This window comes from Myotis daubentonii, chromosome 2 (genome assembly GCF_963259705.1).
Source record: "Myotis daubentonii chromosome 2, mMyoDau2.1, whole genome shotgun sequence".
Lineage (NCBI taxonomy): Eukaryota > Metazoa > Chordata > Mammalia > Chiroptera > Vespertilionidae > Myotis > Myotis daubentonii.
The window spans coordinates 23,704,473-23,764,725 of NC_081841.1; the positions used below are offsets into that span (position 1 = coordinate 23,704,473).

At 37.4% G+C, this 60,253-nt stretch overlaps 3 protein-coding genes and 1 pseudogene across 5 annotated transcripts; 1 reads left to right on the top strand and 3 right to left on the bottom strand.

The window, feature by feature from the left end:
• Positions 1 to 1,890: 1,890 nt before the first annotated feature.
• Positions 1,891 to 10,583, bottom strand: CLEC2B (C-type lectin domain family 2 member B; the record flags this gene model as incomplete). The annotated part of the gene is made up of 4 exons (XM_059680883.1): positions 1,891 to 3,205; positions 4,218 to 4,358; positions 5,519 to 5,622; positions 10,356 to 10,583. Coding segments are annotated over 3 exons (444 nt in total), but the record flags the coding sequence as incomplete, so codon positions are not given.
• Positions 10,584 to 25,388: 14,805 nt separating this feature from the next.
• On the bottom strand, positions 25,389 to 26,252 carry LOC132225969 (ATP synthase subunit O, mitochondrial-like; annotated as a pseudogene).
• Positions 26,253 to 30,765: 4,513 nt separating this feature from the next.
• KLRF2 (killer cell lectin like receptor F2) lies at positions 30,766 to 39,334 on the top strand. The gene is made up of 6 exons (XM_059682175.1): positions 30,766 to 30,899; positions 33,201 to 33,299; positions 35,254 to 35,301; positions 37,102 to 37,250; positions 37,520 to 37,635; positions 39,077 to 39,334. The coding sequence occupies exons 1-6, from the start codon at positions 30,812 to 30,814 to the stop codon at positions 39,192 to 39,194; spliced, it is 618 nt and encodes a 205-aa protein (XP_059538158.1). The 5' UTR covers positions 30,766 to 30,811; the 3' UTR covers positions 39,195 to 39,334.
• A 2,870-nt stretch (positions 39,335 to 42,204) lies between these two features.
• Positions 42,205 to 54,103, bottom strand: CLEC2A (C-type lectin domain family 2 member A). 3 transcript variants are annotated; one of them, XM_059682172.1, is made up of 7 exons: positions 53,981 to 54,099; positions 53,812 to 53,860; positions 53,186 to 53,386; positions 51,603 to 51,674; positions 46,569 to 46,747; positions 44,785 to 44,888; positions 42,205 to 43,134 (listed from the first exon to the last, which is right to left on the bottom strand). In XM_059682172.1, the coding sequence occupies exons 2-7, from the start codon at positions 53,849 to 53,851 to the stop codon at positions 43,026 to 43,028; spliced, it is 705 nt and encodes a 234-aa protein (XP_059538155.1). In that variant the 5' UTR covers positions 53,852 to 53,860; positions 53,981 to 54,099; the 3' UTR covers positions 42,205 to 43,025. The 3 variants fall into 3 exon arrangements, with proteins under 3 accessions (XP_059538155.1, XP_059538157.1, XP_059538156.1); XM_059682174.1 differs by lacking the exon at positions 51,603 to 51,674 and having other exon boundaries at positions 53,981 to 54,103; XM_059682173.1 differs by having other exon boundaries at positions 53,812 to 54,095.
• Between the last annotated feature and the right edge of the window lie 6,150 nt (positions 54,104 to 60,253).

Below are 60,253 nucleotides of genomic sequence, written 5' to 3' on the forward strand. Positions count from 1 at the left end.
ATATGAGCAACTGGGCCACACATCTATCCAGGCAACTACAGAGCAAACTGTAGTCCACATCAGCGAGTTCAACATGCGGCCTCCTGGCCCCCCAACTGGGTGCCTCCACCATCCCTTACAGTGGTTCTCAACCTTCCTAATGCCGTGGCCCTTTAATACAGTTCCTCATGTTGTGGTGACCCCCAATTCATTGTTACAAATTAAACATAATTAAAGCATAGTGATTAATCACAAAAAAACAATATGTAATTATATATATATGTTTTTCAATGGTCTTAGGCAACCCCCATGAAAGGGTCGTTAGATCCCCAAAGGGGTCGCGACCCACAGGTTGAGAACCGCTGGTCTAGGAGATCAGACTCCTCGCTCTGGTGCTCTGGTCCAGGGGTAGTGCCTTCCCTCTGCACCCTCAGGGATCACTGCTCCACCAGCACCTGCATCCGGAGGGCCAGCAGCGGTCACTGGATCGCTGATCTGTTTTCTCCCTTTTAACCCCTGCTGTGAGCAGGCATTGTCTTACTCACAGTCACAGGCCTGCCATGCCCCTCTCTCACCGCTTGAACTCCAGGTGGCCATGGAGTCACATACTGCTGGGGCTGCAGAGAGAATCAAATCTTCATGCGCATTGCAAAACAGCAGCAGCTCGGGCGCCAGACCCTCCTGTGGCCTTTCACCTGCTCTGGCCCCACAGTGGTGCTCTTGATGGCCTCTGCTGTAGCCTCTGCAGAACTGGGCTCCGCCTTCCTCTCTGCCTGGCTCCTGGAGGCTTCCTTAGTCTCTCTCAAGCTGTGCAGCTCCCAGCCACTCCTCGAGGATCTGGTCCATAGGGACTGAGGAGTCTTCTCTGCTGCTACCGGGGTCCCCGCTACCAGATACTACAGCCTGGTTGGAGGAAACATGACCTCCAGCAGGGCAGATGGACACTTATCCCCAAATCCTGTTCCTGATGCCAAGTGTTGGAGTCCTTACTCCTTGACTCTGTTTGCTGGGCCAACTGTGGGAGCACAGGTCCTTTTCTGCCAGGGGCTGTTCCCCTGTAGACAACTGGTATTAGATGGAGAAGATATGAGAAGTTGTGGGCATATAGTATTGTAGAAGACCAAAGAAACCCAAGCTAGCTTAGAGAAATGGAGTTACACAGCTTTATTACGCCAGTGGTCTCAGTGGAGTTGCCTCCAGAGTCTGAGCAAACCAAACTTTTATCCCCTTTTGGTTTCTTTGTCCCCTAAATATGGATGGGGACTTCCGGACCTTTCATCGGCTTAGCAAAAAGCCCTGTAGGTTGGGATGGGGGTCTTGAGGTCATGTCTAAGGGCCTGGCCTGGCGCCAGGGCTGATAACCCCCTCCAGGGGGTATGTATTGTTCATGGTTTATGGCCTCTGTAAAACATGAGCATTTAGGTAACAGGTCTTGCAAGACCAGATTGTGGAGGGAAGGGGCAGTGACTTAATTATAGGTTATCTAGAATGCACATTAGGTCACTGCAGATTCAGATTGCTAGCCCCCCAAACATCAGGGTTACCTTGGAATTAGCCTTTTAGACTTCTCAATAGGAGAGTATTGTAGCTCCAGTGGCCATTGCTAACAAGAAGCCATTAAGACAAAAAGAGTTCTTCAAAGTAGCCTCACCATGTAGCTGCACAAACCAGCCTTTGCTAAACACAGGAGGCCTTGTAAACATACAGCCATTGCTAACGAAGCAGCTTGACCCAGTAGCCACCCCTACATAAAAGCACCCTCATACCGGCTGGTCAAAAGAGACTTCTTACCAAATAGTGACATCAGTATTTGAGTTATAGTGACATCAGTATTTGGGTTATAGGAAAGTACCCTTGCGTAGTGTATACAATACAATTACTGTGTCCTTACTCAGATTGGCCTTGAACATCTGGTGTACGCTGGATGCTTTTGTTTTCATCTTTCAAAATATTATATTTTATTTTTCTCCTCTAGAATGTAAGCTCTATGTGAGCAAGGTTTTTTGCCTTGTTTGGATATCTGTTGTATCCTTATTTTCAAAGCAATGCTTGACACATAATAGATGCTCAATAAATATTAATTGAATCAATTTTGATAGGTACTATAAATTAAAAATTGCATGATACTTATGAAAATATAAAGTAGGGTATCGGATATATATCCAACAGAAATATCTCTCAATAATGAAAGGGGAGAATGCTTTTTCAGACTAACAAAAGCTGAGATAATTTATTACCAGCAGGTCTGTGTTTTTAACAATATTAAATGGAGTTCATATGTGGACTCTAATGAACAAAATAAACTGATGAACCAAAAATAGATCCAGAGACATATTAGCAAGGAACAGATGGCTAACAACAGAGGGAAGGCAGGAGAGGGTGGGTGGGTGGGTGGGCAGAGATCCACCAAAGAACATGTATGCATGCATAACTCATGGATACATTATGTAGTGAAGGTCTGGGGTGAGGGGCGAGAGTGGGCTAGAAGAGGTCAGTGGGGGACAAAAGGGGACATATATAATATTTTCAACAATAAATATTAAAAAAATATAAATAATAAAGGAGTCTTGCCCATGGGTGTGGCTCAGTGGTTGAGCGTCGACCTACGAATAGGAGGTCACAGTTTAATTCTCAGTCAGGGCACATGCCCAGGCCATGGGCTTGATCCTCAGTATGGGGCATGCAGAAGGCAGCCAATCAGTGATTCTCTCTCTTTATTGATGTTTCTATCTCTCCCTGCCCCTTCCTCTCTGAAATCAATAAAAAATACTATATTTTTTTAAAAAAACACCTCCAAAACAAAAAACAATAAATATTTTAAAAATAATAATAATAAAGGGAGTTCTTGCCCGGCCAGTGTGGTTCTGTGGTTGAGCATCGACCCATGAACCAGGGGGTCAGTGTTCAATTCCCGGCCAGGGCACACGCCCAGGTTGTGGGCTTGACCCCTAATAGGGGGCGTGCAGGAAGCAGCTGATCAGTGATTCTCTCTCATTATTGATGTTTCTATCTTTCCCTTTTCCTTCCTCTCTCTGCAATCAGTAAAAACATAATAAATAAAAATAATGCTTCAATAAATATAGGGATGCATGCATTCTTTCAAACTGTTATCTCTGGTTTCTTCAGATATATTCCCAGAAGTGGGATCATTAGGTCAAAGGAAACTCCATGTTGTTTTCCAAAGTGGTGGGAATGCAGACCTTCGAAGCTTCTCTTTCCTCCACATCTTGTTTGTTGATTCATTGATGGTAGTAATAGCGTCAATGATAAAAAGAAAGACAAAAGGAAAAGAAAAAAAAACCTCACTTTAAAATTATATTTTTAAAAACTAGATAAAACACCACTAATGTTGAAATATTTGAAACATTTCCCTTAAAATGTCAAACAAGTCAACGCTATTTACCATCAGTAACTCTCTGGCAGTCTTTCCCTTTTTCATTAGACAAGAAATAAGTAATAGCTATAACACAGAAAAAAATAAAGCTTATTATTAAATGCTATATTTTGTAGCATTTAAAATAACTCACAGATTATTTGAAATTGTGAGAGCTTTCAGCACGGATGTTGAACAGAAAAATAACCAAAAGCAGTTGTATTTTATTACAGAAACAACTATTTTAAAAGACAATAAATTATGTAACTCCAATAGGAGAAACATTTTACATATAAAATAAGGATGCATGTAATAAATAATTTTCAGTAACTGTTTAGAAAAATTGTAAGTTATATAAGAAGACAAAAATCAATAGAAGATACATACTGGCCCGTGTGTTCAGTAGTTAGACTGTTAGCCCGTGCACCAAAAAGTCGAGGGTTCAATTCCCAGTTAAGGGCTCATGCCTGGGTTTCAGGTTCATTCCCTGGCCCCAACAGAGGCACATGTGGGAGGCAACCAATTGGTGTTTCTCTCACATTGATGTCTCTCTCTCTCTCTCTGTCTGTCTCTCTCTGACGTCCTTCCTCCCTCCCTTTCACTCTCTAAAAATCAATGGAAAAATGCCCTTGGGTGAGGATTAACAAAAAAAGATACATATTATAAATTAATAAGAAGATAATTTTATAAATATAATACTGCCAACACTGACCTATAGATTCTGTAAAATTACAAGATTCTTCTAAAATTGATATAGAAAAGTAAAGATCCAGGACATATGAAAAGTTAAAACGTAAGTTGAAGAAATTTAACAAAAGTGAAGTTATACAGAGGGAAAGAAAAAAAGATATTAAAACTTTATTACCTATGGTTATAAATCATAATCAGAAATGTTTATGTAGTACTTTTTTTCCTGCAAATCCATTTTCTTTCTGCGTAGCATCTGGCTGTTGCTACACCATCATCACTGAGGTAAGCACATTTTTCATTTCCTCTCACATCAAACCTATAATAGAGAGAGTACATTAAACACTATGTACTAGGGAGTCCTATAGTTTTTCCCTTGTCTAATAACACTTTTAAAAAAAATATATCTGCCCTGAATCTTAAAAATGTGTACTGTGATAAACCAGTAGTACTCTCTTGCTAGGGTTAAGATATCTGCACCAAACTGGACCATAAGAGTCTGCCTTCCAAGCATTTATATTTATTAAACTACATTAAGTGAGTTATATGTAATCAGGGGAACTACCATTTCATATAAATCAATGGTTCTAAATGGGGCAATTTTGCCTTCCCCTCACCCTCCACAAGGGACACTTGGCAATAACTGGAGACATTTTTGGTTGTCACAAATGAGTGGGGAGAAATCAGAGATGCTGCTAACGTCCTACAATGAACAGGAAAGTGCCACCCTACCCACAACAAAGAATTATTCAGTCCAATGTGTCCGTTGCGTTGCTACTGAGAACCTTGACTAAAAACTAAAGTGGCAAAGTGGTTGGCTGTCATCATTTGGGTTGATTACACCGAGATCATGTGTGCAGTGAGTTCAGGTCTTTCAATCCAATTTTTCTTATTGTAAAATGAAAGATACAAAGCTCAGGATAAATTATGTTATCAATGCAAATAAAATCAGCTTAAAATAAACAACAAATTGATCATGAACTGTAAAATATGTCCGCAAACAGGTAGCACAAAGCTTAAAAAATAGATGTCGAATTGGAAAAGATAATTTAGAATCAGGCACAAGTTTAAATTCTTTTGGACTGTGTTTGTGAATTTTAGGTCTTTATTTTCAAAATAACCAAGTACACGATCTTCCCCTTATATATATATTTTAAAGCAAATTAACAACAGTGAATATTTATTCATTGCTATGATCCAGGTTCTCTTTTTTAAATTTATCTTTGTTGTTTAAAGTGTGTCCCCTTTCCTCCCCTTGCCCCATGTCTTCCCCACTCCCATGTCCTCCCCCTGCCACAGGCTGAGGATTCCCCTTATGTCTCGATTCCCAGCCTCTCTGGTTGACTCCTGGAGTTAATCTCAATACATGATACAATCTTTCCATTTCATCTTTTTAACATGTGCTCAAATCTTGGGCGCTAGAGAAATGTAGCTAACCCATGTCTGAATTTAAATAATCTGAGAAAGAAAGAAACTCACCATTTGTTAAATATTCCTCCATTTACCCAAGTTCCTGTTTGATTTTCTGTCATCTCCAACCCAATCCAGAGATCAAACATACATCTGTGTTGTTTTAAAAAATCCTTTAGAGACAAAATCAATTTCATAATTTTACTTCTCAGTTTTTAATACAGCCTATTGTGAGGAGCAAGGTGACAAATGTTAAACACCAAGCTATACCAGAAAATAAAAAATATTTTACTCTCTGACCCTCAGTTTTCTTATTTATGAAACAAAGATGTGAGAAACATTTTCTTTCAGATACTTTCTGATTCCAAATTAATAATTTTTCAATATTATTTTCAATCTATTCCTCCAGTATTTTTAAACAAAAAAATCTATGGAAATCCAGTTTGTTATGAAGCTCATTTTAATCATCACATATTTACTATAATGGTTTTCCTGTTCCTAGCAATTACTAGTATATTGAGTTCCATGTTGTATTTTACTTCAACTTCTTTCCCAAAATTATTCTCTCTCTCTCTCTCTCGCTCTCATGCCCCTCAGATAACTAGTTCTTTTATAATCTAGTTATCAGATGGTATTTTTTGCAGATATTCTAATTTTTAAAGGTATCATTCAGGGAAATTATAATTTTTCCTGATATTTCTTCTTTTCTCCTTCTTATTCCTTCAATGTTACAATTGAGCTCATTTTCAAGTCATGGAGTCTTCTCTGCTACTGAGTACATGCCTGGGAAACCTTCAGCCTTGCGTTATATAACTCCATGTTTCCAGTTGTTGATAAATATAAAGGAATCGTGAAAACTCACAATACTCATGGTCCATTTCTATCTAATACTAGTAGCAGTGACACAGTGGCTTTTGTCATTTTAATATGCCATCCTCTGCAGCATTTTATAAATTTGTTTTTAAAAAGTTCATTTCATTGAGCTAAACTTTGGGATTATAAAGAAACAGATTAATAAAATATTCCCCCTGGATTGAAAGGTTTAATTTAGTGAGAAAAATTATGTAAATATAGAGTTAGAAAATATCCTACTAGTTAAGGGGAAGATAATGAATATAATAAACACAAATTAAAATTAAAGTTTACAAAAAAGAAGTATCTGGTTTTTATGGGAGGCTTTCACATAGAATGTGCGTTAAGAGGTAAAGCTGGAAGAGAAGATTCCATGATACACATAGAGGGTGAGGGAGAAAAAGACATTCATAGTCTAGACTTAGCAAAGAGCTTGTCTGAAGGCAGAAAAAATATGTAAGGATAAACATATTGGAAACCAGCAGGGGAGATCTATGCCTATGCCTATGCCTATGCCTATGCCTATATATTCGTATGAAAAATAATACAATGATTAATGAACAGTAATGCAAACATAAACTGTTTTGTGTACTTGCAACCGTAAATCTATTTTTGCCCATCCTGTATGTGTATATATAAATTATTGAATAATGGGAAAATTGGGTGATGTTCAAGCAGCTGTGGTCTTGGTGACAGGCAACTGGGAGGTGCATTTTCTAGAACCCGTCCAATGAAAAAATATTAATCGTTAATTGTTTAACACAAGGGTGTCCATATAGCTTATTGTTAAAAATGCAAGATAATTTTAAGTAGATGAAAATAAACAAAAAAATATTTCATGAAACAAGTTTTATCTCATTTTAACTTATACATATTTTGTATATATATGTATATATACAATATTTTAAATTATTTTACATAAAATCTTAAAATTCTTGAATACATTGCCCTGGCCGATGCGGCTCAGTTGGTTGAGGGTCATCCCATACACCCAAGGTTACAGGCTAGATTTTCAGTCAGGGTGCAGGCTCTATCCCTAGCAGGGGGCCTGCAAGAGACAGCTGATCAATGTGATGTTTTATCTGCCGGAAGCAAATTCCATCAGGTCATAATTATGCAAGAAGTTTATCAGAAAGCTGATGGACCTTGGGACTTCAGCAGGGCTGAAAAAATATATATATTATTACCTATTGCTGAACAGCTACAGGCATTTCCCCTAAACTGATAATCTTTTCCTGTTTACCTGTTGCTGGAGGAATGGCTGAAGGAATTTCCCTTAACCTGATAATCCATTATTGCTTACTAGACCTTACCTTTGATATGTATATCTGCTTTGCTAAAGGGCAAAATCTATATTAATAAAAGGGTAATATGCTAATTAGACTGGGAGACCTTCCAGACGTCATTTCAAACAAAGCCATGGTGGTGGGGCTGAGGCAGAGGTGGTTAGGGGTGATCAGGCCAGGAGGGGAGGGCAGTTGGGGTGATCAGGCTGGCAGGGGGGGCAGGAGGGGGTAAGCAGGTCAGCAGGGGAGGCAGTTGAGGGCAAGCAGGCTGGCAAGGGGTGCAATTGGGGGCAAGCAGGCTGGCAGAGGGGCAGTTGGGGGCAATGAAGCCAGCTGGGGCAGTTGGGGGTGAGCAGGCTGGCAGGCAGAGTGGTTAGGGGTGATCAGGCTGGCAGGCAGGTGAGCAGTTAGGAGCCAGTGATCCCGGATTGCGAGAACAATGTTTGACTGACGGTTTAGGCCTGATCCCTGTGGATATCTGGCAGTCAGACATCCTCCAAGGGGTCCCAGATTGGAGAGGGTACAGGCCGGGCTGAGGGACACCTCCCCACCCTTGTGCACGAATTTCGTGCACCAGGCCAGTAGCGTGTTAATAAAAAGTCATCGGTCTGGAGCTAAGACTCCCCTGGCTCCCCCAGAATGCCTTCCAAATTTAAATGTCTTGTCTATTTATCCATTTATTCGCAGCCCCTTCTCCAGATTCCTGAACCCTTGCTGTGAAAAGACTGCGGCATTTATCAATGTTTCTCTCTCTTCCCCTCCCTTCTTCTCTCTCTAAAATCAATAAAAATATCAAAATTATTGTATATGTTACTTTTTTCACTCCTTCACAGACAGGTTTATCTCATTCTGTTGGTCACTTATATTTTGCTCAGAAAATGTAGTGTGTAACAGGCATCAACAATCTTCAAAATATATCAGGATATTTTATGATCAGTTTTCTTTTTGTTTTTTTTTTAATATATTTTATTGATTTTTTTACAGAGAGGAAAGGAGAGGGATAGAGAGTTAGAAACATCGATGAGAGAGAAACATCGATCAGCCGCCTCCTGCACATCCCCCACCGGGGATGTGCCCACAACCCAGGTACATGCCCTTGACCGGAATCGAACCTGGGACCTTTCAGTCCGCAAGCCGATGCTCTATCCACTGAGCCAAACTGGTTTCGGCAGATCAGTTTTTTTAAAAATCCAAATAGTACAATCATTCTTATTTGCTATGTTTAATGATTTCCCTTAAGCTCAAAACTATTGTTGTGTACTTCTGTTCTTGGTGTTCCATCATATTCACTATTTTTCAGTCTTTGCCAACATGATTCCAGTAAGTGAAGAGTTTAAACAGTATGTCTTGTTCTTTCTTTATCCCTCAAGAATTTTATTAACATTCATTATTTTTCCATTTTTCTGGTAATTTAGTCTCTTTTTCCTTAAGAGGAACTGTAAAAGGCAGTACAAATAGTTCTCAGAATGTTCATTATAAAAGTCTTGCAAAATTCATGAGTGAGGTTATTTATAGAAGCTCTTTCATTTAAGCATATTTTATTTTCTGTGTCTGCTCTTAACATATCTAGTTTTTCACATTTTATTCAGATTTCCATATCTTTTCTTGCTTCCAAAATAGTTTCGTTTCCTTGCACTGATCTGTAAATTGTTCCAGTCTGGTTCACATTCATTTAAATTTGTACCAATCATCAGGCAGATTATATAAATAGACTGTTCACCACATAAATAACATACAATTCTAACAATGTTGACTGCTGTGCTGTACTCTTTACATTTTAAATGCTTCTTAATTGTACATTATTCACAAAAATATTTAAACCAAATTACATTATCTCTTATATTGACCCTTTTAAAGAGATTAGACAAAAGCAAAACCATATGTTTACTGTAAACTTGATTTAGGAAAATAACAGATTTCACAAGTGCAGAGTTATAGAGTTTCTCAATCTCTTATTCTTGGAGATTCTCTTTACTAAAAAAAAAAAAAAAAAAGATTGTCAGAGGGAAGGCAGGGAGAGGGATGGGAGGGGAGTGATTAACTGGGGAATTTATATGCATAAATTCATAACCCATGGACACAGAATATAGAGTGGTGAAGGCCTGGGAGGGGCAGGTTCATGGTGGAGGGGGTCAATGTGGAGGAGAAACAGAAACAAAGAGGATATTTGTAATACTTTCAACAATAAAGATAAATTTTTTAAAAATTTGTCATGGAAAATAATATTTATTCAACAAGTATTCATTAAACTTTTATTTGTATCTGTCTTTATGCTACAGCAAAAGATATAATTTCAAATAAAGCATACTATTTATTTGCTGGAAGCTCATCCTCTGGTCTAGGGGGAAACTTTCAATTACACACCTATTGCATTACCAGTAGTGAGTGCTATGATGGAGGCTGCCATGGGACCTCAGAGGCAGACAGCAAAGCAATAGTGAGTAGTCAGAGGAAGGTGGAATGAAGAAGCCCATCCACCATGAAGCAGTTCTCTGTTTGTGGACTAAAAGTTTTCCAAATATTATCAAACTCTTCTATTTATACTCCTTAAAATATAAAGATAACTATCAAGTCTACTAACTTGATGTGTTACCCTATCCAAACAAAATATCATCAGGTATCTTCCATGGCCTGCTATGAACATCTTTAATATTCCATATACAAAAATAGGCATGTGTAAAAAGTTTTAAAAATCATAATGGAATTTGAATATTTCCAATGCCCTTACACACAAAAAATTCATAAGTTATATGTATTAGGTTACTTACCATTTCTTCTCTAGAGTCAATCACAGTTAGGTCAGCATGTTGAGTAGAACAGTTGTGTCTACTTGAATTCCAATCCCCTTCTTGTTTAGAGAAATAATAGCAATTCTTTTGAAAACCAATCCAACCATCTGGGCAAAAATACTGAGTAGAAGGACTGGATTTATCTAGAAATGAGACAAATGCATAGTCTAAGAACCAGATGAAATAATATACCTCTGTATTTGAGATTATTGGGGAAAGACAGGGTTGTGATGTAAAAGTTTATAATCATGATTAGAATTGCATATCTACCACACAACATGTTTTTTAAAAATTCCTGTTACATTAAATGACAGCAGCTCAGGATTTGACAGGACACTCATACTCCTTTTGAAGCATATTAGTAATCCCTCCTTTGGAAAAACTGCTGTTTGAAACTGATGTTTTGGAATTCTCAATTGTTTTGAAATTGAAATTCTCTGCTATATTTTTGCTAGTCCCTCTGTTATTTTTAGACTGTAAAATAACATTGTTTTTTAGCTTGAATAATAGAAAAGATAAACTTAATTGTCTGACCTTGCAAGCTTGCCATCTAACATAAGGAACTGATATGCTGATACTGATGCCAGGTGTCTATATAGATATGTACTCAAGGTTACAGGTGTCTGTATAGATATGATATGTACTCAAGGTTTCAAGTTGTCTGTATATATGTGACAGGTGTTTGCTAGATATGATATATACAGATATGATATATACTCAAGGTTACAAGCTGATGCAAAAATAACTTATACAAAGACCTAGAAGGATATAAAAAGGGAATACTCTTTCCTATGTCAGTTCAGAATTTGACAGAGGTATTCTGCTCTGAACCAGCACACAATAAAGATGACTTCTAACTAATTGGCTCATTAAGGCATCTTATCTAGCTCACTGATTTGCGATACACTTTTACCTCTAACCTCAAAGATACATAGGCATTTCAGAGTAACCATTGTTATTTGTGTCAATTTCACTTGTGTTAAGTCACCTTTGTCATTTATGGGTAAATGAAATATAATAAAATCCTAGCATTATCAGCACGTAATAAAAATACTAATTTAAACTAGACTGTAAAAATGCAGGAAGCATGTTAAATGCTAACGAAGTAATGGAAAGAATAAAACAGAATATGTAGCTAACAAGGTATGTGTTAGATTGCCTATTGTCAAGAAGGTAAACCCATTAGTTCTGGGTTAACCAATGAAAAGAACCCACACGGGAAGTGAAGCAGAAGTCATTATTCTTAAAGACATGGGCATTGGCAGTTCATAGGTCTCTTCATGAGTAGCTTTGGCAGCTAGACGTGTTAGCTTCTTAGACTTTCTTCTAATCTCTGGATTCTCCTAAAACATTAGTGGTTTAAGCCAAAGTTATGAGTGACTATTTCTCCTCCAGCGATAGAGCTTTCCAGACCTTAACTCCACAGCTCCTCTCATAATAATGTTATTCTTAATTCTTGTGTTAAAGTCCTAGTCTTGAAACATTTGTAGTGTCTATTTTTCTGAACACAGGGAGACTTGAGTCTATTTTTGGTTCCAAAAATGGTTCTAAAGCAACAGAACCTTAAGGATGAGATATCATCATATTGATTTTTCAATGTCATTTGCTTTAAATGCATTAATCTAATCACCAGTTATAAGTGGGATGCTAATGATTAAGGGTGTACAGAGAGAAAACAATTGGTTGAATTATTATCTACACTCATTTCCACAATGAGTCAATGAAATTTTGCTTCATGTTATGAGATGGAAGAATAACACAGCATAATGTGGAACAACAGAAATAAGATGCAAAGGATACATGCAAATTGCATGATTTTATTTATGTAGAAATGTTTTAAATGGGGAAAACTAACCTATGCAACAGAAATCAAAATAGTGATTATCATTATCAGGGTGAAAAATTTTGTCTTAATTTTTGCATCTCCCAATACCTTACATAGATCGCATATTTCATAATAACTCATTCATTGATACCATTAAATATATCGTGACTAAAGGGAAGGGAATGAAAATAATAAGAAAAGATCCTGATGAAACAAAAAGAAAAAGAGTCATTTAATAATGAAGTGGAATTTTTGGAGTGGAACCCAGATTCTTTCTCCGCCAGAATCAAAGAATGAATCCACGGACAGAAAGTGGTATAGCAAAGGTGGAAATTTATTGAAGGGCAAGTACAGACTACCAGGTGGGGAGAGGAAAAGAGTCCCACAGAATGGACTCCCATGTGGGGAGGGGGAAAAGGGTCCCGCTGAGTTTTTTTCCCCTATGGCTTATAAAGGCTGCAGATCCTGGTGCCTTGATATCCCCTTTGATTGGCCACTATTCCCTTAGTCTGGTTACTAGGGTAACTCCTAGGCTCAAAGGTGGCACCTCATATGGGACATGTGATGCCCGCTCCTTCATTGTTCTTTTCTTTCTGGGTTTTCTTCCTTTCTCTTTATTTTGTAAATATAGACCTTTTTGGCTACTTCCAGCTCCCTTGTCTTATGTAAATGCAGCTGTTGCTGCTCCCTGCACCTGGTTTCCTGGTGTTATGGAGATATACCTGTTGCTGCTTCCTTGTCTTATGGAAATGTGACTGCACCTGGCTTCCTTGTGCTATGGAGATGTACCTTCTCCCAAGCTGTAGCCCTGTGTTTTCCCATGGACCCCAATTCTAAAAACTCCCTAAGCCTGCATCTATTCCCCTAAAATTCCTGTTTCAATAGGAAGACCTGAACAGGGGGAAAGAAAAAAAAAGATGAAGAAATAAAGTATGAAATTTACTCACCATATATAATTAAGGCAACAAGAATGGAAACAAGTACAACTAATCCAATAGTTGACACCTTATATTTGTTAACACCTGAAAAACAGCAAAAAAATATTTTTAGATTAAGAAACAGCTACAAGAAAAACTAAAGTTTGTACTCATAACTATTTCTAAAAACCTCTTTAGGCAATTTTATTCTGCTACTTCACAAGGAAATGACACAAAACAATTTTTTTCCTGTTTGTCATATGAGAAAAAAAATTCTGATTTTTATTTTTTTGCTTGAAATTTCTCAGGACATCCTTATATCCAATTCAAGTTTTGCCATGGATTTTACTGTAATAGTCCAAGGAATCAAAGATGTACGTGTCTTTAGGCCAGAATTTCCTCAGGCCTGGAGCCACTCCCAGATCTTCACTACGTTTCCTCTATGGCAGTGATTTTTCAACCTTTTTCATCTCATGGCACATTTAAACTAACTACTAAAGTTCTGCAGCACACTAGAAAATATATTTTTTGCTGATCTGACAAAAATAGGTATAGTTTTGATTCATTTACAGCAGATGGATATTGTTGATTGTTGCCATTTTTTTTTATTTGACAATTTAAGGAAAAAGAGGTCAGTGACCCTGGCTAAATAGTCAGGTATTGCATGTTTTAGAGATACTTGTAGCACACCAGTGTGCCATGGCACACTATTTGAAAATCACTGCTTTATGGTAAAGTATCAGGACATCCTAACATTCTTTTAATGTTTCTAAGAAAATCTACTTTCCAAATAATGAAAAGTTTATTTTAAACTGTAGACTGAATAGCATGTTTGAAAAGCCATAGAATAATCAATCAAAAGATTTGGGATTATAATTTTTACCACAAGCAAGCAATGGGAACTTGGATAAGTCATTATTTTTTTCTGGCTGTATATATTTCCTCATTGGCAAAATCAGTAGAACACATCTCATCTCTGACCAGAAATTGTTTTCCTTTTTTTATTAGTGCCCATTTTGGGAGAAAAATGGTACATAACTTTTAAAAAATGAAATATTTTTATTTTACATGATTATAAACTATTTATCCTTATTACAAATTTTAAAAATTTATAAATGTTACCTTAAGATAGACTATAAACACTGAGAGTGTGTATCATTCCTCTTTCACTTAGTAAAGAACTATTCTTTTGTTGAATACTTTTTTCCATAGTATATGTGTTAAAAATAGTATTTACTAGTAAAATGCATCCATATGTACACTACTTAGACAAAATTAGCATTCTCATTTGAGTTAACATCCTTCCATCTATGTATCTCTCTAATTCTATTTTCACACATATAACCTCTCTCCAAAATACACATAATCTTAAATGAGTACAATTATCATGTGCCCATTGTCGTGTAATTTAATATTTTCAGTTAATGTGTTCTTACTACTGTGGCACACTGTTTAAAACGGCGCCCAATGAATCATTCCTCCTGTGTCTACCATCCCTTGCACACATGATCTTGCTACTTCTCCCATCAAGAAGTACACTGTATTTCCTGACACTTGAGTATGAATTGGCTTTGTGCCTTGCTTTGTCCAATAAGATATGGTAGAAATGACAGTCTAGCACAGTGGTTCTCAACCTGTGTGTCGCGACCCCTTTGGCAGTCGAACAACCCTTTCACAGGGGTCGCCTATGACCATCCTGCATATCAGATATTTACATTACGATTCATAACAGTGGCAACATTACAGTTATGAAGTAGCAATGAAAATAATTTTATGGTTGGGTCACAACATGAGTAACTGTATTTAAAGGGCCAGAAGGTTGAGAACCACTGGTCTAGCACATTAGAGCCCATGCCTGAAAAGATACTGCAATTTCTATTTTCAGTAGTCTAGAGCCCAGCACTGTCTTAAAAAATGAGACAGAGAGAAAGAGAGAGAGAGAGAAAGAGGATACAGTGGATAAACAGCTGAATCCAATCACTAAGGCTTAAATTTGTGAGTGATGACTTAAGTCTGTGAATGAAGACATTTGGATCCTCAGTGCCTTCCCACATATAGCAGTTGGTATTACACGGAGACGAGCCATTTCACAGAATCTTGCCCACATTCCTAACCCATAGAGCCACCAGCACTAATGAGAAGGCTAAAAGGCTCATTCCAATGTAGCCCTGAGATCTGGGGGGCTGGCCATCTGCATCTGTGCCAGCAGTCTAATGTGCATTCTTGATAACCTGTAATTAAGTCACTGCCCCTTTCTCCACAAACTGGTCTTGCAAGACCTGTTACCTAAATGCTCACATTTCACAGAGACCATAAACCATGAACAGCACACAGCCCCCAGAGGGGGGTTATCAGCACTGGTGACAGGCCAGGCTCTTAGGTATGGTCTCAAGACCCCCAACACCTGGGGCTTTTTGCAAAGCCTGTGAAAGGCCTGGAAGTATAATCCATATTTGGAGGACAGAGACACCAAAAGGAGATAAAAGCGGGGCTTCCACCATATTGGTTGGCTCAGAATTTTAGAGGCAACCTCCTCTGAGTCCGCCAGCATAATAAAGCTGTATAACTCTATTTCTCTAAGGGTTGCTTGTTTTTCTCTGGTCTTCTACAACACTATCATGATCATTGTTTTAAGCCACTAAAACTTTGGGGTGGTTGTTCATTCAGAAAAACAGATAAATTTATCCACCATGCAAAAGTGTAATTTTACATCACAATTTTAATGTCTGATAAAACTCTTTTATATGGCTATGCCATTAGAATAAACATTAACCCTCTTCTTATGGATCTTTAAGTTGGGTCATTCCTTTTTTTTTTTTCAACCAGAACTAAATAAATATAGGTTAAATGTATTTTTGCATACTTATCTAATTATCTTTTTAAGATAAAACTTTTAAAATAAATAAGGTGATATATATTGGTTAAATATTCTTCCAAAAGTATGGTACTAATCTAAATTATCATGAGCAATACATGAAAATACTAGTACTGATAAAAATTCAAAATAAAATAATTTTTAAAGAGTACCATAAGGAGGGAAAAGAAATGTAGCAAAAGAATATCAGCATTGTTTCTGAGCCACTCAACTTTTATTTAACTATTTGAGAAATATAATTATGGAGTAGGGGCTAATCTTATAGATTTCTTCCAAATTTCTGAAATGCCTGTCGTTAGCTGTGCATTTCTTCTTCCTATCCAGAATTTCAAAGTTACACAATAAGCATGAACTATAGTATCTGCAATGCTTCACCTTTGAACCAGCATTGTTTATTTATTCTTTCATCCTTTAACAAATGTTAAGTCACTTACTATGTGTTAGTTTCCATTAATGCAATAGTAATCAAGAAAGACCTAATGCATGCTCTCCTGGAAGATACATTTGGAAAAGACTGACAAACTGATAAAAACGAATTTAAAAATTACAATTTGCAACAAAAGTGAGAAAGGCAATAAACAGGGTCCTCTGAATTGATAACGGGGGAGAGCCTAAAAAGCATAGGTAGGAGGTCACTCTGGGGAAATGATGTTAAAACCAAGACCTAAAATATGAGCAGTGGCCAGGTACACCAAATCTTGCAAGGCATTTGGCCCTGTCTAAACCTCCACAATGCCCTGGCCGGTGTGCCTCAGTGTTTAGAGCATGGGCCCATGCACCCAAGGGTTGCAGGTTTGATTCCTGGTCAAGAACATGGACCATACCTGGTTTTCAGGTTCTATCCTCAGCCCCAGCCGGGTCCTGGGTGAGGCAACCAACCGATGTCCCTCACATCATCGATATTTCTCTCTCTCTCTCTCTCTCTCTCTCTCTCTCTCTCTCTCTCTCCCTCTCTCTCTCTCTCTCTCTCCCTCTTTCTAAAATTCAATGGGAAAAATATCATTCTGTGAGGATTAACATAAATAAATAAATACATCCATCCATCCATGCTGGAAGCCACCCTTGCTGCTTGACACAGTCGCCGCAGGGAAGAAACATCTGCACAGCTTATGTTTCAAGGGACCTGGCATATATGACATATGTTTTCTCCCCCTCTTAAGCGCTATGTGTTTTAACCAGGACCACCTCCCCGAGAAAGGTTGTTTCCCCAGGTTAGGGGTTAACAGGACTAAGGAAGAGAATAAATCAGTAAATCCTCCTAGTGTTACAGAAATACCATGTACTACTTATGAAGAACTTGGACTAAGACTGTTGGCAATAAATCTGGGACTTGTTGGGCCCGCATCCCCAGGGGTCTGCCCACTAGGGAAAGCACCAAAGCCTATACCCCTGGAGACCCACTGACACAGGGCAGTCTCAGGGAAGGCAAGCAGCAAGGCTGGGAGGACATAACCTTTACTGGGTAGGATAAACTCCTTCAGTCACTTCCATGTAGCTTATCAGTAGAGCAATAGAACAGTGACCTTGGAATAGCCCTTGTAATGGAAACACAGAGATTAACCTAGACAAGATTAAAACCAACAGAACTAGATAGATACAGGTTGAAATGAAAATGAAACTAGGAACTGTAGAAGATTTCCCGAAGCATACCATGCTGTAATTATAGAGGTATGCTTATGGGATCAAATAGTATAAATATAGATGTAACAGGACAATAAAGAGAGAACCCAACCTGCTGATCAACTGAACGCTGCCTCTGTGTCATTCCTTCTTCACCGACTCCGTCCACACCTTTGGGAACCCCTGGACCCACTGGGGCTGGATCCCAACACATCCATCTATCCATGCATACATAAATACATAAAAATAAAACATCCACAAAGACATTTCAGTCTATACCCAAATGTCCTTGATACTTGACCCTGTCCAAAATGTCCAGAGCATATTTGGCCTTCACCAAATCCACAAGCGGTCCTTGATACTTGTCTAAAATGCCCATGCTTAAGAAAACATCCCTGGGTTCAAATAGCCCATAATATTTATTTCTACTTTGGGTTTATAGAATTAATACTTGCCGGGAGCTGGTCCATGCTTGCTGTTTCAAGGGACCTGGCATATATGGCATACTGCTCTTAATATGTTTGCTCACCTTCTTGGCACTGTGTTTTAACCAAGGTCACCTCTCTGAGAAAGGTTGTTTCCCCAGGTAGGGATTTTCCCCTGAAGTTAGGGAGGGAATAAAACCCCTTAACTAAGTGCTAGGCGGGTAATTAATCACTTTAACTACAAACAATCATGCTTAAGCTACATAATCTTTACTCCCTGGAATGGAGATTAGAAACGCCCTAACCTTTGGAATGGAGATTGATAGGATTGGAATCAACTGGTATAAATACAGATGTAACAAGACAACAGCTCTACAGAACCTAGACAGAACCTAGACAGAACTTAGAACACAGAACCTAGACACAGAACCTACACAGAGCCTAGAGACAGAAGAACGTCACTGGAGAGAACATGGCAAAAGATCCTGGACAGAAACTGGCCACAGAACCTAGAGGCAGAACCTAGCGAGAGAACCTGGTTGAAGAACCTAGAGACAGAACCTGGCTACAGAACCTGGAGAGAACATGGCAAGAGAACCTGACTAGAACCTGGTGACTGAACCTGGCTGGAGAACCTGGACAGAACCTGGCTGGAGAACCTAGTGAGAGAACCGAACCAGAACTTCGCTGGAGATCCTGAACAGAACTTGGCTGGAGATCCTGGCTAGAGATCCTGGCTAGGCTGCTGATCAACTGAAGGCTATCTCCGTGTCATTCCTTCTTCGCCGACTCCGTACACACCTTTGGGGACCCCTGGACCTGCTGGGGCTTGACCCCAACAAATACTTTAAAATATGATCATGTTTTGTTGATCCAACAATTGTGTTGTGGCTGCGCTGCCAATAATAAGCCTCCATGTCCTGGTAGCTTTAGATAGATGGGTCCGGGTTCAAATCTTTCAGATGAGCAGTATTTATATTAACTATGGACCACATGTTTTCCATGAACGTTTTGGACATTAATCAAATGAAAGAAACAAGAGAAAACATTTCAAGCAACAAGAACAGCAAGTGCAGGTGCCTTGAATCAGGAAAAGGATTAAAATTGTGCAGCAAAGAACAATATAACAAGCATGAGTAGGTAAGAGTAAAGGAGCTAAATGATGTTAAGCTTTGAAGGCCCTGGAAAATAACTTGATTTTCTTGTAAGTATAATGGGAAGCCATTGAATTTTTAAATATGTGTTTGGCATTACTAAATTCGTGTTTTTAAAAGTTCTCTACTACCATTGGGGGGCGCGCACGTACAGTGCAATTGAAACTTCGTGGCCCACGTGCAGAGGTCGGTATTTTGTGGAAGAGCCACACTCAAGGGGCCAAAGAGACGCATGTGGCTCGCGAGCTGCAGTTTCCCGACCACTGATCTAGAATAAAGGGATAAATTGAAGATGCCTGCAGGAGGGGGATGAAATCATTAAATTAAAAAGAATTCTTGCCTAGGCTAGAAGGGTTGTGGTCTAAAGTACAAAAGAAAGGGTTGTTCCTTGTAAGACCCTGTCTCCAATGTAGCAAAGGTCAAAAAGAGGAAAACAGGACATACATCCGTCTTTTCAGCCTTTTTTGGTGCTGTATATGGATGGCGCAGTTCAGAACTTGAGTCCAGGCTTTTAATCACCTTTCAAATATCATCTCATTAATTTATTTAATTTCTTATTAGTTTTCTTCAAATATTAGGCATCCTGGAAACAAATACTTGTTTCCCCTTTTTCTATGCCATCAGTCAAGTCAATTTGATGGCAGTCTGTTTATCTGTCCATGGACTGGTATGGTGGACAAAAGGATAACATCAATATCACAGGTTCAAAAATCTTGATCAAATAGTTACAATGTATAACTTTATTTTCTTACCTCATTTTAGCACATATCTCTTCAACCATTAAATAACACTATCTCTTTTTTAAATGGAATAATATAAATATGTTGTTTTCAGAAGGTCTGCCTTTTAAAAGGAATTAAGTACAATCAGTTTTTCTTATTATTTTTTCTTGTGTTAGCTGTCCCATCATTCCATATTTTAATTATGTATGGGAGGAGGTAAACATTATTTACTGCATATTAAATGAAAATTTTAAGTACATTTTCCTATTCATGATTTTAAGTAGGTAGTCAGGCTCTTTTGGAATTCTTTCCCTCTGAGCCCTAAAATCTAGTTTTCTACAATCAGTTTAAATAGCTTTCATTATACAAGGCCCTCCTTTCTATTCTTATCCAAAAAACCAAACAACAGAAAACATTGGTCTCCCACTATAAATTTCGTATTAACAGATGGTTACTAGACTTAGTGTGATGAGCACATGGGTAAGATATGTAAATGTCAGATCACTATGTTGTATGCTTGAAACTAATGTAATACTCTATGTCAACTAAATTTTAAGTTAAAAATAGATGAATTTCAAAGTTTCTCAGTCCTTATGTGTTCAACAAAGGAATGTAAATAAAAAACATAACATCCTAGGACAGCTCAATAGAAAAAACCTATTTAAGTAACAATTATAATGGAGAAAATAAAACGGAATAAGCATTGCTAAGAGAGTTACTGAAACTAGAGTCTGGAGCCCATTAAGGAATGGGAGGCGGGGCGGGTATGCACATTTTTGCCTTAGTTCTCAAAGGGGCTAAATTGCTTAACCTATTGCTACACTCAGCCCCAGGCTGACTCATCCCGAAACACCAATTGCTGCATGAACACATATTGGCTTAACCTCTTCCTTCTAGTCTTTGCCTCCCTTGTTAGCGTATTGCATAAACAATTCCTGGTAACCTAGCCAGCAATCACTGATTTGCATGAAACAAGTGCATTTTGTGATTTTTGTTTCTTTAACTCCTGTGCTTTTTTGTTGTTGCTCTCTCTGGAACACAGTTTACGTTGCCACCTGCACCTGTGTCTCCAGGATTGCAACTCCTTTTGTTCAGATATATATTTTTTGTTCTGAATCACAGGATAAACCTCTCTTTGGTTAACACAATATAACTAAAATAGTTCCAATTAACCTCTATGATAAACTAAATTGTGAAGGATTCCAATTATTTTTCCTCAAAGAGAAGCTCCATTGATTTGACTAATTTTTCTCAATTTCTGAATCTAATCTTCTCCAAAGAGGGTTGAAAGGAAAGAGTCAATGAATTTAAAGTCAAACAAAATACCCTACTTTCTAGCTCATATCTATTTATTAAAAAATATATTTTATTGATTTTTTACAGAGAGGAAGGGAGAGGGGTAGAAAGTTAGAAACATCGATGAGAGAGAAACATCGATCAGCTGCCTCCTGCACACTCCCTACTGGGGATGTGCCCACAACCAAGGTACATGCCCCTGACCAGAATCGAACCTGGGACCCTTGAGTCCGCAGGCTGACACTCTATCCATTGAGCCAAACCGGTTAGGGCTAGCTCATATCTATTGAAAAAAAAATCATAAACAATCAATAAGTAGAAATAAGAAAATATAAAAAAAAATCCAAAATAAACATATGAATAAGTTATATCACACAGTTATTTTTTTAAAATATATTTTATTGATTTTTCACAGAGAGGAAGGGAGAGAGATAGAAAGCTAGAAACATCGATGAGAGAGAAACATCGATCAGCTGCCTCCTGCACATCTCCCACTGGGGATGTGCCTGCAACCCAGGTACATGCCCTTGACCGGAATCGAACCTGGGACCCTTCAGTCCGCAGACCGACGCTCTATCCACTGAGCCAAACCGGTTTCGGCTATCACACAGTTATTACTTTTACAAGGGTGTTTATAATTTCAAATGATATATCTATATACTTCATATATAATATTATACACAAACTAGGAGCCTAGTGTGCAATTCAAAATTGCGTGGCGCCGTCCACCCTTGAGTCACCGGTCCAGCCCTGCCTCCCTCTCTGGCCCTTGAAGCAGCCGGGGCTGCTGCTGATCAGGCCCTCCCTCAGCGCAGGTACACGGAGACCCCTACTGCCCCACACCCACCGCTGCGCGCGCAACCTCCTCCTGTCAGGTCGACCCATTACGGCATCCCGGTTAATTAGCATATTTCTCTATTACACATATAGATATGACTTAATGTAATTTCAAATTCACTTTGTGATTTAAGTGAAGTTGCCTTAATTCATTTGTTTATGACAAAGACAAAAAAAATAAGTTCTTTTTAGAAGCAAAGTTGATATGAGAATGAAGTTGTTTCAGCATGTTATCATCTCGTCTATTGTCATGATAAGTACCTCAGCTGTCCCTGAGATATTGAGGCTATAAATACTGAGAGTTTGTGAGAACTATTTGAGAGTTTTGGTTTGGGTGAGCACACTCTTTCCTAAACTTTTAATTTATATATTTTTCGTTTTTGTTATTTTTATGTAAATATAGTTAGTAACCAATATTTTATTAGTTTCAGGTGTGCAATATAGTGACTCAATACTTAAACACCTTACAATGTGATCACCTCACTAACACTAGTAATCAGTCATCATGCAAATTTATCACAATATTATCGACTACACTTCCTTTCATCAAAACTCTCCCAAAACCCTTGGGGCATTAGCTCCTACTATAAGGAGTACTATCTCGTTGGCAACACAGAAAGTGAGGCAGCTGCCTGATCCATGTGGCTCAGTGGTTGAGTGTCGATCTATGAACCAGGAGGTCATGGTTCGATTCTAGGTTAGGGCATATGCCCAGGCTGCGAACTTGATCCTTGGTGAGGGCGGTACAGGAGGCAGCCCATCAATGATTCTCTCTCATCACTGATGTTTCTATCTTCCTCTCCCTCCCCCTTCTTCTTTGAAATCAGTAAAAATATATTAAAAAAGAAAAAAAAAAGGAGGCAGCCAACACCTGCTTTTTTGTTTCCTAGCAACAGGGTACTTTAACTTTTGTGTGGCAGTTGGAAATCAGCTCCCCTTTGATAGCTGTCCTTCCTAAATAACTCTAAGTGTAAAAAGCTACACCTCGCATTAAATTTAGACTTTATTCTTTTATCGCCCTTGCCTGGAATAGATTAATAATCTATCATTGGTTGGGTGTATGTTATTTCTTTATTCGCTTATTAAGAGATATTATCCTGTATGTCACTGGCTTATGAAATTATTAACATTACCACAGGGAATCTGAATTATGTAAATTCCTGTGACAAAGACAAAAGCAGTTTCTGGAGCATAACTTTTGCTGCTTCCCCCAAAACAAAGCAATACAATCTTAAGTAACTTGTAGAATATATTTGTGTGGTACATAGAACTTATTTACACATACAACATATAAATCCAAACTGTTGATTGATACATAAAGTTGAACTTAACACTGATTTTATGCATGGCTAGAAAGTATTCTTAAAACTTTTTGTTCAGATATTTTCATGTTACCATACAATATTTGATTCCATTTTTTCCCCAACCCTCTTTGATTTAACCTTAGAAAGAATTATTAAATTGTCAAAAACAAAAAAGAGAGGATTCTAGTATGCATTCTGATATGAACTGCAACAATAATTTTTGATTTGCATGTACTAGTAGGTTGAAATAAAATTCAGTGGAAAATGTCAATTCACAACAATCTCCAAATCATGGATTGCTAGATATTATGCATTTTAGTTTCATTTCCTCTCTTCTTCACCATAGTATGACTATAAAGAGCTCTATTCAAATAACTGGAAAAGATTTTCCTGTCAGATTTAGAATTGGTATCTGAGTTTGTCATTTAATACATCCAAGTAATACCTAGTTGTTTTCTAAGGGTATTTTATTTTTAGTACATTTTCTTCCCTCATCCTCAAAAATATCAGGATACAAGCAATTACTTAGATAAGAGTAAGATGGGCAGATAATCTTTCTGCTATTAAAAATCTGAAGTGTAGTATATCTTGAGTTCCTCAAAGCCTATAAACAGTCTTTTAAAATATCGCAAATATTGGCCAATTTTAATATCTTCTGTGTATTCTAGTCATTGAATGAGTACATAGAATATATTTAACATCTTTTTTTCCAGTAATACCATTATTAAATACAAAATTAAAGTGAATCTAAGTCTTGAACAGTTTTAAGCTACTCTTAATCCCTTTCCATTCTTAATTAAGATAAAGTGAATCTGAATTAAAAGAACAAAATAGTTACAAATCTGAATTTTGTTGTTCTATTTTTCAATAGGATTTTTTTTGCCGTGATGGGAGAAACTACAAAACTCATTTCATGTTTTCTAAGTTTTTAATTAGGCTTCATAATTTCACTAAGTCACCTTGATTCTGCACAATTGAAAGTGGACTTACCTTGCTTTTTTGAATCAGTTTCTGGCACCCCTTCCTGCAGGGCAGATGAGGCGAAGTTATTCACTATATTTTTCATAATTGCTCTTCAAAGTTTTCACTTTAAAGCAAAAATGTCGTCTTTACAACACAGCTTCAAGTAAGGTCTTCCTACTTTTATAAGGTAAACAGACGTTTAAATAATATTTCTCAAAATGAAACTAACCGTATGACTAAGATCTTTAGTCGGTCGCCGCGTGAAAGGAAATTAGAAAGAATCAGAAAGGAAGTTAAAAAAAAAGAGAAGATGAAGGTCTGGGATTGGCCAGAAACTGGATGGAGGTGGGCAATGGGGAGGAAATAGAGGGACATCTCAACAATAAAGATTTAAAAAGAAAAGAAAAAAAAGTCGTGTGTGTGTGTGTGTGTGTGTGTGTGTGTGTGTGTGTGTGTGTGTTCTGGTCAGGAAGCATCTTATTTCTCTCCAAGTTTAAGAGTTTTCACTGGCAGAAAATCAACACTTTCCTAAAACCTCTTCAGCCTCTGTATCTTGTTTTTGGCAAAGGTACCGACATATTTCTCTCTGATATGGACACCAAATCTGTGACAGTAGTTAGGTAGGTTATTAACAAGGGAAGAGGGCAAATGGAATCAGACATTAAGCCTGATTAACTGGGAAGAGGCCGCTTCACCGACACCCTAGCGAGCAGCTGCATCCTCTGCCCTAGGCCAGCAGGTAGGAAAGGTTGGCTTTCCGGTCTCCCCAGGGAGAGGGGTAAACAATGAGGGGGAAATTCCTCTGCTGAGGCAGATGCAGTAGGAGCCAAAATGGCAACTATAAAGGGGAAGAGTTTAGCCTGGGAATATCTGGGGGTGGGTGGGGGGGGAAGGAGGGAGCAGATAAAGGCATCGAACCCCAGAAGATCCAGGAAAGGGGTTGGATAGTTTGAAAGAAAGCCTGCTCTCTCCCAAACCCAAAGAAATATAATCAAAGCTTAACAAAGGCCCGAGGTTCAGGGTCTCTCTCTCTCTCTCTCTCTCTCTCTCTCTCTCACACAGCCACATGGGCAGGATGGGAACAGAGGCTGTTCTGGACTCTGGATGCCTCGGCTACTGGGTTAATGGCATAGCTGCTCTGGGCCCGGCCCTCCTCCTGGGCTGGGTGGGGCGGCTTTGGCCCTGTGGCCCGAGGCTGGACTTCTCAGTGAGATGGACCTAAGCCACCTGGTCTTAGATGGGACATTGGGCATGGAGTCCTTTCTTTTCATTCCAATACATCTTGCCACTATATCTCTAATCTTCCTATGTGTGAATCCCTGAAATGCTTTCCCTCGCATACCATGGAAGACTCCTATTTCCTTCGGCAACAGTTCCACCCCCAGTTGATGGATCAATCTTAACTTCCCATTTCAATATTTGGCTTTTCCTTAGGAAGCTCTTCAGGGCCATGTTTTGATGCAGAATGAGTGGCTTCATCTAAAGGAGACTCAGAGGTCACTGTACGAGGTGCTGCTCCACGGTAGACACTCATCATGGAAGAAAGGCAGGAATGACTCCTGGGGCATTGTCCTAGCAACCATTTTCAGCAGGCAAATTGACCCAGGTTGGATGTGAGGGGAGAGAAAGCTCTCTTTGGAGGTCATGCCATTTAGGTTTTGCACTTGAACAGAACATGTTACGTTAGGGAGTCACAACTGAAGCAGCCGTTTTGTGTTTCTGTGTGCAACTCTCAACAATTCCTTTCCTGCCGGTTCCAGGGTATTCTGTTAGATGCAGCGGAATAAAGAGCAGTGGCAGAGTGACCTGCAGGACCATATTTCTGGGCAGGTGCCTCCCAAACTTGGCAAAAGGCCTGACCACAGATGTTACTGATGCCTTCCACCTGCTGGGGGCGCCTGGCACTGCTGGGGAGGCCCTCCTCTCCCGGGCGGCCATAGGAACTCACATATTCTTACTGCTCCATACAGAATCCACATCTGAACTATATTGTAAAGTTTTTCAATTCTCCCAAGAGTGGTAAGTAACTAGTGTCCTTCCAGAACCATGGGTGATAAAAATACTGAAGCATGCTTTAAGGCAGTGGTTCTCAACCTGTGGATCGCAACCCCTTTGAGGGTCGAATGACCCTTTCACAAGGGTCGCCTATGACCATCGGAAAACACATATATAATTACATATTGTTTTTGTGATTAATCACTATGCTTTAATTATGTTCAATTTGTAACAATGAAAATACATCCTGCATATCAAATATTTACATTACGATTCATAACAGTAGCAAAATTACAGTTATGAAGTAGCAATGAAAATAATTTTGTGGTTGGGGGTCACCACAACATGAGGAACTGTATTAAAGGGTCACGGAATTAGGAAGGTTGAGAACCACTGCTTTAAGACATTACCACTTAATTACCACGTGTTAAGAAAGTCCATCTTAAAAGTGTTGAAAGCAAAAAAAAAAAAAGAACAGAAAGCTATGCTTTCAACTGACTACTGAAACAAAAACAAAAACCACTTTCTCTTTCGAACTCAAATATCCTGTGCATATCTGCGCGCACAAACACACACACACACACACACACACACACACACACACACAAACACACAGGGAGAAAAACAAAGGGAAAACACAAAGGGAGAGAAAAAAAAGGTAGTTAAAAAGTACTCAGAATGGAGTCATGAATATTCAAGATGATAGTGTTATGCTACTGTTAGGTTATCAGGTCACAATTTTATTTTTAAACCTGTCCCCATCAGAGTTATCAAATTATTTTATATCCCCCCTCAACAGTATAGATGCTGTATTATACATAAAAGGCAGAAAACTAAAGGGAAATAGCTGATGTCCCATAAGCTGCTTCAAGAGTAGAATAGTGTTTGTCCTGACTGGGACACTCTGAGGGGAAAATAAAATGAGAACAGAGGAAAGAGTACAAAAGAATAGAAAGAAAAAGTGATGAGAGTAAGAAATGCAGCATTAAACTCTTTTGGGTTCTTCCAAATGAATAGCTCTGGTCAATTCTGTCATCACTCAAAACAAAATTATGCAAGGTAAAATACAGAAAAAAAGAACAAATTACAGAATTGTTGCTTCCATCTGAGGACAGAAAGAAGACTAAAAGTTTTTTGGGAAACTATATTCTACCTGTGTCATCACCAAAATATTCTAGTCATAAAACTAAGAGTGCATAATTATGAGCACATAGAGAGATTGCACTATCATGGTTGAGTGAAATTTAGTTTTGTTGCTAAAGGAAAAATAGTCAAACAAAAATTTGAGTGGAAATATAAAACATTTGCATCACCAGAATATAACCCCTGATGTACCTTTGCAGTTCCTCTCCTATCTTTGGAATCAGCCAGCCATTAATCTACTATCAATGGAGATGAATTTTGCTGCTTTTAGAATTTTACATAAATGGAACCACATAGTACGCACTCTTGAAAGCCTGTTTTTTGCTCAGTATAATGCCTTTGAGTTTCATCCGCCTTGTTGCATAGAACAACAGTTCATTCCTTTTATTGTTGAGTAATATTTCATTATGTGGATATATAATAATTTGTTTATCCATTACCCCATTGGGTGTTTCCAATTTTTGGCTAAAATTAATAAAACCAGCATAAATATTTCTGTTAAAGTCTTTCTGTAGACATTTATTTTCAAATCTTTTGAGGAAATAGCTTGGAGTAGAATTGTTAGGTTATATAGAGGAATTTTTTTTTTTTTGCTTCCCCTCTATTTTTGTGATTAACATGCAATCTGTGAGGTGATGGGTATGTCTATTACCTTGACTGTGGTGCTGGTATCATGGGTGTTTGCATATGTCCAAACTCATCAAACTGCACACATTAAATCTGTGCAGTTTTCTGTATATAAATTATATTCAAATAAAGCTGTGTTTAAAAGGAAATATATGTTTAATTTCATAAACATATAACATTGTCCAGAGGTTGTACCATTCCCATCATTAATGTAGAATAGTCCCAGTTGCTCCACATCAATAGCAATATTTGATATGGTAAGTCTTACATTTTAACTATTCAAGTAGTTAAATGATGATATCTACATGTAGTTTAACTTGCACATTTTTAACGATCTGTTGAGCATTCTTATGGGCTTATGCCAATTAATATATATATATATATATATAGTTGTGAAGTCTCTATTTAAATATTTTGCCAATTATTAGTATTATTTGTCTTGCGTTATTATATATATATATATATATATATATATATATATATATAGAGAGAGAGAGAGAGAGAGAGAGAGAGGTATATAATGAGTTGTAATTTATAATAATAACAGGGTAATATGTTAATTAGACCTGATGTCTTCCGGACGTCATTCCAGACATCCTTCCTGATGAAACCGGGACAGGAAGGAAGCCAGCCAGGGTCCCGGGTGCCAGAGGGAAGCTGGTGCCGGCAGCTGGAGGAAGGAAGGCCTACTCTTTCATAAATTTTCATGCATTGGGCCTCTCGTGTATAAATAATATAGAAACAATCATTTTGTCAGATACATGTATTACAGATATTTTCCACCATTTACAATCTTTTATGGAATTTCATTAGAATACTTCTTTACTGTTTTACCCAGGTATATGTCAGTTCTCCTGATTTCTGTCATAAGATATCTTAGTGAGAACTAGATCATTTTGACATATCTCAGAACATGATATCGCTATTATAAAGAATAGACTCATTACATTAATGACATTATGCTAATTGCACCTGGTGAAGAATAAGCAGTAAAGAGCCTGTAACTTTAGTATGATATTTGTTCACCAACAAGAATATGACCTCATGGGACCAATTTGGCCTAATAGATCCTAAAATTTAAAATGTACAGCAGCATTCTATCATAAACTCAAACGGAGCATATTGGAGGCTAGGCCTGAGCAATTCCAAAAAGGTAAACTGCACGAGCAGATGGCTCAAACTCCCATGGTATATTTCTGTATTAATTTTCTCTCTTCTCCTGAACCATGTACATATGCTTGGTGCAGGAGAGGGAAAGGGTTCGATATGATCACATAGTGGAGAAGTAAAAAGAAAAGTTTTCTCACTGAATGTGAAATGTATGACTGCTAAAACTAGATTCCACATTGTAGTCCCACTCATGGGGTTCCCTTGAAAGACAAGTGGAGTTAAATTAAATCTTTGAGTTAAACAGACATTTGGGTGATATATCTGGCTGTTCATCTAGCAGGAAAGATGAGTATCTAGCAATATAAATCTAAAATGACTCATATTCAGAGATTAACGGGTTCATTGACTGGTCAAGAACTCAAAAAGAACAAAACTAGAACATGAGTGACAAAGAGATTTGGGGGAGAAGTATGCGTAGGGATTATTCATAATGAACACAGATTATTAAATTAATTCCTATGTAATACCCCTAATTTTTGGTAACCAGAGTTGAGGACGAGACTTTCAGTAATCAGGTAGACAGAATGGTATGTGGTGTGGGCATCAGGAAGCCTCTTTCTCCAGACACCCTGATGTTTGATCAATGGGCTAATACAGAATGGCCATGCAACTGAAATGAGTCCTGTGCATGGGATCAACAAAGTTGTCTTCTACTACCCAAGGATGCCCTGGAACTGAGTGCCCGATGTGTCAAATGCAATGGCCAAATCTGTGTCCCAGATAAGATACCAATTCTGAGAGGGACAGCAGGCTAGCTTGGTGGCAGATTACATTGTGACTATCATATTGAAGAGGGCAACAGTGGGTTTTAATAAGATATACTCTCAACCCAATAATGAATTTGACTTCCTGCCCACAGATCTACTGTAGTAGCACAAGGACTTCATAGTATGTTGGATTCATCTCCCTTGTATTCAATTTACCATCGCCTTTACACTGATCATTTTTTGGAGAGTCACCTCAGACCATCATAGCCATACCTCTCTTAGGGATTTTGGACAATTATTTAAAATAACTGTTATGACAACTGACTGAATGTAGGCCTGGTATTACCTTTCCTCGTGCCCTCATTGTATGCTCCTCATCGCTGGCCTGTGATTTACCAATCGCCACTAAAAAGGGCTCATTTCCTCTGTGTATGCATGCGCAACACTGACGTGTGGTAAAGATAGTAACCTTTAAAAGTTTTATTCTTATCTAGCCAAGCACTAGTTTTGTTTGGTATTTATATACTTATTTCTCATTAGAATATAAAGATAGACAGTATGTTTGTCTTCTTCATTTTTTTCCTAATGTACTGCACACAAATGACTGGTCCATAGTAAGGGTCCAATAAATATTTATTGAAAAGAACGAAGCAAAATACCTACTTTTACTTTGCAGCATACAGAATTTTACTCAGAAGTTAACATGTCTATCCATTTTCACTCACCAACATATCCTGTGTGGTCAGACTATTTTTGAACTTCCTTTTAGTCTTTGGTACATCGTGCTAGCAGGAATATCCATCCAAGGCTGAAACTATTCTCTGTTTTCTTTTACTATTTTCTGGGTAATATCACATGAAAATATTTGAGGAGATGGAGACTGAAGATGGTTACATGAAGCTGAATTTCAAGGATCGCTTCAAATCCCAGCAGAGATCTAAAGGTAGGAATATTGTTATTTCTCACTCAGACTCCAATTTAAAATTGCATTATTCTCTTAGGAAGTCATTTACCCTTGAATAATTTTAAAGTATTAAAATTAACTATATTCTGGGATTTTACAAAATGGTCATATGTTGCCTAAGATAGGTTATTTAGACTCATTTGAGCTTCAACAATAAAAAGAGAAAACAACAAAAAACTCCCACAGTACTTTGTAGCCATGGGGCCATCGAAATGCTAATAGGATAATGCATAATCTTCTCAGTGTGGTATAATAAGAATACAAAGGTAACTTTCAAGTAAAAGGTCAAAGTTAGCATTTTTGTAAAAATTATTCCTCCTACAAAATATAAGATTCTTGAAGGCAAATTCTTGGGTATGATATCTGTATGAAGATGCTTACTATCCCCAGAGGTAAAAATCTAGTGCTGAGGGTGGGATTAACAGTGATCCTATAGCGTTATACAGCTTTAAAAGACATTTTTGTATATACATTTTGTATTTTATTAATCTTCTAAAAAGAGCCATGGGACTGGCAGAATAATCCATTGGGAAGGAGAGAGGGCAAAATAAATGAAAATATTAATCTTTGCTGTTTAGGATTGCTGTATCTGGTCAAGGTTGTTTTGTTTTCAGATCTGTTACAGGTTTTATAGACGAGTTTAATATGCAACAAGTTGATTTGGCAATGAGTTTAAAATTGCCCTTCCTGGTAAGCATGGAACCAGCTAACTTCAGATAAATATGCCTAGGATAGGTATTTCGTCATAATGTGCAGAAATATATTTTGAGGGTTTTTAGCTAAGTAGAGGTCTTTCTACCTTTGCCTGAGTGAAGAAATATTCACAGGCCAGAAAAAAAGGAAAAAAAAAAGAAAGAAACTTACTTGGGATTTATTTTGAAATACAGACAATTGAGTAGTAAATTTCAAAAGTTTTACAACATACAGCACATCTTATAACTATGTATTATAGATATAAAGGGATACACTAAGTCCATAGAAATCAATTGAGATGAAGCATCCAGATACATCCAGATTTGAGAAAGAGCACTCTTTTATTATGACTTTAATTATAACCTAGAACAGTGATTCTCAACCTTTTTCACCACACTCTTTTATTACACCCTAGAATAGTGATTCTCAACTTTTTCATCTCATGGCACGCATAAACCAATTACTAAAATTCTGCGGCACAACAAAAAATGTTTTTTTGTCATTTTTTAATTTGACAATCTAAGGGAAAAGAGGTAAGTCCCCTGACTAGTAACTAGTCAGATATTGCATATTTTAAAAATTCTTGTAGCACACGGTTGAAAATCACTGACTTAGAGCTATTTGTGAAATGTATGATTATGGTGATGAAATTAAGTGCATGTTTATTTATAAGCCAATACATATTGGGGAATAATTACCTGAGTATCAAATTACTTGACTTTCTCTTTGGCCACTAGCAAGGAAAATTGGCTAGAATGCTTCTAGATTGAAATAACATTCCCATAATTATGTTAAATAATATTCCAAATTCTCTGGAGGTTCCTCATTTATTCCTCTTTAAAGAGACAATTCCTGCCAACTCTGATCCAAAGTAGTACTACGCCAACGTTCTGTATATGCAGCATTGATTAGAGATCTACATTGCTTAGGCTGACCCTGATTCCTGTCTGAAAATTCAAAACCAGGGATATATAATATATCATATGTAAAGGTGAGATAACATGTGACTATTCCCACTACAGTGACTGGACCGTAATAGGACTTCAATAATGTTCCTTTCCTTCTTCTCTTTCCTACAGTGAGCCATTAAAATAAATAATACCCACAACATATATACATTTGGCACTGAACAATCCAAAAAATGAAATTAAGAAAAAGAGTTTCATTTATAATAGCAATATACATACAGTACACAATCACATATTATATATAATTTCTATTTTTCTATATGTAATATATGAAATATAGAATATGTATTATATATTATTTATATAGTATATACTACATAGCATTCTGTGTAATATAAAGAATATAAAAGATATAGTTATATTACTGTTATGTTATATATGTTATGTTATATAATGTTATGTTATATATACGATACAAATTTTATAAAGTTATATTATATTTATATAGTAATATATAATACACATAATAAATTGTATATATTCATATAATATATAATTTAGTAAATAATGCTAAGTTATAAAAAATATCACCAAACAATTTACAAAGACAGGAAAATGTGCTTAAAGTGAGTTATCACAAGAGTTCTAAAATTAATGAAAAAACAAATTAACATTGCAGATTTTGCCCTGCATGTACATTATTATGGCATTTTGGTAGCATTTGGATGCGTCGGGATCCTTATTTACCTGATGACAGTGATTGGCCTGAACTTTTCAAGTGAGTATGGAGTTTTTATTTATTTCTGCTATTTTAGTAGATAAACTGATCTTTAATTTTTCTTAATATCAAGATCAGCTCCACATTATAGTCCAAAATTGGTAAATTAAACTTTCTAGCCATATGTCATGTTACAAAATTATTTTAAATTTAATAAAAATTAAGAAACACTCAAATATAACATAAGCATTTATTCTGCATCTTTAAAAAAAAATTCCAGTGAAAAGTTGACTTATTATGTGCTTATTCGTATTACTTTGAAAAACAATAATTTAAATGTGTTAATGTGCTAGCTAAAACAAGGGGGGAGTATTTGAAAACCCTTTTAGGTGGACTTCTGCATCTCCCCCCACCCTTAAGTGGTATTCAATGTGTGTATTATGTGTTCAATCTTTTAAAAAACAACCAGACCAATGCATAGATGCATGGTTTCCACAGTTTTCTAAATAATGCAACTGAGAAGCTGAAGACACTTGATATAATAAAATGGGAGTTTCTGGAATAAGAAGAAATAACAAAAAATAGTATACAAAAAAGTAGGTATGAGGTTTAGGAATAGCCTCATCAATCTTGAGAAGGAAAAACACACGTTGGAGGTATCACAGTATGTAATATCGAACTATACTACAAGGCAAATGTAATTAAAACAGCCTGATACTGGCATAAGAACAGGCATATAGGTCAATGGACAAGAACGGAGAACCCAGAAATAAACCCGTGCCTTATGGTCAATTAATTTTTAACAAAGGAGGCAAGAGCATACATAGGAGTCAAGAAAGTCTCTTCAATAAATGGTGTTTGGAAAACTGGGCAGAAAGGTGCAAAAAATGAAACTAGCCCATCAAATTACACCATACACAATAATAAATAAAAATGGACAAAAGACTTAAATGTAAGCTGTGAAACCATAAAAAATTCTAGAAAATACATAGGCAGTAAATCTCAGACATCTCTCTTAGCAATAATGTTACCAATATATCTCCTAGGGAGGTGATGGCAAACCTATGACACACGTGTCAGAGGTGACATGCGAACTCATTTTTTTGGTTGATTTTCCTTTGTTAAATGGCATTTAAATATATAAAATAAATATCAAAAATATAAGTCTTTGTTTTACTATGGTTGCAAATATCAAAAAATTTCTATATGTGACATGGCACCAGAGTTAAGTTAGGGTTTTTCAAAATGCTGACACGCTGAACTCAAAAGATTCATCATCATTGTCCTAGGGCAAAGGAAACAAAGGGAAAAATAAACAAATTTGACTAAAAAGCTTCACCACCGCAAAATAAACCATCAACAAAATGGAAAGGACCCCACTGCATGGGAGAACATATTTGCCAGTGATATATCTGATAAGGGATTAATTTCCAAAATATACAAAGAATTTATACAACTTAACACCAGGAACTTTTCAAGTGAGTATGGATTATATTTTCAAATAATCCAATTAAAAAATGGGCAAAGGTCCTGAATAGACACTTCTTCAAAGAGGACACACAGATGGTCAACAGACATGAAAAATTGCTCAATGTCACTAATCAGTAGAAAGATGTAAATTAAATCCACAATGAGATACAACCTCAAACCTGCCAGAAAAGCTATCATTAATATACCAACAAACAACAAGTACTGGCCAGGATGTGGAGAAAAGGAAACCTGGGTGGAGGTGGGCAAAGGGGTGGGGGTGGGGGGGCATCTATAATAGTGTCAACAATTAAAAAAGGGAATGAATGCAATATTTAGAATTGTGATTAACACTCAAAGGAATAAAAATAGATATGCTTTTAAAATGGCTAATTCTGGGGAAAGAGAGGAGCAGAAGCTTAGTATAAGATAAGGACTTTGTTTTTATTTGCATGTCTTTTTATCTTATGTTAGCATTTTTATTCTCATATACCTAAATTGCTATTTATTGTTACTCATTATATTTTTTTCTTTGCACTGAGTACAGATAAAAAAATGGATGTCTCACAGAATGTAAACATCAGCAGCCTAGCAGGTAACGTTTGTTTGTTGTTTGGCTGGTTTCGTCTGTAATGTGCTTCTCTATGTTTGAATCAAGAAATTTCAACCAACTGGTCATATAAATTTAGGCAAATTAAATATCAAGTTTTTTAAAAACTTTCAAATGATGATATGATAACTATGCCATAGAATATCTAGTATAGTTTAAACCAGCTGTGATGGTTAATTTTGTGTGTCAACCTGACCTGGCCATGCATGATATCCAATATTTGGTCTAACACTAGTCCAGATGTTGCTGTGAAAGTACTTTTTAGAAATACTAGCATTTAAATCAGTAGATTTTAGTAAAACAGATTATCCATCCTTTGCTAAATGACACCTAAATGTTATGTCTGCAAGGTGGCAGAAATTATGACTGGTTGATTCAACATTTTTATACCTTACAATGTGGTCACCCTGTTAATTCTAGTAATCATCTGTCACCTTGAAAACCTGTCACATTATTTTTTATTAAATTTTTTTTCCCTTTTCACCCATCTCCCCATCCCCTCCCTTTTGGTAACCATCCCTTTGGTCTGATTCTATGAGTCCAGTTTTGTTTTATTTTGATTTTAGATTCTACGTATAAGTGAAACCATACAATATTGGTCTTTCTCTGCCTGACTTATTTAACTTAGCATAATATCCTCCATATCCATTCAAGTTGTCACAAATGGCAAGATTTCATTCTCTATAATAACTGCATAATATTCCTTGGTATATATACACCACATATAAAGGCTTTGTTTTTGAAGTGGAAGTACAATTGAACATTAAGAGGTAAGTTAATTTAGAGCAGTGGTTGCCAATGTGGGGCACATGCCCCACAGGAGGGCAATTTAATTTTTAAGGGGGGCAATTCGAGAGTGAGTTATTAACAGTGACATTTTTGCATTTCTAATGGTTCTTGGAGCCTCATGTACAGTATATAAATATATATTGTGACATATTTATGCATTTCAGTTCTCTATTATATGTTTTGAAACTATTTGCTATTTTTTCATATCATTTCATATTATTATTATTTTTTTAATTTCTTAGTGATTTCTTCCTCAGTACTTCAACTGTCCTCTTGTTCTTTTATTTTTCTCTTTCATGGATGCCATGTTCTTTGGAAGCTTGTTTAGACCAAGTCAATGGCCTTTTAGGCTTCCTCCATGTGAATAGGAGTTCACTATTGAATAATAAGAATGATATGTCAGGGGAGAAGGGGTGAGCATCAGGATTTTAGAGATGCTTAGGTGGGGCATGGCCAAAAAAAAAAGGTTGGGAACCACTGATTTAGATTATGCAAATGAAAGCAAAACTATTGAAGGCCAAGGGAACAGTATAAAGGGAAAACACAGGAGGATATACTAGTATATATCCAATGCAATGGAGTAAGAAATGGTGGTGGTGAGTAATCTCAGAGAAATGAAGTGCCAGTTATAAAGAAAACCTTGAGAGAAAGGAATTAAAATCAAATAATAGATGGACTTAAACAACAGGCTTTTACTTTTTCAGTTAATAATAAACAATCAAAATATTATACATTTTTCTCTTCTAACTATAGAGGTCAGACTTTACAAGCTTTGCTCTTCCCAAACCCTGTCACCCAAAACGCTGCCCCCAGTACTGGAAAGACACAAATGACTGAATGAATCTCATTTTTATTCTACTAATAGAGCTGCCTTTTAATCACAAAAAGTGAATTGGTAAAGGTCTATTTTCCAAGTCGATCACATTAGATACTATTCATACTTTCTCTATTAACTGTAGACTTTACTTAACTTTTTCTTCATACATTTTCTTTCAGGAAATAATCATATATGCCCAAATGACTGGCTGCTGAATGAAGGGAAGTGTTACAAGTTTTCAAATTTTTCTAAAACTTGGAATGAGAGTCAGCGTGATTGTTCAAAGCTCCAGGCACATTTGCCCGTGATTCACAATTTCAAAGAGCTGGTGAGGAGTCAAAAACAGGGTCTAAGTGCCCAAGGAAAAATTCTAGGTGCAATTCTAAAAAGTGTGGGTGGTTTATAGTCATTGATTTGAACATCCATGAGCCCTAATATAATTACTATTGTTTATGATTTAAAAACCGCTATTATTTATGAAAGAAAAATATTATTTTCTTTATCAAGTACCTTACTCTGGCACATTCCTGTACTCTACAGAAGGCATTGACATGTTTTTGAATAAATGAATGAATGAATATACTGTTTTGTCTCTAGGAATTCATACAGAAGAGTTTAAAACCTGGATTTCCTAGTTGGATTGGATTATATATTATGTCCCCAGGAAAGCAATGGATGTGGATAAGTGAACACCCACTTGTGGAACTAAAAAAGTAAGTAGTGATTTGAAGCAAAGGGATGGTGTAATGATGCTGTTTTCCTTGAGTTTCAAGATTTTTCTTTCTTCCTTCTTACCTACCTTTTTTAAAAATTATTTTTCTCTCCTTTCTTCTTTCTGTCTCCCCCTTTTTTTGGGGGGGGGAGAGAGAGGTAGGATTTAAATAATGTTAAGAAATATGATAGAGTTAGAAATGCTTCTTGAATTGATATCTGAAAGTGTAAATTTAAAATTCTGCCCTTAGAAAATTCTTCCAAACTTGTTAATATCAACTTGTTCATCTGTATGAAAAGAGGAACAAAGCTTTCCTCACAATGTTCTTGGGTGAACAACATAAGGTAACACATGGAAGAGTGCTTTAACATTCTTAAGTGTCATATACATTCACCGGTTCTCCTCTGCGCACTCCTTTTCTTTGCACGTTACACTACTAGAGCACCTGAGTCCTGGCAAGGTGCAGCAAAGCCATGGAGTCAGAGTTATTTCAGTCTGGATATTTATTTTCTATTCTCCATCGTCTTTCATGAATATAAAACTAAGGCATCCAGGACTATTCACTTTTTTTGGACTTATTTTGATTGTAATCTTTGAAAATATTAGTAAAAGATATGTAGGCTCATTTTACTTGAAAACTGACATATTGTTAGGGTAACACATCTTCTTTTAAAGCTTTAATTTAATTATTTAACAAAAATGATGTGCAGATGGTTATAATGGTGTTTGGTTTTTATATTTTAAACGAGAATCATTAACTAAAAACATAGTTAAGAAAGTAGCTTTCTCCAAAAATATTCTAACTGCACATTTTCCTAGTCCTGTTACACTATGGAAGTTAAACAAGGAGGTTAACATTATCTAAACAGTTTTACTTAACTTTAAAAAGTCATTCTTTTTTTCTACGTTACTGCTTTGTAACTCCCATTAATACGTTACATCTTTACCAAAACTTCCATTGTAACATCCAATTACCTTTTAAAGAACAGTATTTATGTTGCCACATAGAAAATTAATATATAGAAACCGAATTGAAACTGAAGTTCATTTAGAAGCCATGACCAGAGATATGGAAGAGGTACCAGTAGCCTGGATTAGAAGTGAATAAATATGAGGATTTATCTTGGGATAGAATATCCAGGACTTGCTGATATACTTAGGGGGAGAATGGAGAGGAAAAGAAGAGATGGGGATGCTTCTAGTCTTCGAGTTTGAGCTTCAGTGCTGATACTATTCCAATAAGAGAGACATTTGGTTGGAGGTTCAAGGGGGTAGGAGAGAGCTTGACCGGCAAGCAAATCAAGAGTGCCCAAATACAATCATTGGCAACATTTTGTCTGCTGAGGAGTTACCTGTACAAGCTTGGCTGGAGAAGACTTTAATAAATACAATCATCATTATAAATAATATAAATTGTCTAAAGTCGGCCCTTTATCTCCTAGTTTTTCAGTGATTGGACCAACTGATAGCATGAACTGTGCTGTCACAACAAGAAATCAAGTATATTCTGAAGACTGTGGCTCCAAATTTAATGGCATTTGTCAGAGAGATGTTGTCTGAACAATAAAAGCAAATCTGTGCATTTAAATAAGAAAGTGGAAGAAATGTGTATGGATGTTAACAGTGACTATCCATTTCTTTAGATAAATTTACTTCGTTTTCACTCAAATATAAATTTTTAAAATATTTTGTACAGAAATAAAACTTCAAAATAAAAAGTATATTAATTTATTTTTAGAGAAGAAAACAGAATTCCTTATTGTTTAAATGTCTAAAAAATAATTAAATTTAATCTTTTTCTAATCCTGCCTAATCCCCATGTGTGTTCTATTCCTTGATCTCTAACTCTTTCTAAGCATTTGGTAAGATAATAGACCAGGCACATAGGCTACAGATATGCCATTTTTTTCTTCATGGTGGGCCTTTACCCTAAGTTGACTATTTTCAATTTTATCTAAAAGAAATAAAACTTTCAGCTGGTAATAAAGTATTGAGATGTTGTAAGCATAAGCTGTCTATTTGTAGTAACATAATTTTGTTTTTAGTGTGATTTTAGAATTTATTCTCCTTTAATTAAATTTATTTTAAATATATTGAGAACTGTCATATTCCCTTAGTTTTCTAACTAAAATTCTATAAAAATTAAAGTTTATATATTTTTCACTCATTTATTTAAAACACATTCATATTACAAAATAAATACCAAAGTTTGTGTCCACCTTATAAGTGAGGTAGTTATTTAAGTTCAAGAAGTTGTGTATAGTTAATTCTAAATCATCAGGAATTTATACCCTATTAACTGTGACTCAAAGAAAAAAGAGATGGATGAGTTACTCTAAATTGCTAAGCAATTAACAAAATTAACTTGTAACTATGAACCAACAATAAAAATAAAACCTATATTATGAACCAAATTTAACACATCTATCTGTAATGCCCAATATTGTCTAAAAATTACTATTTTCAAATTTTCTTGGTTGCAACATGATGCATAGATGTAATATGCCCATACTTGATTACATGCTGACATTTGCCAGGATTACTTAAAGTCATTTGCTTTTACATAAAAGGAATGATAGGTGGGGTTCATAAAAACCTCCTTTTATCATTTATCAGAAAATTTCAACTGCAATGAAGGAATTAAGCTCCATTAAAGATATTAAGAAAGGACTTGTTTGTATGTGTTTACCCTATCACCTAAATACTCCCTTTTTCTCCAGAATCTCTATCACTCTATCTCTTTACTTACACTCACATTCCTTCTTGGTGAGTGCACACAGATGATACTTACCTAGGCAGGAAAGTAAACTCAAGCCAATATAACAAACACAGACTTGCTATAATTATTCAAATGTTCTGCAGGATTTGAATTTTATGACATAGCCAGGCAGGTGTTATAAGCCCATCCTATTTCCTTGCTCTTACTTGGAAAATTAAATTTTTATAAAAATCTATTGTTTGGTCACTTTTAATGTCATTATTCCAGTTTATGTTCTATAGTTTAAGCTTTGTAATTCTAATCTGTAATTCTATCAGTGATTATTATTGATAGAGTTAAGATCCTTCTTGGTGGATTTTCCCTTGTTTTTAGTATAAAATCAAAGTTACTATGGTTAGTACCTATAATAATAAAAGCATAATATGCTAATTAGCCTGGACAGCTGAATGATCTTCTGCACATTATTTCAGACGTCCTTCCAGATGAAGCTGCAGCGGTGTGGGCTGAGGCAGAGGTGATTAGGGGCCATCAGGCAGGCAGGCGAGCAGTTAAGGGCAATCAGGCAGGCAGGCAGAGGCGGCTAGGGGTGATCAGTTGGACATCCCCGAGGGGTCCCGGATTGCAAGAGGGTGCAGGCCAGACTGAGGGGACCCCCCCCCCCTGCACAAATTTCATGCATCGGGCCTCTAGTTTTATAATATTTACATATATAGAACACTTATATGTCTCTAACTTTTAAACTGTTAAGTCTTGGCTGGTCTATTAATATAGATCCATTGCTTTTCATAACCATCATTGCATGTAATTGTTTATTGTTATTTTGTTTGGACCTAATAGAAGTTTCCTGACTTGTGCACTTAATGGGCAATTTTGTGTCTTGAACTGATGAGGTTTTGACTGTAATCATTCACTCAATTTTTTAAAAAAATATATTTTTATTGATTTCAGAGAGGAAGGGAGAGGAGGAGATTGAAACATTCATGATGAGAGAGGATCACTGGTTGGCTGCCTCCTACTGGGGATGGAGCCTGCCACCCAGGCATGTGCCCTGACAGGGAATTGAACTGTGACCTCCTGGTTCATAAGTCGATGCTCAACCACTGAGCTACACAGGCTGGGCTCATTCAAGAGTTTTTAGTTCCTTTTGTCACTTGACCAGTTCCTATGCCCTACCCTGGTATAGTCTGGCACCTCCAGGCCCTTGATTCACGCAGAAAAGAATAAACAAAAACGAGTCTGAATGAGAAGAAAAGCAAGTTTTATTGAGGTAGAGAATAAGAATCTAGAACTCGGGTTCCTGGAGACAGGTCCAGGGTTGAGCCATGGTCTGGGTCCCCAGAGTGGATGTAAGTGAATTCACGAGTGAATTGCACACTGTGTCAGTCAGTTCTTGGGACTTTATGTGTTTCCAAGGGTGGGCTGTTTCTGGACTCTGTTGCACCAAATTCTGACTCGGCCTTCTGGTTGAGAGGGGTTCCTGTTCCCAATATGGTCCATTTTGGAAGTGTCATGGCGCTCATCCACCCCACCTCTTCTACTTATAGTGTCAGCTTTTAAGATTAATTTGGGGGTGATATTTATTGATGTTCTTTGTGAACGGTGACGCGGAGATGAGTCGGACAAGAGGATACGGAGAAGCAGAGGGCCACCGCTCGCTCAAGCGAGTAGCAATGCCCCTAAAAGCTCTCATGGCTTTTATTCAGTGAGTACAGCAAATAACAATGGAGTACAGCAAGTGACAATGATTAACAGGCATGCTTATGAGATCATCTGAGCTAAGTTATACATTACACTATTAATTTCCTATGATATACCAAGACCCTTTCCACCTGCAGCAGTGCACCCTCCCTGGCTTTCCATGCCCTCATGGACTATTTATCATGTCAAGTAAAGTTCTGCCTCTGAACAATAAGTCTTGCTTGCAAGACTTTGTTCTGACGTGGCCTGCTTGCAGGCTCCCGCCTTTTCCTGGCAGAATGTCCTCTTCTAGTTAACTTTTCATTCCACTTGTCCAGCTACCACTTGTCCAGCTACAGATATTGGTTAATAAAATTATACAGGATTCAGGAATACAATTCTACAGTACATCACCTGTATTATATTGTGACTACCATCCCAAGGCAAACTTTCTTCCATTACCATTTATCCCCCCTTTATCTTCTTCTCTGCTCAATGTTTCCTTCATCTCGGTTGTAGCTTTGATTTCTGTGACCACCTCAGGAGTGTTTCCTGACATGAACTGTTTCCCTTTAATCATGCCTGCAGGTGGGGGCTTTGATGAGATGACTGAGAGGCTTATCCTCCTATGATGCCCCTCCAGCTTCCTCATTCTACTTGTTGGGAGTTTTCCCTAACTTCTTCCTATCCGGCCATACTTTCACAGCCTCAGAAGTGAAAAATAACTTTAGTCTTTCACTTTATTTTTTGTATGCTCACCTGAGGATCTGTTTATTGATTTGAGAGAGAGAGAGAGGAGAGAGGAGAGGGAAACATCATTCTGTTTCCTCCTGAATGTGCTCCCACCTGGGATCTAACCTAAAACCTAGGTATCTGTCCTGAGCAGGAACCCACCACCTTTTGGTGTACAGGAAAATGCTGCAATCAACTGAGCTATCCAGCCAGGGCTAGTCTATTCTCAAACGGTGGTAGTCATTTCTCAGTTTTTTTCTCTATTAAAATCTAGGTTTGCTGCAAATCCACTTGATATCAACAAATCCCCTTGAACTGTAAACTCCATCACCATTCAGAAAAGCAAATAATCCATTCCCATCAATTTCAAACCTAAAAAAGGAACAACAAAAATCAGTTTGGAAACCACTTACAACTGTAACAAAAAATAAAATTAAGAATACAGTGATTTTTTCCCAGCAGGTGTTGCTCAGTGGTTGAGCATTGACCTATGAACCAGGAGGTCACAGTTTGATTCCTGGTCAGGACACATGCCCGGGTTGCAGGCTCGATCCCCGTAGGGGGCATGCAGGGAGGCAGGAGATCAATGATTCTCTCTGATCATTGATGTTTCTCTCTCTTCCTCTCTGAAATCAATAAAAATATATGTTTTTAAAAATACAGTGATTTGAAACACTTTATACCAGACACTGAGATCCATACTCACCCTTCACTGTATGTTACACAAAAATATGTGTTACATTAAAGAAATGGAAGATTGAATGTATTATTAGTGTAATCCGTAACATTATTTAGAACAATAGGAAGACAGATATAGGAAGGCATGGAAAATTCAATGATATAAATATATCTCTATTTCTATTACATTTACCTATATTTACCTCTATCTATTATCTATCTATCTATCTATCTATCTATCTATCTATCTATCTATCTATCCATCCATTTTCTATTTATCAATCATCTATCTATCAGGAGTCACTAAATCTAAAGGTCTCTGGAATTTTTTCTAAAGCAGTTTTCTCAGACTTATAGATACAGAAAACAGACTGACAATTGACAGAGTGGAATGGGATTATGGGGAATGGGTGAAAAAGATGAAGGAATTAAGAAATATAAATCACTAGTTACAGAATAGTCTTGGAGATATCAATTATAGCATAGGGAATTCAGTCAATAATATTGTAATAACTATATATGGGATGAGGTGGGTACTGGATATGTCAGGGGGCCACTCAGTAAAGTGCATGATTGTCTAACCACTATGCTATACATCAAAAACTAATACAAGTCAATATTGAATATATACTATAATTGAAAAAATAATAAATAAATAAATAAATAGCAGTTTCCTGGCATATTTTTAGCCAATGTTCCTTTTTGAAAGTAATAAGATTTATACATATATTTGGTACTTTCGAAACATACTGAAACAATCACCAAAGGTACTAATTATAATGTTGTTCTTAGTAGTTTTCTCTGCTGTTGACAAAAATTATCCCTTTTTTGTAATAAATATAATTCATCTTATCATACACATATCAATATTTAATTTTAACTAGCACTTAATGAAATATTAAGGGAGGAATACATGTATACAAAAGAAAATTAGTACAGTTCTTGTAGGTAAAATAGAATATAAGTGAGGAAACAAGATTCACTCAAGAAGTGCTTTCATAAATAAATAATGTTGCTTATGATGGACATTTGGAAAGTTAAAGACAACTACATGTTCTCTACTTAAATAAGAAAGATCTTGTAAAAATTTAAGTGGTTGGTTGGAATTTGCAAAGTAGTTGAATTTGAATTATCAATAGGAGGGCTGATTAGCAAGAGTTTGACAGTGAAAAAATAAAATAGGAAACAAATAAAATGAAAAACTTCACTGTCATTTACAAGGTAGAAAGAAGATGGGTTGCTATAGGGTATGTTTCAGTGTGAAAGGGCACATATCACAACTCAAACCATGTAAGTTTTTTGTGCAACCAGAAGAAAACCTTCCCTACTAAATTTGAAACTCACCAAGCATTGAATGTGGTGCCATTTGTCCATTCCCAAGGCTCTCCTTGTTTTCTGCTCAACCCAATCCAGTGCATAGATGTTCCCGTGTGCTTCTTCAAAAAATCCTTTCACAAAAATCAGGGCATAATCTATTTAATATTTTAGAGCACATTGCTAAACATGCTTCTCGCCTCAGCCAGGTTTTATGATTTACATCTTAATTTGCATGCCCTAATGTGTCAACAGCAACTAACAGCACAGATATTTAGTTTAGTTTTACCAAAAAGATTTTCGCTTTGCTCTTGTTTCTTAAATGTCTCTTGTAGTAGAGTGACTTTATCAAGCCACTGAAACTCTCTGATCTACCCTGTCTCGAATTGTCTTTAAAGGTAACTTCTGTTTCAACTTCTAATTCTAATGCATAAATCATTATTACCTTTTAGTCACAGAGTGAATGACAAAGGTGATAAAATGATATGATATGATATGATATGATATGATATGATATGATATGATATCTTTCTGGATGACAAAATCAGAAGCTAAGCAGTTTTTATAGGAACTAATTCAGCATGTTCTTTAAAGGTGACAGAGAACTAATGCTTATATTTTGTTTTCTGCACAGCTTTGCTCTCAAAAATCATCGAAGAAAGATTTCAGGGGGAAAGGGGTTTAATGGAAAGTATAAGTACTGTTAAAATAGTAAAAGCTCAGTAATGAAGTACTTTGACTAAATACCAGAATAAAAATGCCATTGCTGTTGTGTTTTCTCATAGAATCAGAAATCAAACTAACTTCTGAATACCATGTATTGCAATAAAATATATTGAGTGATGAGTTTAGTCCCTCTTCTCTGGGTTCCTAACTATTGGGCCACAGACTTATTAGTCAGCTTTTCTTTACAAACAAATAACTTCTGCTGTTACACTGAGGCCTGAATTCCAAGTCCCTTTTTCTCTGCCCCTTCATTTATTCCATTAATTGTCTCACTTTCTTCAAACTGTATGGATTTTCTTCACATCCTCGTCTCTAAATTTTCATATCCTCTGTTTTTTTCAAGTTTTCTCTACTCTGGAGAGAATGCCATTGTAAAGGTATTAAAAACAATCTATTTAATAATCTAAGAATGTTGAACAAAAATATTAGCTATCTGAGCAATATATATTATGACTAAAGACATACCATCACTAGATAATTTGCTTGTGTTCAAATACAAGTTCAACAAATTGTGACAATGACAATGACTGATACTTAATATCTCTGTGCTTCATTAACCTCACCTTTAAATGGGGATATGTAAATATTTACTTCAGAGGTATTAGTTGAATATTGAATGAAGTTTTGTTTTGTTTTGTTTTATCTTTATTTTTGAAAAGTATTAGAGATTTCCTACTTTCCCCCCACTAACCCTTTGGCCTCCATCTGCTTCCTACCCCAGGCCTTCACCACCCTATTGTCTGTGTCCCTGGGCTGTGCATATATGCATATAAATTCTTTGGTTAATCTCTTTGCACCCTTCCTCCCCTGCCTTCCCTCTGAGATTCTACAGTCTGTTCCATGCTTTTATGTCTCTGGATCTATTTTGTTCATTAGTTTATTTTGTTCATTCGATTCCACATATGAGTGAGACCATGTGATACTTGTCTTTCTCTGACTGGCTTATTTTGCTCAGCATAATACTTCATAGCTTCAGTGCTTAAAACATCATCTGACTTACATTATTGAGTATTAATTTTTGCCACTTTTATTCTCTTTTTGTACAAGCTTAAAATATGAAATGATTGAAAACTTTCCCCTTTTCTTACCATATCTCCAGGTGTATCAATTTGAACAAGTTCTGATCCCTGGGAACTGCAAAATATTTTACTGGCTGTCCAATTCTTAGTATCTCCAGAAAAATAGAAACACTTATCTCCTACTCCAATCCATTTTCCGGAACATTTTGTCACTTGGGGATGTTCTGATGTTTTTTTTGGAATGCATACTGAAAAAAAGAAAGAAATTATCAAAATTTTAAAAAAGTGTTTCTACTCATTCTGGTGAATCAATTTTACTTTTAACTCCCATGGTCTGAGGTTTGTAAAATTAGCTTCATTTATGGGATAGTGAATGAATTCAATTCTGTCTGCAAGGAAGACCATTTAGTGGCCAAGTAGTCTATTTTATTTTTCTGGCTTCTGTTTTGAGAAATGGAACCCATAAATTCTCATGGTCTATATTGACATTCTCTCAAAAAATGCATAAAATTTAGCAATCAAGAAAAAGACCTAGAGACCCAAATATAATTTAAGCCTCAAAGACTAAGGTAGCAAATGAAGGATTCATTTTACCTTGAAGAAATGAGAAGGTCATAGACAAGAGAAGATATCCAAGTTAGAGAATGAAACTCACCATAAATGATAACAAACTATTGAAACATAAGAGTTAGTGAAACATTTGTTCTACTTCAACAATATTCAGTGCCAAAGGAACCAGAATAATAATATATTTATCAGAAAATTATTTTGAGAATTTACTGTCTCAGGATTTTAGTTAGGTGCTGAGTAATGAGACTAAAATAAAGGTCCCTGCCCTCCAAATGTTTGAATAAGTTAATGGAACTGAAAAAGAACCAAGTAAATGTCCAAATGGAGGACCAACTCCAAAGCCTTCTCTTCTCACTCTGCAATGATAATTTACTTGAAATGATAATTTTATTTTTTCTAATACTCAGAAGTGGATCCAGGTACCAAAGATGGGTAATAAAATATATTGTATTTGATATTGTACATAGAAAACCCTAAAGACTCCATCAAAAAACTATTGGACTTAATAAATGAATTGGCAATGTAGCAGGATACAAAATTAACACTCAGAAATCTATGGATTTTTTTTATACACTAATAATGAGCTCACAGAAAGAAGAACTAAAAAATAATCCAATTTACCATTGTAACAAAAAAAAAATCAAGATACCTAGGAATAAACTTACTGAGGAGGTAAAAGACCTCTACTCGGAAAACTACAGGTCATTGACAAAAGAAATAGAGGAAGACATAAACAAATGGAAGAATATACCGTGTTCATGGATTAGTAGAATCAACATTATTTATATGTCCTTACTACTCAAAGTAATCTATAGATTCAACACAATCCTCATTAAAATACCAATGGCATATTTCACAGACCGAGAACAAACTCAAAAAATTCATATGGAATAAAAAAAGACCCCAAATAGCTGCAGCAATCCTGAGAAAGAAGAGCAAAGTTGGAGGGATCACAATACCAGATATCAAGCTGTATTACAAAGCCACTGTTCTCAAAACTGCCTGGTACTGGCACAAGAACAGACATATAGATCAATAAAAAAGAACAGAGAACCCAGAAATTGACCCAAGCTATTATGCTCAATTAAAATTTGACAAAGGAGGCAAGAACATACAATAGAGTCAAGACAGTCTCTTCAATAAATAGTTTTGGGAAAATTGGACAGATACATGCAAAAAAAAAATAAAACTAGATCACCAACTTACACCATACACAAAAAATAAACTCAAAATGGATAAAGGACTTAAACGTAGAACGGGAAACCATAAAAACCCTAGAAGAATCCATTGGCAGCAAAATACCAGACATATGTCATAGCAATACTTTATCAATACAGCTCGTAGGGCAATGGAAACTAAGGAGAAAATAAACAAATGGGACTATGCCGGGGTCCAACCCCAGCAGGTCCAGGGGTCCCCAAAGGCGTGGACGGAGTCGGCGAAGAAGGAATGACACAGAGACAGCGTTCGGTTGATCAGCAGCCTAGCCAGGATCTCCAGCCAAGTTCTGGTCTCGATCTCCAGAGAGGTTCTGCTTCGGATCTCCAGCCAGGTTCTGTGGCCATGTTCTCTCGCTAGGTTCTCCAGCCAGGTTCTGTCTGAGATCTCCAGCCAGGTTCGGTCACCAAGTTCTAGTCAGGTTCTCTTGCCATGTTCTATAGTCAGGTTCAGTCCAGGATCTTTTGCCATGTTCTCTCCAGTGAAGTTCTTCTGTCTCCAGGCTCCGTGTAGGTTCTGTCTTCTGAATTCTCTTCTAAGCTCTGTCTCCTGAGTTCTGTGTTCTAAGTTCTGAGTGTTTCTGTCTTGTTACAACTGTATTTATACCAGTTGATTCAATCCTATCAATCTCTATTACAAAGGTTAGGGCGTTTCTTATCTCCATTCCAGGGAGAAAAGATTATGTAGTTTAAGCATGATTGTTCGTAGTTAAAGGGATTAATTACCCGCCTGGCACTTAGTTGAGGGATTTTATTCCCTCCCTAACTTCAGGGGAAAATCCCTACCTAGGGATTCAACCTTTCTCTGAGAGGTGACCTTGGTTAAAACACAGCGCCAAGAAGGTGAGCAAACATATTAAGAACCGTATGCCATATATGCCAGGTCCCTTGAAACAGCAAGGATGGACCGGCTCCCGGCAGGACTACACCAAAATAAAAAGCTTTTGCACAGTAAAGGAGACCATCAACAAAACAACAAGAAAGCCCATTGCATGGGAGACCATATTTGCAATGTTATCCCTGGTAAGGGTTTAATCTCCAACATTTATAGGGAACTCATACAACTTAACAAAAGGAAGATAAACAATCCAATTAAAAAAAATGGCAAAGGACCTAAATAAACACTGTTCAAAAGAAGACATACAGAAGGGCCAAGAGACATATGAAAATATTCTCAAAGTCACTAATCACCCGAGAGATGCAAATCAAAATGACAATGAAGTACCATCTCACACCTGTCAGAATGGCTATCATCAACAAATCAACAAACAAGTGCTGGCAAGGATTAGGAGAAAAAAGAACCCTGGTAAACTACTGGTAGTAATGCAGAATGCTGCAGCCATAGTGGAAAACAGTATGGAGTATTCTTAAAAAGTTAAAAATGGAACTCCCATTTGACCCAGCAATCCCACTCCCAAGAAATCAGAAACACCAATTAGAAAGGATATATTCACCCCTATGTTCATTGCAGCAAAATTTACAATAGCTAAGAGTTGGAAATAGCCTTAGTGCCCATCAGTAGATGAGTGGATAAAAAAGCCTGTGGTACATCTACACAATGGAATACTATGCTGCTGTAAAAAATAAAGAACTCTTACCATTTGCAACAGCATGGATGGACCTGGAGAGCATTTTGCCTAGCAAAATAAGCCAGTCAGAGAAAGATAAATATCACGTGATCTCACTCATTTGTGGAATATAATGAACAACATAAACTGATGAACAAAAATAGACCCAGAGACAGAAGCATCAAACAGACCATCAAACCTCAGAGGGAAGGCAGGGGAGGGTAAGAGAAAGGGGTAGAGATCAACCAAAGGACTTATATGCATGCATATAAGCATAACCAGTAGACATGGACATGGGGTTGGGGGGGGGGGCATGTGCTGAAGGGTGGGAGTGGCTGGGGAAGGGTCAATGGGGGGAAAAGGAGACATATGTAATACTTTCAACAATAAAGAATTTTTTTAAGGCCATCTACAGGGGTGGGGGCAGACTAATAGGGGTCAATGGGGGACAAAGGGGACATATGTAATACTTTCAACAATAAAGATTTAATTAAAATATATATTGCGTTTCAACAGTTTTAAAAATTAAATTAATCAAATAATCAATGATATAAAGACATCTCATAGAAACCCTTTTCTCCAAATACTTGAATTGCAGATGTTTAAATCGATGACAATGAACTCCTAGGACTCTATAGTAACAGAGGAGACTGTGAGCAAGAAGCATGTTCAGTACTCTTGGAAATGACAAAGGAAACAAGAACCGAGAGTATAAACTATTGTACTTTAAGTGCTTCATTAAGCAAAACATGCATAGAGACAATCAAGTACTGAAGACGATTAGGCCCTAGCTCAGGAATAAAAATCTACCCTGTATTCTTTTCACAAAATAGACCCATAATACCCAGAAGAAAATGAATGTCTTCCTTTTTAAAAATCTACTCAAACAGAGAAAATTTTGCAACATTACTTATGCGATTATTTTGTAGATTTCCTTTCAACATAGTAGGATAAAAATAAACAAATATTTCATAGAGCAACTCTTAGTAATATTACTTAATCTTGATCCAAAATAGATTAAAGATATACTGCAATTATGGAGGAGTGTTGCATGGTGGTCACAATATTAGGAATTGTACCAGAGTCACAATTTTAGCCCTGGAATTTATTTCTAAGGGCCTACTCATTCACTCTGGCCTCTATCTCTTTGTATGTAAATAGATTTCATAATTATACCTATTTCATAGTCTTGTCAGAATTAAATATATTAAAATGTATTTAACCTTAGTTCTTTAACTCACACAAAGTACTCTCAATTCAAAAAAAAGTTATTGCCTTCCCCATGTGACTCAGTTGGTTAAGTGTCCCATGCACCAACAGGTCACCAGTTCAATTCCTGGTCATGGCACATGCCTGGGATGTGGGCTTGATCCGCAGTAGGGGGCATGCAGGAGGCAGCTGATTAATGTTTTTCTCTCATTAACGTTTCTATTTCTCTCTTTCCCTCTCCCTTCCTCTCTCTCTAAAATCAATAACAACATATTAATTTAAAAAATAGTTATTGCTATGGCTATCTGGAGGTCATCTGAGAATTTACGATTATTTTACTCCAAGATCAAGAACTACAATACAGTTAAGAAGATGACTATAAAACCTGCTGAATTGGTAGGAACCTGAGGACAAATCTCTACAAAGAAATTTATTACTCCCAAACTGCGAGAGATTCTGTATTAAGCTTGAAATATAAAAGATATAAAAGCCTGCTGAGCATAAGTAGCCATAGAAAGTTTATGAATTAAGCCACTCACCTGTAATGACCACTGGAATAACAACAACAACACCAATAATAGCTACAAATGCCAAAATCTTCCACATGTGAACTGAAAAAAAAATTAACATTTATAATAAAATTTCCAGAGAAACCATACTGGATATTTATTATTCATTTATCCTATATAATAAAACCCTAATATGCAAATTGACTGAATGGTAGAACAACCAGTTGCTATGATGCACACTGACCACCAGACATTCAATGCAGGAGCTGCTTCCTGATGGTCAGTGCACACCCACACGGGGAGCACTGCTCAGCCAGAAGCTGGGCTCATGGCTGGCAAGCACCGGCAGTAGCGGGAGTTTCTCCTGTTGCCGAGGCAGCACTAAGGACCCCTTGGGGGATGTCCAAGTGTGCCTAAGCTGGCAGTTGGACATCCCCCAAGGGGTCCCAGACTGCAAGAAGGTTCAGGCTGGGCTGATCGGCCTCCTACCCCCACCCCCAGTACACGATTGTCATGCACTGGGCCTCTAGTTCTTCCATAATATTTGGTCCAGAAGTTCTCATTAAAAGCATCTATCTCGTGGTGTTTTGTCTTGAAGGGTTTTTATTCTGAAAGAGCTTCATTTAAAACGAGTCTTTGAATGTGACATTCATCATGATCTCTGCTACTCATATTGATAATCATTGGGCTTGGTGGCAAAGAATAATGCAGAGAAGATATTCAAGTAGAATCTATGGATGTTTCATGATTATTTCTGGTATTACATTTTTCATTGTTTGGGAAAGGATGGCCATATATGAAAGATACTGGGAGTCACAGAAAATCACCATGATCCAACTAGAATTACCGAGGCATTTCATTAATAAGGATCAAATTGATGCCTCAGTAAGGAAGGAACCGATGGAAACCACCTCAGGATGATCTTAAATTAAACCTGGATGCCTTTGGGCCTTTTCAAAGTCTCTTGAGCATTTTTAAATAGAAGTAAATTCAGTCTTCACAAACTTAGCACAAAAAGCACCCGATTCTTAAAGTAGTAAAGGATACAATGGCCTTACAAAGTGCAAAGAAGGTAAGTGGCAATGATTGCTAGAGCAGTTCAGATGGGGTGAGGGGTGAGGAGATCACTTAGATTTGGAAGGCAGGAAGAAAGGCAAGGTTATTTCCAAAGCCGGAAATAGTGTGAATGGGGATCGTAATCAAGAAAGTATAAGGGTCATCAGTAGGACTATGATCAGACAAATGTCTATAACATATGTACAAATTTATAAACATCAAGCATTGGAAAGAGAGGACAGTTATAAGGTCACATGACAGAAGAACTTAAGTATAGGATACATTTTTTTTTTATATACTGTAAGCAATAAGGGGAAGAAGTTGAATGTGTTATGGCCGTACGAGTACATTAAAACACTAACACATTTATAAACTAAAATATAAAAGATGATAAGATTTTTCAAAATGCAAAATGCCAAATGTCTGATGTGAAAAAAAGAAATAACTGACCTACATATTACAGATACTGAAATAGTAATGTCAGCGTACGTAGACAGTTACAAACAAAAGAGAAGAAAGCAAACTAAGCCTAAACCAGGGAACAGTTTCCCACTCACCTGAGGGAAAACCCTGCATCCTGCAGGCAGGAAAAGAGCATTGCCGCCCAAGGAGGTGTGAGCTGGGTGGCATGGACGCAGGCAGACAAAACGGCGAGGAAGGAAGAGCCAGCTCTTTCACTGGGAGGAAGAAGCCAGTGAGGCAGCAGGAGGAGCCAAAATGGTGACCATGAAATGGAGAGCGCACCAGCCTGGGAAAGTCTAGGAAAGAGATTGGATTTGAAAGAAAGCCTACTCTTCCCGCCCTGCTTGGCCCCGCCCTGCCCCAGAGAAGGAAATATAGGGCATATGGAAGCTTAGCCGGGACCTTGAGGTAGCCACTACCCTATAGCCTGCCTGCTCCCTGCCTCTCCGAGTGTGTACTGTCACTCTGAGTGCTCACCTTTTGCTCTAATAAATCTTGCCACTATCACTAAACTCCTTTGTGAGTGTCCCTGGAATTCTTTTCCTGAAACACCACTGAAGAACCATAGCCTCCAGTAACAGTAATTAAAATAGAGTAAGCCTACAAAACTTTCAAGTAATAGCTAATGCTTGTACTATACATCATGCTCCAGAAAATAGCAAAAAACAAACAAAACATGACATCTGCAAGAGAGGGCATGTGCGCAATCACGTAGGCATACCTTTATTCACGTTAGCCAGGTGTGAGCTGTTTCTTCCCATCCTTCGGCTCTGCAGGTTGAGACAGGGAAAGCAATCTTGGTTATAGAATGGGACAGATCTGTGGTCACCAACTTCTTATCTGTAAAGGAACTTTTAAAAAACATTTATATTGGGATGTAATACACATACCACGAAATTCACTCCAACGGTCTACATCCACCAGCTTGTGCCCTCTCTGGCAGGTATAATACTCTACATGTTCTCCTAAATCTCTTATTACTTTACAGAAATGCTGCCCCCACCTCACTTACTTTAGTAGTTTTCCTCTATAAGTAGATTGTCAGCATTCTTAAACTGTCCTATGGTTTTTTTTGTTTGTTTTTCACTCACCCAGTGAAATTTAATTAGGGTTCTAGCCTGTTGTTACTAGTTCTGAAATGTTGGCAGTACAATAAAAGTAGATTACTAACTGGATGTTAATGGAAAAACAGAATAGATTCAAACTCATACTTGTTTTGACCAGAGATAAAAGTAGATTTGTTAGTTTCAGGAAGGGAAAACAATAGACTCATTCATAAAAAGAGTATCATGAAATCAGCAAAATATTTTTATCCTCAGGCAAGAAAAACATGCTAAGTGGCATTCTGAGTGCTACACATGGAGAGTAGGATTCATATTATTATAGGACTCCATGCTATTTCTTGGAATTATTTCTCATTTTTATAGACAACCTATACACAATCATAATAATTATACCCACACCATATTCAGTCTATGAAGGTTCAGCATTTATTACTTGTGAGACCTTTAGAAAGTTGCCTAAATTCTGTTGCTCAGTTTTCTTTTCTGTAAAATTCAGAGCAAGACTATCCTTCCCTTGTATAAATATTACAATGATCAAATGAGATAGTGCATGGAGAATGCCTAAAATGATGATGCCTGGCATTTATGTGAAATATCTATCATCTATCTATCATCTATCTATCTATCTATCTATCTATCTATCTATCTATCTATCTATCTATCTATTATCTATCTATCTATCTATCTATCTATCTATCTATCTATCTAATCTGTCATCATCTATCTATTCTATCTACACATAGAATTAGGGACATTTTTATCACTTTAAAATCTGCTTATGAATTACAGCATGTGAGTTAAAATAGAACTATATGCCTTGCAGATCATTTTGTGCATGAAACTATATTGTTTTTTAAAATGTACAAGTTTTTTAAAATTTAAGTTCTTTATTGTAGAAAGTATTACCTATGTCTCCTTTTTCCTCCATTGACCTCTCTCGCCCCTTAGCACATGCCTTCGCCCCCCTACTGTCTGTGCCCATTGGTTATGCTTATATGCATGCATATAAGTCCTTTGGTTGATCTCTTACTCCTCCTCCTCCTCCCCCTCCCCCTGAGGTTTGATGATCTATTAGATGCTTCTATGTCTCTGGATCTATTTTTGTTCATCGGTTTATGTTGTTCATCATATCCCACAAATGAGTGAGATCATGTGATATTTATCTTTCTTCCACTGGCTTATTTCATTTAGCATAATGGTCTCCAGGTCCATCCATGCTGTTGCAAATGGTAAGAATTCCTTCTTTATACAGTAGCATAGTATTCTATTGTGTAGATGTACCATAGGTTTTTAATCCACTCATATACTGATGAGTACTTGGGCTGTTTCCAAATCTTAGCTATTGTAAATTTTGCAGCAATGAACATAGGGGTGCATATATCCTTTCTGATTGGTGTTTCTAAAATTTACATATTTAATTCATGAATTAGTTATATCACTGATACACTTTCATAGTGAATGAGAATCAGCATTTCTCTCTGGATATGAATATATATAAATAGGCCCAAATCTGTGCATATCTCTTGCTTTCTGTACAGAGCCATCCCTCTATTCATTTCTGTAAAATTATATGTGGGAATAGTGAACATCACCACAAAATACTTATATTGTATTCCTGGGTCCTGGTGGCTTTGCAGAATGCTATGAATTTCTTGGTTATACTTCAAAAATATGGATTATTTGGTTCACTTCAATTTCTGGGGTAACATCAAACCGGTGACTCCCCACTCTATCTCCTGGGAAGAATAGTCATGGAATGACCAGAAACAAAGATGTTCAGGCTATTTTCTACATTTTATCTTCTCAATTAGCATTGATGTTATACATATATTGAAGTTTCTTTATACATACATTATTTTTCTATAATCCACACATGTAACTTTGCTTTTACCCTGCCTGATCTGTTCAATTTAAATATGTCAACATATTTATGGCTCTTTTGGCTGACTGTGGGTACTTTGCTCTGTGCTTTGTTATTGGTTAATAAATAATCTGACACATTGCTATCTGGGTTGGGCTCATATTGGAATAGAAGTATGTCGACATTTTACAACACAGAATGTACCAAAAGAAATAGTGCATTAACTGATAGGATAGCTAAAAGCCTGGCAACTTGTTTTGCTTTTTGCTTTTGAAGATTTTGTTTCAAAAAATTTGTCGATTAAATAAAATGTGTTTAAAATAAAATAAATGAAAATAAAATGAAGACTGAAGTCCTATTATTCTTTTCAGTTTCTCTGGTGGTTAATAAAGTAACAATATGCTTATTTTTTTATATGTTATACTAGAGGCCCGGTGCACAAAAATTTGTGCACTCGGGGGGGAGGGGGGGGTCCCTCAGCCTGGCCTGTGCCCTCTCGCAGACTGGGACCCCTCGGGAGATAACGACCTGCTGGCTTAGGCCTGCTCCCGGGTGGCAGAGGGCAGGCCCAATCCCTAGGTGCAGCCCCTGGTCGGGCTCAGAGCAGGGCCGATTGGGGAGTTGGGGCGCCGTCCCCTGTCACACTCAAGGCAGGGTCGATGGGGAGGTTGTGGAGCAACCCCCTGTCACACACAAGCAGGGCCAATGCGGGGGTTGGGGCGCTGCCCCCTGTCACACACAGAGCAGGGCCCATCAGGGGGGTTGGGGCTCTGTACCCTGTCACGCACAGAGCAGGGCCCATCAGGGGGTTGGGGTGCTGCCCTCTATCACCCACAGAGCAGGGCGGATCAGGGGGTTGGGGTGCCGCCACTCTCACACTCAGGGCAGGGCTGATGGGGAGGTTATGGCTCTACCCCGTCACACACAGAGCAGGGCCCGTGGCGGGGGGGAGCTCCCCCCTATCAGGCACAGAGCAGGGTGGATAGGGAGGTTGTGGCCCCGCCCCCTGTCACACACAGAGCCGCAGGGCGATCAGGGGGTTTGGGTGCTGCCCCCTGTCACACTCAAGGCAGGGTCGATGGGGAGGTTGAGGCACCACCCCCTGTCACGCACAGAGCAGGGCCAATCAGGAGGTTGGGGCGCTGCCCTCTGTCATGCACAGAGCAGGGCCAATCAGGGGGTTGGGGTGCCTTCCCCTGTCAGGAACAGAGCAGGGCCAATAGGGAGGTTGTGGCCCCGCCCCCTGTCACACACAGAGCCGCAGGGCGATCAGGGGGTTTGGGCGCTGCCCCCTGTCACGCTGATCCCGGTGCTGGGAGGCATATTACCCTTTTACTATATAGGGTAGAGGCCTGGTGCACGGGTGGGGCCGGCTGGTTTGCCCTGAAGGGTGTCCTGGATCAGGGTGGGGGTCCCCACTGGGGTGCCTGGCCAGCCTGGGTGAGGGGCTGAGGGCTGTTTTCAGGCTGGGGGTGACTGAAGCTCCCAACCGCTCCTTTTTTCCTTTTTTTTTTTTTTTTTTTTTTTTTTTAATTCTGGGCCAGCTTTAGCTTGAGGCTTGGCTCCAGCTCTTAGGCCTCCGGCTGAAAGTAGGTTTCTGGCCTTTGCTTACAATGTTGCGATTCTGCTGGCTGAAGTTGGGCGTATTTGTTACAATGTTTCTTAAACTGCCGGCTCAGAGGCAGCGGCGGGCGGGGAACGTTGGTTTCCTCCGTCACTGAGGCAACCAAGCCTCATGTTAGCTTCAAGCTGCCTGGCTGCCCGCCGCCATCTTGGCTGACAGTTAATTTGCATATCTCACTGATTAGCCAATGAAAAGGGTATCAGTCGTACGCCAATTACCATGTTTCTCTTTTATTAGATAGGATGTTAAATATTTTATTGATAACTGAGGGTGAGTGGAAACACCAGCCCTACTTCTCCTTATCCAATTCCATATAATATATATATTTCCAGTGGTTACCTCTTTAATTAAACAGAATACTTAAAGTCTAATTCTTGTTCTATACAGGACACATATCTTGATTTCCTGTTTTATACAAAGAAAACAAAATAACACATTCTCCTCTATCACTCTTTTTTTTTAATTTCTTTATTGGTTAAGGTATTACAAATGTGTCCTCATCCCCCTATTAACCTCCAACCTCCCCCCCCCGCCCACACTCATGCTCTCATCCCCCTGTTGTCCATGTCCATTGGTTTGGCTTATATGCATGCATACAAGTCCTTAGGTTGATCTCTCCCTCTTACCCCCACCCTCCCCTACCATCCCTCTGAGGTTTGACGGTCTAATCAATACTTCTCTGTCTCTGGGTCTGTTTTGTTCTTCAGTCTATGTTGTTCTCTATATTCCACAAATGAGTGAGATCATGTGGTATTTATCTCCTCTATCACTCTTATGCTCTTTTTTATATATTTTTAAATTTCATGGTTATGAAGTTATATTTATCCAAGTAGGATAGAATATAAAATTATGTTGGCTTGAATTATAAAAGTGAATATTTAAATACAGGAGAGAGCTTCAATTTGCTTTCTGGCCTCAGGCTCTGTAAATGTTAGAGGCAAATATATATATATATATATTCAAATGTATTTGGGCATTTCCTATCTCATAAAGAGGATATGCTAATTGACCCTCACACTGTCACAAAAGATGGCAGTGCCCACAGCCAATAAGGAGGGAATATGCTAATTGACTTCCCGTCCTTAAAGATGGTGGCACCCACAGCCACAAGATGGTGGCGCTTAGTCCCCTCAGCTTCCCCAGCCGCCCAGGGCTGCCCGAGGCTTAGGTAACCAGGGCTTGCTGGCAGTGGCAACAACAGAGGTGTGATGGGGCATCACCTTCCCCTGATCACCGGGTCACCTCCTGCCCCTGAGGGCTCCCTGTGAGAAGGTGCAGGCCGGGCTGAGGGACTCCCCCTCCAGTGCATGAATTTTCATGCACTGGGCCTTTAGTGTGTGTGTGTGTGTGTGTGTGTGTGTGTGTGTGTGTGCATATATATATATATATATATATATATATATATATATATATTCAGATATGGGTATATATATTTTATTATACAAATGTTAACATATAATGCACATTATTATGTAACTTCTTGTCTTTTAACAATACATCCTAAAGTTTTCTCATATAACATAACTAAGAGCTGCAAGCTGTTCTGTATGAATACCATATCATACCTGGCCCTTAGCAAGCACTCATTTATATTATATCATATATTTTTGTCTTTCCTAGAATTTCATATAAATGGAATAATATAGTATATTGTGTTTGCGTCTGGCTTATTTCACTTTTAATAATGCTTTTAATATTTTTCAAAGTTATGCATATAAGTAGTTCATTCTTTTTTCTTTCTGAGTAGTATTCTCATTCTGTGTTTTCATCATACATTACCTACCAATCATCACATGATATACTTTTATTTTTCTGTGCTTGACTATTAGGAATCTGCTTTGCACATTTCATAACAAGTCTTTTCATGAACATATGTTTGATTTCTTTTGGATAAATTCCCAGAAGTGGGATGGTGGCATCATAAAGTAAGTATATATTTAGCTTTATAATAAAACTAGAGGCTCGGTGCAAGAATTTGTGCATGGGTGGTGTCCGGTCGACCCGCCCTGATTGGGGTGTTGGGGGTCTATCAGGGGCTGGGCCAGCTGGGGGCAGGGTGGGGGGCCAATTGGGGCCCGGATCAGGTTGGTTGGCTGCCACAGTGCATATCATAGCCACCAGTCATTCTGGTCATTCTGGTTGTTCTGCCATCTGGTCTCTGATATATGTAGATAAAAACTGCCAAAATGGTTTTCAAAATGGGAAAATTTTCAGTTCCCACCAGCAATGTATGGAAGTTTCATATGCTCCACAACTCAACAACACTTTTGTTGAGCCCTTTTTAATTTTAGCTATTCTAATGAAGCTATGTTGCTCTCTCATATGGTGTTAGTTTACATTCCTCTAATAACTAATTGTGTTTTGCATCTTTTATGTCCTTATTTGTCATTTAGGTATCTTCTTTGATGACATGTTTAATACTCTATCACTTTTTAATTGGGTTATCTCTTACTGAGTTGTTAAGAGTTCTTTATGTATTTAGATACAAATACCTCATCCTATATATGTTTTTCAAATGCTGTGTCCCAGCCTGTGAATTAACTTTTCATTTTTCTTAAAATGATAAAAGTTTATTTAGAATGATAAAAGTATTTTATTTTAATAAAGTCAAATT

Bases quoted from the DNA above. Each gene is read 5' to 3' on its own strand.
- KLRF2 (XM_059682175.1), top strand. From the start codon at position 30,812: ATGAAAATATTTGAGGAGATGGAGACTGAAGATGGTTACATGAAGCTG. The intron at 33,300-35,253 runs GTGAGTATGGAG...CACTGAGTACAG, and splicing joins GATTGGCCTGAACTTTTCAA to ATAAAAAAATGGATGTCTCA. The intron at 35,302-37,101 runs GTAACGTTTGTT...ATTTTCTTTCAG, and splicing joins AAACATCAGCAGCCTAGCAG to GAAATAATCATATATGCCCA.
- CLEC2A (XM_059682172.1), bottom strand. From the start codon at position 53,851: ATGGGAAGAAACAGCTCACACCTGGCTAACGTGAATAAAG. The intron at 44,889-46,568 runs GTAAGAAAAGGG...TTTTTGTGAAAG, and splicing joins TTGATACACCTGGAGATATG to GATTTTTTGAAGAAGCACAC. The intron at 43,135-44,784 runs GTGAGTTTCAAA...TTCCTTTTTTAG, and splicing joins GGCACCACATTCAATGCTTG to GTTTGAAATTGATGGGAATG.